Here is a 66,572-nt window from a genome sequence, read left to right on the forward strand (position 1 = left end):
TGGACAGTCCCAGTCCGTAGGCCAGGTTCAGCCCTGCTGGGAACCTTAAGGCAAGACCATAAATATCAATTCTTCTGTGTCTATGCCACCAAATCACTTCTGCTTGAGTTACAGGGTCTCAGCATCTCACAGAATTTGGCTGGGAGGTTATACGGGCTATTAGTCAGTATGGAATATTAGATAAGATAGTAAAGTAAGTGCTTTCCAACTTACTCTGAATTGTGGTTTAGGAGACAAAATGGAAAAGAACCCCAACTTTCCCCTGCCCTCCTCATTAAACAGTGTCTTCAGTATTGCCTCCAAAACCAACGTGAGCCTGTATCCTCCCAGCATTAGTTCCTAGCAGACTTGGGAACATCTAACAGACAGGAATTGGAGACAGTGATATGGTAGCCTTCTTCACTTGCTTATTAAAAAGAGTTGTGCTAATTTATTCAGCAAGGTGGAAGCCCAGATAGCCCCAACTGAGCCAAGGTAAAATTGGGACTGTTGTGGCTGATGACAAAGCTGCGTAAATTCTCGATTTTTTCCACCTGGATCCCGCTCTGTTGGGTCTTCCCAGCCTACAGTTCTCATCTGGGATGTAATTTGTCCTTTATGAAAGACTCACACTGTCTTAACTCCCGCACAGGATTGGATTAGGGTGAACGCTAAACACTACTCCAGATCTGGGGGGTTTTCTGACCGGACTGAAAGCTGTGCTGAGCTCTGCACTGGGGACTTTCTCTGGCTCAAGAAGCTCCCCTCAATTCTTTCCAGCCTTGCCAGGAAGCCCTAATTTTCCAAAGGCAAAAGGCCAGCACATCCTTATCCCAGCAAGTTAGCCGAACTCCTGCAGGTGCTGATATTCTGCTACAGCCTGTTATCTTCATTGTTTCCCTCTTCCCATCATTCTCAGGGTGTGAGTTATTGATTATTCTGCTAGGGGTTGCTAAACCAGAAAATTCTGATATCTCAAATGAAAATGCGTATCACAACTTAATTACTGAAGTGCAGCCAGATTATCCAGAACATTTTTCTGTTATATATAAGCAAGGCCTGACAACGAGTTGTGAGCAACACAGTGTGTTTCTTTATCTCATCTTAGGTAGAGGCTACGGCCAAATTAAACCTGACCTTTATTACTAAGGAGGACCTGGAGCAGTCTGTGCCAGTTCTGTCCTCTGCGATTCCATAGTTTTTCAGTTGTGGTTAATAGCCACATTGCGACAAGGTAGTTGTTACACTGAGATGGTAGCGCCCATTCGCACAGAGATACCCGCCTGTATTCCTCCCGTCACCTTTACTGCCTCGTGCAATGCAAAGCACAAGCGGTTCTTGCTGCAGAGTCCAGGGCATGCTTGCAGGATCTTGAGGGGATGTGGGGAATGGCGTCTTCCGAACACCAGCCTGCAGGCATGGCAAGTCAAATTTTGGCACTTCTGATGCAACCCAAAGTTGCTTTTGAAAAGCTCCTCCGAACAGCATCAACTGATTTGTTGTAGTGGGAAAAGTTGGAGAAGGGGCTTTCGTGCCACCTCTTCCCTGGCTTCCCCTGACTTTCTTGGCTGGTTCAGCAGGAGCTGTCAGCACTAACCTGGCCTTGGCCCTTGGTTTGAAGCAGTGACTGCTTTATGGACTTGTCCGAAGGGGTATTAAGTCCTACTTTCTAGTTTCCCAGCTGCATTCGCTACAATCAGCAACACACATTAAGCACAATTCCAAAGCAAAAAGAGCACTGTGTTAAAAACAACAGTACTCAGTTTGGGAGCAAAGCAGCAGCTTGTGCATTTGCTTTGAAAACATAAAAATAATTTAAAAAATCTTGACTCGTTTTTAGTGGTGACTTTCAGAATATATTCCACAACTCACAGCAGAGATCTTGGGTGTTTGACAAATAATTCCAAGATTAATACAGATATATATCCCTGAGTGCAAGGACTTTAATCAATCCCTAATCTCCCACAGAAGCAGTTTGACTTTACCTGACGGCACTGTGAAAGATGATCTGCTTCTATGTGACTAGTATAGCAATAGCAAAAGCCATTTCCCCCTTTTTTTTTTTTAATTCAGTTTTTAGTATAGGTAGCCCATGGTTGCTCAAAGCCACATTCAGGGCCTTACGTTGAATACATGAGGCTTAGGATCAAGCCCTTGGATACTTTCCCACTAATAAATTAGACTTAACGAATTGGGCGGCAGCCCTCCAACTCTGTGGGTCTTTGCAACTCCTGAAGTTCAAGCAGTTCAGCGTAAGACTGAAAAAACACCTGAAGAGAGTGAGAGCAGGCAGAGAACAGAGAGCTGGGAACTGGTAACCATCTAAGATTTCCGTTCTCAAGTACTTTGCTCTGCAGAGGACAGCTGCCCTGTTCTTTCATTCTTCCCGAGTCGTTTACAGCCCATTTAATTGGCTGCCAGTGACTCTTGCTTTTATAGGTGCAGGCTAAAGCAAGACAAATTCTTTCCATACAGCCTGTTTATGCATTGTCCAAAAGAGATCTACAGCTGAACAAACCCTAAACCCTTATCAGAGTAGGCCAGAGAACACGTGTGTACACGGAGTAACGCTGTGCGGTCTGACACCGGGAGGAGGGCCCAGGGTGAGGCACCCTCGCCGAGGGCACTGGGGTTACTGGTTTTCGGGGCTTGCATGTACCAGTGCGTGCCCCAATTGCTCCTCTGCTCTTTACCAGGCAGCACAGCAGAGGGTGATGGATTGCTTGGGAGTCTTTCACAGCATTGTTTTGCCACTGGGCTACCCCAAGGCAAACTGCTTGCTTTATTAGCTAATTAAGGTGAGAGACCATAACATATAATTCTGTACAACAATAATAACAAAACCGGAACAGTTAGGCAGCTGTGTAAGCAGAGGTCGTTTCAAACTCCAGCATATTTTGCCTGATGAGCTTCATTTATAACATGCCAAGAGACCTAACATATCCTCTGATGGGACACACCATGGTGACTAAATTTTAACAAAATATTAATAGAAGTTTATGTATTGGTTCGTTGCTATATTCTTATGTAATGGTATATGTTATTTATTGTCTATTTTATTAATATATTGACATATAAATATATTAATAAAAGCTTTGTACGATAGCTAGAGGATCCAAGAAAATAGCTGTTAGTAAACATTTTCACTCTATTTTGGTTCTTTTTGGTTCAGATTCTGAAACTTACAATCTGCCCACAGCGAAGCACACTGAATTAAGAGATCTACATACTTATGTTCTGATCATGCAACATCCAAAGTATGTGTTTAACTGTATCTCCTATGCATATTTCCCTTGAAACCAACGGGATGATTCAGTGTGTATAAATTAAGCCTACAGCAACATAATAGCCCTGTCAGTGCTTACTCCTGCCATTTAATATGATGATGGCTGCATGCTAGCTGAGAACATGGCACCGTTCTGTTTAGTATTTTACATGATTGAGAGATTCCTGAAAATAACTTATCATTTAAATAGAGGTAAGGGTGTCCAGATTTAAAAACAGGGAAAAAGCAAAGCAAAACTGGGAGAAAGTGGAAGCATCTGCTGCGTCAGTCACGCTGTAGGGACAATTCCTTTGCACCAGGGCATGTGGTATTTGACTGCGTCTCCAGGTGCTGCCGCAAGAAATACAGGACTAGTAAAAGCTGCCATACCCTGAGAAGGGGCCCGGGCTTTTATTTGGAGAATCCTTGTACATGCCATTTTTGTGGGGTTACCCGCATAAACCGAAGTCTCCATTTCAAAACCATATTTTGCTGAAAAGGACTTATGAATTTACGAGCTAGTATTTGACATTTGAAAGAATATGGATAGATCTATTTTAACATCCCTGTTTGTATGCTGTGAAAACAGGAGTATAATGTTGTAGCACAATTAGATTAACAGGTGTATTTTCTTCAAATTTAAATGTCCAGATTCTGGTCTGGGAACAAGCAAGGGGAAGTTACTCTCTTGAGAAACCTGTAAGTGCCTCAACGCAGGGTTTTCAAAGAGAAGTGCCGGGATCTCCAGTGTAATTAGAGAATTGCCACCGCGCCAGGGGAACGCTCTGCAGCAAACCTGAGATTATGCATGCGTATTTCCAGCAGATTGGGAATTTGCATAACCTATCCATAAACCACCAAAAAATCTAATAAGGAATCGAACCCAGTGGCAGCTATGGCCACTTTATCACTGCATCTGAAAATATGGCTCTGTTGTGCCTTGACCTTTTCTGCTTGGAATTTGGGTTTTCCAGCCCCTCTTCCATCTGTTTACAGAACCAGCCCCTCTGGGAAGCATAAATAAATAAATCTTTTCCCCTGTGCATGCTCATGACATCAAATGATGTAATAAAATGAAATCTCTCTCCTTCTTTCTCCCCTTTCAATATTTATTCTGGGGATTTATTGTTTTCCCTCCTTTTCAGGCTTCAAGGTTTCCCTCTGATAGATCACCTCACTGTGGAGCATTGCTCATACTCTCTCTGCAGCACCTCTCAAGCTATTATTTTAAAATGTAGTTGGAGCTGCTTTAAGCAGAAGACAGTGCAGAGTTTTTTCATATTTTTTTCCAGCTATGTTGGAGCTGCTTCATGAAAATTTCAACCTCGTTTCTAATCGAAATATTGTTAACATTTATTAGTGATTTCAGTAAATACTTGATGACCAAAAAACTTCTGTATGTTCATATGTGGGTCCTGTTCCCACAGGGTTCTCTCATTGTTATGAACATTTATGCCATCCTGAGCCAAATTCTCAGCTGGCGTGAATGGGAATTCGCTTTGGGATAGAGATGGGCTGATTTTGACTCTGTGAGTACCTGATATTGTGGTGAAAAATCATGAGGTTGAGTGCACAAGCCTTCAAGAGGAGGAGCTTTAATTTCACTTTCTGTGCTGTGAAGAGTTCCACGAAGTTGGTTAAAGCTATTAACAGTTCAGGACATGCGGGTGTCAACACAGGGTGATACTTAGGCCAAAAATCAGTGAACACCCTAAAAATCCAAGTACCCTAGCAGAAAATGGCTCACATTATCTCACAGGTCATTTCTACTTACAAACTTGTCCTAAGGTTTCTGAAATTAAAATACAGTATTTTCCCAATCAGGCTATTTTCCCAGCAATTTCCAGTAACTATGCCAGTGGCTAGGAGGGGTTCCAAGTAGCAGGATTACTGAACAGGAGCAATGGGATAGAATGGCTTATACTGGAGAAAGCTGCTTCAAAGAAAATGGCACCTAAAAGGACATGTCACTGAAAGGTCATTTAATGATGCCATTTGTTCACCTTTGAGCCACCAAGTCTCAAGCTGCGGAAGGAAGCACCAGTGCTGCAGTCTGGCGTCTCCTTTCCATCTCCTCGTTATCCCTACTCTGTAAAATACAAGGTTGGCTCTTCCTGGATTGGACAATGATTTTTCAGAAGCCAGGGCAAGCCACAGCCAATTAGATTTCTCATCCACGTCATAAATGCAGTAGAAATTCAGGTTATCCAAGCTTTATGCAGCACCCCCGCCTCGCAGGGAGGAGGAGTGCAGAGGGTCTCGCTGCCGTGAGGAGTTGTACGTGCCTGATCTCCAGCGTTCATGTGCTTTGCGGGAATGCTAAAATGGGACTATTGCTGGTGTAAGACTTAAACCTATGTATAGACACTCACTTTCAAGTATATTTCACTTAAATGTTGCTTAATTTCAACGGAGAATTAATCAGCAAGAATGTAAAGTATCTTAGATCTAGGTTAGGTCTGCGTGGGGGCTTAATACATTGGATCCAAGGCACAGGAGCAATGAAGCTGCCAAAAGCAGTATTTCTGTAATGTTTAAGCATCGGCAGTGCAATCCAGAAAAACCCCTGTGCATTGGTCCCCTGACTCCTGCGGGCATCTCCTTTCTCTCGCCCCACGCGATGTGCAGGTGGGCCGGCCTGGCCATGCCCGCGGTGGCTACAGCTGCTGGCTGGCGGGTGCCTGCGCGCTCCAGCCCTGTGCTCGTCTCACTGCAGCTGCAGAGCCTCGGAGGGTCTGGGGATGCTTTCTGCTGCTGAGGGGCCTGAGCTGGGCTCTCCGCACGCTGAGGGCACACCACTGTGGCTGCTCACGGCAGTCAGATGTCAGAGCTTGCTTCTACAGCACAGGGAGGAACCATGCCAACTATGTGTATTTATTGCAGAGATTTGGGGTCATCGCATTTCTTTTTTCCTCTTGTGTACTCCCTGAATTTCTCAGCGGAAGGGCCTATTCCTAGGTGTTGCTGTTGCTTTTAAGCCTGTTGACAATAGATCTGCTTTTCGTAGTGCGCTCTGATTGCTAAGGAGTGTGTCTAGGAAAGGGGAGAGAAACGTGACTTCCCATCTCTGCCCGAGTGGTTTCCCATAAAACGGTAATTATTGGAGTTCTGTTTCTAAATGCAGTCAAGGGAGTTTTAGGGTGCCCTGAGCCCTCTTAAACTGACCAATTTTTTTTTTTGTTAAGAAAACTAGAAGATGCTTTTATCCCATGAGTTAATCATTTAGCCATATCAACGCTTCCCGTAACAGGCCCATTGTTGAGTTCGGATTTTCTGAATAATCCCCTGCAATAAAAGCTACTGTCTTTCCCTGAGAGCTTCAAGGCAATGCAACAACAGTTGCTTGACCAAAAAATAATTCACTACTATGTAATTAGCACCTCATACAAGAGATAATCTTATTGAAATAAGTATATGCCATGGGTGGTAATAAGAATTTAAAGCAGTGGCATATACAAAGAGCTCATTCAGAAATTGAAGCATATTGTCTTTTATTTGTAGAACAGCTTATAAAGATAATATGAGCGTAATATAAAGTAATAAAAAGTAATAATAAATAAATAATAATAAAAAGTATAAAGTAATATAAAAGTAATATGAGCGTTATCACCATGAATGCATTGCAGATGAGCTGTGCAAATAAGCAAGTGTTTACAATAGCTTTGTTTACACCATTTGTTACAGAAACTTTGTAATCACTCAGAGGTTGTCCTTAGGGGCTACTGGAGAATATTGCATGTGAAATGTTGCATTTCTGCAATTCAGGTAGAAATGTGACTCTGAGAATCTGTTTAGTTAGGCAAGATACAAAAAAGTACTGGGACCTCTCTGTCCTCTCAGAGCTCCTCATGCACCGGGATACGAGAAAGCAGCAGACCAAAAACCTGTTTGCTCGGTAGGTTCTACTGACAGGTAGATGGTCAGGGGCCCTTTGCAGACAAGTCATTAGAAATGAAATAGGAGACGTTTCTCAGATGCACAGAATTGTTAGGCTGCTCCAGCTGGTGTCACGTCCCCATTCAAAGCTGATGCTGGCTAAATTGTGTTAAGATGCCTGGCTGAAGGTTACATCTATTCTTCTAAAATAAATATGTTTTCCTATATTATCAGCTCTTCAACTATCCATGTATTGAAATCAGCAACAAAGAACCTTAGAAACCTGTCCTTGCAAAGCGAGCTGGTCATGGACATGTGGCCAAAGCTTCTATTTCTGGCTCACCAAGACAGCACAAATCCGCATACTGCCTGCTTGTGTGGGTAGGCCTCCCTCTAGCCCACATTTCAGCAAAAGTCACTGGTGCGTGGCCATCTAGATAGCTCCTGACATTTCACAGTGTTTCTGATCTATAATACTTGCCTGCAGAGGTTGGCTAACAAATATGATTGTAAGCTCTGCGCCCACTGTTCTTCATTCTGTAATATCGCCTTCTCCTGAGAGCGCACAGCTCTACTAGTTTAATTCACACATGCACTTAGCTAACACCGTGACATGTGAGACAAAATACAGAGACAGGAATAATTTGTTTCGACTGTATTTCTAGGTCTAGTGGTTTTCACTGATGTTAAGCAATCTTCTATCATCGAAGATTTTTTTTGTCCCCTGACTTTCTTGGTGCTGTCAGGAAAGCTCACTCAGCCGCTTACAGTCTAGCTCACGGATATAATAAAGGACCAGGTTCACGCCTGTAATAAATTGGCATTGCTCTGTCTGGGATCAATAGAGCTGTATTGATACACTCCAACCGCAGACAGCCCCACTGGTGCAAAGCTCAACATAGACCAAGGAGCAAGTTCTAAAACTAGAGGAATTTAAAAAATTGGGCTCATTTTTCTGCTCTGTACCCTAATATTTCAAAAGAAACATTACCCACCAGAGCCAGAATTAGAAACATTTATTAGGAAAATGTGACAAGAGCAGGGAAGTATGTGTTAGATAATTAAGATCAATTTCTGTGTCAGGGCACCTCTGTTTTAACTGGAAACCTGCAAAATATTCAGATCCTGGTGCAATGTTCTCTGCCAAGGCATTCATGCATATTCGGGACTTGGGTAATTTTGTTGTTTTATCACAAATTTCATCCCCATTTTCTCTGAGTGTTTGTGTTTCAGTATTTTCAGTACATTTAAATAGAGGGCAGTCAGTGACACACTTGACATCAGCTGCGTTTTGTTAAAGATCACTCAAATTAGTACAAGTTAACAGTTATTTGTAAAATCAGGTAGCTTTGATCTCTGACCTTGATTTATGTACTTTTGCCATTGGTGCTGAATACATCACTCCTGTGATGGGATACATAGCAATCCCATCATTGTTATGTGCCAGAAAAACTTCTGGACTGCAAAAAGGCTAACGTGTAGTTGATAAATACGCAGCTTTTTATCATTTAGCAAAATAGAGAAAGATGAGAGAAAGGTCAGGGCAAAAAACATAACTGGAGCCATAGGTGTTGACCCCAAAGTCCATGGAGGTTAATAGGAATTTTTCAAATGGTTTCAGACAACCCTGTGGAGAAACGCAAAAGTCTTATGTCCAGACACTGCTTTGTAGGATCATACTGGTACATGCTGATGAGGCAACATCAGCACGGACGAGATCACAGCAGAATAAAACAGAAGTGTGCCCCCACCTTTTGTTCGAACCATTTTGTCATCTGTGTGAAGATTGAGTTCAATGTGGGTCTTGTCTTTGTATCCTGGACATTATTCCTCACCTCACTGAATATGATGTAATTTAGCATAATGGGGACATGCGCCTGTAGTTGTAGTTTCTAACCTTGTAGGTTATTTCACAGGGCATCAGATGAACGGGATAAAAAAATGAGAGATGCAGTTCTAAAATAAACCGTGAGTTTTACAAATGCAGTGAGCACGGCTTGACTCTATCTCCATCAGAAGTACAATGGGAACAGAATCAGGCCATATCTGAGCGCTCCTGAAAATCTCATTATATACGTCCTTTTTATTATTTATATCTTTTACATATATCATGTAGTGCCAGTCTAATAGCAGTAGATAAGAATTACTTCTTTTTTTACACAGATCCTTTAATTTAGAGACACACAGCAGTATTCTAGTGTTCAGGTTTTTTCCTCCACTATTTGTAAATCAAAGTCTTAAGCTGTAGTGCTTTATTGAATACAGTGACAAATAGGGATGAACTGCATTCTCCCCTACAGTCATAAAGTTGATTTAATATTTCAATTAATCTTTGCTACACCTTCTCCAAAAATTTATGTGAATACATTCTGAGTAAGTCATCTTCAGGACTTAAATAAATACTAACATAAATATCACTTAATTTATTCGTTCTCTATAAAATTCCTTTATATCACTCTTGCAGTCTAGTGTAAGTATTGCTTCCACCAACCAGAACACAGGAGTATCACACGAGAGTGCTTTAACAAAGGGATTTTCACATTTTCATTAAATACTTTTGCATTCATAGTCTGGTTTCCGTATCCAACAAAATGGTTCTTCACAGCTTTCCAGGGGTGGAAATTATATCATAATCTATCTTTTAATATCAAATTAAAATTTAAAAAGTATTTTAAAATAAGTGAAATTTTTCTTTCCACAAAAGAGAAATGGACTCATCGTTAGGGCTTTTCTTATTTTCCCTCTGACACAGGATTGCAGAGGGGCTGAGAAGATTTCATGAAGCATTTTGGTGTATGTGCACTTTTTGGTGTGAAGTGCTATGGTTCATATATTTTCTGTAATGATCCTTCATAGTTATAATTTGATGAAGAGGAGACACACAACTCCTACTAGACTGTGCTAAGGTAGTCCAGAAGTAGTGAGATGGATGGGTATGTGGATGGCTGCATTGTTAACATAAGATGTCTGAAGTCTAAAGCTTTTTGCATAAGTACTTTTCCTCTAAACCAGAATCTTAAATTCACAAAATGTAGCAAGCAATTAACTGTGCATTAGCAAGCTATTTGTGGAAGCACACGGCATGAATCCCCCCCCCTCCCATGTTCACCGAAGGCCTCACCCTGCAGTCTTTGCAGTCCTTGGCAAGGAGTTTCCTGACTTTAGTAGATTTAAGATCATTCCCCTGTAGCCTCCTACTATGAACGATAAAGAGTTGGATTAAAATCCAGGGTTTGGGTGTTTTGTGAAATATAACATACTATCCTGAAAGGTAATCTCTAATGAAAATAAATAAAGAAAATATATGGGGAAAGGGGCTTCTTTCTGTCTTCCTGGGTCTGGCTTTCTGGATATTCTTCCATTACTAGTTTGCGACCCAGTGATGACTTTGAGCTCTAATACTGTTAGAGACCCTAGGTAAGCCTTCCGTCAGGTAGTGATGGCCACAAGCAGCAAAGCCCTTGCTCAGGACCTCCACACTGAGTTCCAGGCACAGTTCAAGATTCATTTCTTCACATTTTTCAGAGAGAGTCAATCAGAAAGTTGTTTGGTTTTTTTTTTTAAAAAAAACAAAACACACTTGATCCTATTTGTAAGAGTCCTAGTGGAATACTCAGTGGTACAGTTATTTAAACAAAAAAGAGGGTGAGCTCTCCTATTGCAGGCCATGCACTGAGAAGCGGTCAAACAGCCCAAATAAAGATGGTGGCCCTTCCCTGTGCTTACTTGGAGCAGCGGGTGCTGGTTTTCCTTACTACCTTGCATACGACTTGTAAATGCTACTGCCCTGTGCACATGACTGCAACAGATAGACATATTTAAAACACTGGAATGAAAAAGTAGCCAGTATACAGGGTTGAAGAAATGGTTGAAATAGAGATTTCCCCCCCACCACCTCTGTTTCCCCACAGTCTCCCCGTGTTGCTAACTTTACAGTTTAAGAAATTGAGTTATGGGCCTTCAGCTACCTCTCAGTTCAGCTTTTTGAGCTCAGCTGTAATTGAAAAAGCTGGCTGCTCACTTTGGCTCATGGGGAAGGAGAAGATTCCCTTTGAAGTGGACCTGGAAGGGAGGGGAACCAGTAAACTAGGAGAGCCTGCTGGGAGAAGTGGCGGAGATTACATCTGTCTTTTTGGTAAAAGCAAGCACACTTAGTGCTTATTATTCCACTTTACAATGTAGAGAGATATTAGGCTCTAAAATATTTGTGGAAACAGCAGGTACAGCTAAGGTAGTTCTTTCATCTATCGCTAGTGAAAAATGTACAGAACTGTTCAGGGGCAGCACTGTTACCTGGGCATTTGATGCTTTCAGAGTCATTAGACAATTACATGGCTCCTAACAAGGAAACTAACTTGGGACCACCATCTGTAAACTTCAGTTAATGCACAGTGTATCTGTCCATTTATTAAGTGGTGCTTTTACACTCGGGCTCGCTGGTCCCTGCTTTCCCACTGTTGGTTGCCAGATGGAATTTAAGTCTTGCTTCATTAAGCCCTAAATAGCTTGGCCCATGTTTGACTTTCTTGCTTTGTGGTACTATCACACATCTAGCAGAGGCACATGAGACGTCAGTGCCATGCTCCGAAAGTTACTGAGACCTTTGTGGTGAATATTCTATGAGAAGTAACAGATTCTCTCCCCCTCTCAAACCAGAACCTCAGTGTCTTGACCCTCCTGGCACAAGAAAACTCCCTCCCCTTCTGGCCCACATCTAAAGAAGGGATGGGGTGAGCGAGGTGAAGGCTGCATGGAGGTGAATCTTGCCTTACGGGGACAGCTGACCAAAGCTGGTGGGGACACTAGTCTGGTGAAAAGTGGGCAGGGAGAACCTGTAGTACTCTAAGTTGTGTGCGGTGTGTCTGAAGTTGAAGGAAATGTGAAAGGACGTGAAAAATTAAGCTCTCAAGAAAAGTAAATGCTGGTATCAGTAAACATTCAACTGTGCTGAAAACATGGATCAAATATGATATTGGCATAACATTAGCCCCATGAAGCTGATGATAATTCTATCCTACTGCTGCTACCAAGTTCTGTGCACAATTATAGAGGTCCAGTACAATTAGCATCAGCTAAATTAGGTTAAAACTAATCAATATGAGACTGTCATTTTGTGTGTCAGTTTAGATCACACAGGGGCTTTTTATAAATCTCAGTGGGAAGAAAAATAGCTGGTTCTTTTCCATTTTGGTTCACGCAGTGAGGGCACAGATGTCTGGCATTCTTTCAGTTGCGTTTTTGCAAGTGGCACCACGTTGCCACAGGATGCAGTGCCAAGCTGGCGTCCTCGCACTCCTCTCTCCCCACTCAGGGCTCCAGCAGTACATGAAGTCCTCACTTGTTCCTCCTCTCACCTGCCAGCATGGGCTGGCAGTAGGCAAACATGGGACAGACCTATTTAAAAACAGAACATTGCTCTTTTTGTGCCTTCTACGAAGCAACCCTCAATATGTGCTGGGACTATGCTCCTTTTTAAACACAGCAGGCAACCACTCTGACTTGCATCCCAGAGAGCCCCAGCAGCTTCAGGAGGCTATAAGGCTGAGAACGAATTTGGTTTCCTGCACTCACGTAACCTAGGTGGGATGTCTGATGCCTCAGTGGAGTCTCCAGCAGCTTCCTCTGGGTGTGCTTGCTGCAGCAAGCAGGACAGGATCCATCCTGGAGCTGGGCAGGTGATGAAAGGTCCCCAGCAAGCCCTACCTGAAGTGGAAGTACCGCATAGCATATGCAGTGCAGCCACAGGACTGACATGCAGGGGATGCTCTGCATGCAAGGGAGGGCTCTGATCTGTGTTTCTCTCCTGGGGCTAACTAGTCTTCAGGACTGAGGAAAGGGGTGGCACGTACCTGCTCTGGCCAGCTGAGACCCCTCGGCCTCCCCCCGTCCCCCCTGCAATCTCCTTTCAGGCTCTTCCTGCGCTCCGCTGGGCCTGGCGCCTCCCCCTGCTCGGCTCCCTGGGCAGAGGCACCACGGGGCTTCAAATTTTGGAAACACAGGAGGGAAATCCCAGACGAAAGGAAGCCAAGGCGAGGAGAAGCCAAGTACTGAATGTGAGGGGGCTGTTACCCAAGGCTGCAGCTCTTGTCCCACTCTCAAGCTCTGCCCAGTTTACCAGGTGCTTTGTGTCTTCTCCCACTCGCTCCACTCTCCATCTGCACTGGACTGAGCCAGTCAGACCCCTTGCTGCCGATGCCAGCAGCCTTTCTTGTTCTGTATTTTGTTTTCCAGCAATTTTTTTCCATGTTATGTCACATTAGCAAAGATCTCCTTGGACACATGCTGTGACACGGCTGCCTGCCTCCTTCTGCCACGTAAGTGCCTCTGTGGTGGGGCAGAAACTTTTCTGCTGCGGGTGTTGGGCAGGGGACCCAGACTCCAAGCACCTCTCCAGCTCTGCGCTCCCTGTGTATTTATATCAGAGAAACTGCTAAAAATCTAGAGATTTATCCAGCATAAGAAAAAAAGTGTTAGTTACTGGCCACATGCACCACTGGTGAGCACCGCGAGAGGCCTGTGCCTTAGGGACCAGCTGGGACCACCAGCTCATCTCTGAGCAGATCCTGAGGGTCTATCACAAGGCAAAAATCATTGTAGATGATGAGAAGCAGCATCATAGTTGCTTTTTGTGTGTGCCCTGCTTTCTAAAGCCTTCTGCCAACAAAACCACTCTGAATTCACAGCAGTGCGAGCAGACTGCAGTCAGGCAGAAGAGTACATTAATGGATTAGCTTTTCAGCCATTTACATGTTAAGGGTTAAACATGGCATGAAAAGCGTGTTTAAATGTCCTTTAAGCATCCCTTAAGCTTCTTGCATTCCCGTCTTCTCCTCGATGCACAGCTGGGGCTTTGCCCTGCTGTGAGGCCAGAAGCCTGGGTGAAGCTGCCAGCCCTGCGTGCAGCACAGGGCAGAGCAGGAGGGACAGAGCGTGTGGCTGCAAGCCCACAGCCCGCAGCTGCCACGGCCTGCCATTGGCACGCCGCCCGCAACGGGCACGGCATCCAGGGGCACGGTCACGCTGCTCTGACTTACCTTCACCATCCCCACCAGTTCAGCAAGGGCAGTGAGGATGCCGTGTATCCCAAGCGGGTCTCAGCAGGAGTGGGGATGTTGTGTTGCATCACCGGCTGGCTGAGTGGTCAATGCCACAGTGCTCCTGGAGAGCAGACTTGGTGACCTCTCATGGTTCACATGCTGAAACAAAGCAAAACAGTGCTGTATAGACACCAACACGGGTGAGCAATGCTAGGGATCAGCATGCTCCAGTGTATAGTTAAAGCTTGTAAAGCCTGTTATTTTCTTCAGAAATTTCTCTGCATCTGGATGCCACAGTCCATGGAAGGGCCTCCTGGCACTGGAAGTCCTCGGTCCTCCTCTGGGCATGGAGGTGCTTTGCCTGGGCTTGCTGCTGATCCAGCCCTTGGAGAGGAGGATCCGCAGCGAGGGCAATAGCAGCTGTAGCTTATGCTAAGCTAGAGAGGTGCCCAAGCTCCGTATCAGTCTGCAAACTCTTGGGAGCACCTGCTGCGTTGTGGTCTTCTTTTTAACTAGCTCTTACAAGAGCTGAGCACCTGGGATTCCCTGTGACTCTGGAACGCTTCAGATGGAGGCCAGCTCTGGCCAGCACATTAGTGTTAATCTGTCCATTGTTTTAGTCATGCATTACTTGTACAGCAGCAAAGAGACAGACCCACCTTAGTGACAGAAAAACAGCTTTGAATTTCCCGTACTGAGGTATCCAGGCTTCCATATTGATTCTGACAGCCTTCCCAAGGACTTGGAGTAGTGGAAGCAAATAGTTTCTTGTTTTACTGACATAGGAGAAAAATCAGTATCTCTATGCAGATCGGATATTTTTTCCTTTTGATTAAAGGACATTGCATTCACAAAATTCATTAGAGTTCCAAATACTTTGCAATTAATCATGAAGAAAGTAAATGAATCATTGATTCAGCATTAAGAGAGCTTTTTTTTTTGCAGTGTATTCTCCTGCCAACTTACGTTACCAGTAACTATTCAATAAAGTCATACATTTGGTCTGGTCTAGCGTGTGTGCCTCAAACGTCATAAATATCAATACAGATACAGCCAAGCAAATCTTCTTGCTGATTGTGAGCTCTAGCTGACAACGTATAAATAAAGAATAAATAAATAAAGAACTGCAACAGAAAGCAGCGATGGATATAGCTTTCTGTTTTGTCCATTGATAGAGTTTGGGCAGTTGCGTACATATTTGTATGGTTTAGGGGTAGGTCTTTGGGTGAGCAAGGGCATACTTGGAGGTGACAGGGTGATATTATCAGGCCTGCGCCAAAAGGTAGCGTGTGTGCATGTGAAAGACTGCCATGGGATGTGCCCAAAAACCCACAGAGGTATTGATGCTGTTGTCTGAATATATATTTGTGTCCATCTGTAAACTAATTTTACTGGAAAGGAAATCCTGAGAACTTTACAAACACTGCATATGTACATAAAAGGTGAAGGTTATGAACTTAAGCACTCAAAAATTAGGAAATGTGCTCGATGCTATATAACTGACCTATAGATCTGACTTTCATGGCTGATGGACTTTTGTGTGTTAGATAGTGTGACTTCTGGGCAAAGGTCTCCCTGCTGTTGGGGCGTTTGGCATTCATTACGTTGAACCAAATGTACGTGAAGAAGGCTGCAGCCGGCGAGGGTGGGAGAGGGGTCTCAGTCTCCTACTCCATGCTCTGTGTCTGCCATGTTCAGTGGTTGTGCAACCACATGCAATTGGATCAGCCTGCCAATCTGGAAGAAAATGTTTTTATTTTGGTGAGTTACTTTTCTATGAGCTTAGTGAGCTGGACCCATGCACTGCACGGTTGCACAACCTGAGGCAAGGGAGGTTGCCAAAGCACGTGGAAGGAACAGGAGAGAAGGGAGAACGGGACCGCTTTTTTCAGTAAGAGCCCGCAGCTAGATTGGATGTAATGTAACCTAAAGCCATAGCCTCAAAAGGGAGTACCGCTCCTGTGTCTAATGGAGCATGAAGTCATGTGGCAGCTGTTTCTTCATTAACACGGTCTCCCTACCCCAGCCAATTCCCCATCCTCAATTTACAGAAACATCCTTACACTGAGATTTTTAGTCTTCTGTGAAATACAGCCTTTGGCCACTGGTTCACAATGTGTTAGTACCTGTGCAGGTGCATGTGCGAACACAGAGGACTGTGCACTGGGAACCAGGCTATTGAACCACGGTTGGTTCGTTTCCTTCTTTTTCCTTGTAAACAAGATGTTACATATTATCACTGGTTAAGATAAAGAAGCAGATCAGAGAAAATACTAGAAATAATGGAAAAACGGCACTCAATTTAGGACAGAAGAGTGAATATTTGTATTTATATCAGAGAAAACTGTTAAAAGGCTGGAGATTTATCCAGCATAAGAAAAAAGAGCATTAGTCTAGAATATGCTCTAGTTAGATCCTGTAACTTTATGGACATGGATATTCACCACTGAAGTTAATGATACTACTTTTCAAGTTAGGTACTTGATTTTAGGTACCTTGCTCAATCAGAGCCCGTTGCATCAACTTCTCTTAATGACTGTTGCTTGGATATGGTCACAGAAAGTTTTCATGGGGCTCCAAGGTTAATCTACCAGTACCTTCTTTTCTCCCAGCCCCAAAGTGCCATAATAACTTCAAGCTTCCTTTGTACCTTGTTTTATGTTTTTGTCAGCTCTATTGGTCCTTGAGCTTAAAAATATTCTCCGTGCCTATGATACATGAGGGAAGGAGGGAAGGCAATTGGGGACAGAGGATAATTACCCTCTTCTTTAGTTTTTGATGTATCTCAAGTCCCAGTATCACCTACAGGTGAACTAAAATGTCAGGCTTATAAAAATATAAAAAATGGTAAAATATGTATATATCCATAAATCTATTTAAGCAGAATCTGTGATGGATGAGTGCATTTAAATTTTAGAATCGTATTTCTGCTAACTTACTGAAAGGGGAATCCCATAATTCACTGGAGAGTCCCATTCTTGTGAATTATTGTCTTCATCATTTAAGGAATTTTTCATCTCCTGAAGATGATCTTCAGCCACTGTAACCTGTATTTGGCTTTCAGCTATATTTCTTTATCTTCCTTAATGTATATGATCTTGTGCAGTTCAGTCCTGAAAATTGGAGTCCCTGCTTTCTAGCTCCTGGAACTTGTTTATTCAAGAGTACTATTCAAGTAGCACAGTACAGCAGAATGACCGGCTTCAATTTTCTCCCTCCTTCCTTGTGATCATCAGTCTTTTTCTTCACCAGCATTACCTGCGGCCCCTGAGCAGCACTGCATGTATGTTTCTTCTAAAGGAGCTGAGCTGGCAGCGCCTCAGGCACACATACTGTGATAAAAAGGACGTTGTTTAGTATGCTTTGATGTCCAGTCATTAAACTGCTGACAAGTGGTTTGGTCTTTGGGTAAAACATTGGGCCTGGTGACAGGATGACAGCTGAATTCCTGGCCCTTCCACACCTTGGGCATGTTACTGGTTGTTCTGTGACCTCGCATCACAAAGTGGAGGATAATGTCTTCTACCCTTTGCCTATTTGCACTAGTAACTGTAGGGCACCTTAGGCTGTGTAATTACATCTGCTGTGCCTGCCACAGGGATCCTAATCTTAGCTAAGCTTCTAAGTGCTGAGTAAAGTTCATCCTGGAGGGACCACTTTAGAGAGAGGATCCACAGTCTTTGTAATGCACATATTTAATATTTTGTTCCTTATTTAAAAATGCAGTAGCAGTGGTAAATGCTGCAGCTGGCAGGGAAGAGCCTTAAGGAGCAGTGCGGTGGAGGTAAGGAGGGAGCATCAGGCCACACATGAGGCTGGGCTCCAACCCCAGCATGTGGTCCAGGGCACAGGAGGGAGGGAGTCCCCAAGCCAGCCTGGAGCATGTGGTTCCCAACATAAATCCTCCTGGGAGAAGGCTTGTGCTCTCAAGTTGTGTTTTCCCATCCTTGCTCTGGAAAATGAGGATAATAATACTTGAGCTGTCTCCTCTGAGTTGCTTAATATTTGAATACTGCTTTGATCCCATGGAGTGCTGAGGATTATTGCTCTGTATAATCCCTATAATTCTATTATTCCACAAGTGAAGTGTTTCAAGTAAAATTGGAAGTATCTTTTATGCAGACCTAGAGCCAAAGTAGAACTGAAATTTTGTATCTGTAGGTAGTGGAAGAAATTAAGCTCAACCACAGAAAACTTTGGTTTTTATGAGTCATCCAAAGTCTGTGGGAGTCTTTATGCCAGAGGGCTTTGAATGGGAGCAGCAGAGACAGGTAACCCAGGCAAAATGGAGAAAGAATTGCTATGATACTACTTCCAGTTCTCCTACATGGTGTTCACTGTGCCCCAGATCTCTTTATAGCTCCTTGCAATTTTTTTGTGTTTGACAATCTCCATGGACGTAAGAAAGGAATAAAGTAATTTCCATAAAACTACTGCTGCTCTCTTCTGAGCTGGGCATCAAATCTCAGGTCTAAGTCAGCTCACGTTTCACCTCAGTTGCGTGGCCCGAACCCATTGACAGGCTATGAAGATCTGCCTAGGAAATTTGTTTTGGTTCTTCGCCTGCACTTCCTTTTTTCCAAAAGGTGCCTCTCTGAAACTTCTCAGAAATGTTTGTGTCTGAGGAGAAGTGGAGCCGTTGAAGATGGGTTAGTGGGCAGAGCAAGGATGTTTAAAATGGATGATAGATGAACACCATTACAAAGCTATTACCATCACACAACGTGTAGCTTAAGTATCTTGAGGATATGCATGGTTTTGCTAGTGAAGAAATGACTATGTGAGTAGAAGACATTAGTTCGGGAGTGATTATGCTAATGGCACTGTGCCAGGCTTGTGGAGCCGGGAGCAGGGGAAGCTGAGGTCCCTGGAAACCCCAGCACCCTGCGACAGCCTTGTTATTTGTGGTGGATATAAACAGTACTGTGCCTTCTTTCAGGCCTCATTTCTAATTGCTAATCAAATACTGTGGCTGAGATTTTATTATTGTTTAAGAGAGTGTTACAGGGTGATGTAAAAATCCAATAATCAAACGTGTGGTAGAGTACATGGCTGGGATTTCCGGGGTACTTAGCTTAGCACACTGGCTGTCCTGGTGGGGACTGGTGCAATGGTTGGCGTGAGGCAGCAAATGAGGTATGTTCCTTCTTTACTCATGCCTGACTGAAATCTGTGAGATACTTTTTAGAAAGGACGAGCACCTGGTTGGGATGTAGCCATGGGAAGCTTCAAGGGCCAACAAGCACCGTACCAGCAGCCTCTTAATAGCGAATAAGCGATTTCCAGTTTAGCTGGCTTCTTGCTCCGCCACCCGACGACACTGCCTGCCATCCCGCAGCCCTCAGTGCCGCTGAGTAATAACACAATGTTTTGCTTCTTAGTAAATATCTTTTAAGCTGATGAATTCAAAAAGCACTTTAGATGACATTTAAAATTTAGAACAAAATGACTGAACCGTGAATAATGAATCTTGCCCAGTAGATGGATGGCACGTTACCGTGCAGTTCTCTCCCTCTCAGTCATTGTCAGCTGGAGCATTTTTCTCTTCCACTTGGTTTCCCTCTTCCCTTCCCTCCCTCACCCCCAGTGTACGCAAGGCCTATTCAGAAATGCTTTACTTTGAAGAGCATGCGCACAGGGAAACCAATCACACATAATCACAGATCCATTTTTCTCCTTCTCTTCAGTCCTCACCCAAGGGTTGATTATTTATGATGCCCATCTTTAAACAGTGGCTCTCTCCGCATATCAGCCCATCCTCACCCATACATTCACGTGTCTCCCAGCAGCACAGAAGGGAGGGGGCACACAACTGCCCATGCCCCTGCCACCCCCTTGGACACACTGCTTTGGACACATGGCAGGAGACAGGAACAGGCAGCCCCTTGTTATCCCACAGCCTGTAAGGCCAAATCGGAGGCACCACCTTCCATGTGTAGCAGTAGCCAATGTTTCAGGGCAGCACAAGGTTGCTGTGACCTGTTGGCAGCTTGGTGGTGCCAGTGATGGCTACAGTATCCCTGTCCCGGCCTTCCTCTCCAGGTGGCACTCCATGGCCATGGCAGCTCATGCCATGCTGTCCCCTGGCCTCGGATGTGTCCATTGCTCTGCCAGACCCACATCTTCTGCCTGACACTGCAACGAGGTGTTTCTTTCCTGGATGGCTGTCCCGTGCTCAGCTCCCTCAGCCCTTTACCGTTTAACCACATCCCTTGCTGCAAACCTTTAACCCTCCACAGGCAGGGCAGGCACTAGCCTCGGTGTGCCCTCCAGCTCCTCGCTGTGCCCAGGCCTTCCCACCACTGCAGGCAACATTCAGCTGTACCCCCAAGGTAAGCTGTGAAACCATCAGCTCCTGCATCTTCCCCCTGGCAGCCATGAGTCCCTTTGTTACCAGCAGGACAGGAGCAGGGCGAGGAGAAGGGGGGCAATTAATTGCGAGTAACAGCAACCCCTACGCAGGCTCTGAATCTGAATCCTGCCTTCTCAAATTGAGCTGGGTCACGGATACCACAGCACTAGGGAAAAGGAACGGATCCGTGTGCCCTTTGTATTGCCAGGCCCCCCAAATGAGGCAAAGGAGGATAATGGAGTAAGCAGGAGGCCCCATTGGATGGGAGCAGGTGATTAGGGTTGAGTTTTCTGATTGCCTTCAGCTGGGAGTCAGTTCTATAAGGGCTGTATTTCCACTCTAGAAAGGTCAGGGGTTGTGAGCTTTGTTTGCTTGCCGTGTAGGCTATCCTACTGTCTGGATAGGGTGGGGGAAAATCCTTGCAGCATACATGAAGTCATGCTAAAGAAGGTAAAATCTTTCTGTATTTATTATGGTATTGGTTCCTTTTTCATTGATTGAATGTTTCTGTTCAGAAGAATTTTCAGCGTCATATTGCATATTATCTTCTCTGGCTATTACCTTATTCCAGAAGGAAGCTGTGGAAAGTGCTGATTTTGGTAATTACTCTCAGTTTTTTGAGATGGCAATTGTTTCTAGTGGGGGATGATCAGGCTAGGTGGGCTGCTGTGAACATCAGTGCTTGGACTGACCAGGTGGACTGGAACAAACCAGTAAGGCTGAAGGCAAGTCCTTGGGCTCTGCTACTGTATTGCTTTTAGGTGCCTGCTGCTGCCTCCCCCAGCAGTTTTCATGCTGTGTGGTAGTGTTTGAATACTAACACCAGTGAATTCCACCCAAGGACAGAAGCACCAGCAGGGTCAAGTTGACTCACACACAACTCCAAGCAGGAAAGGTTGTGTTTGTTCCTGCTCTGCTAAAAGTATTTTCTCCAAGGTAAAAACCTCCTTCATCTGTGCCTACTAAAGTCTATTGTTTTGCTTGTGCTCCTTGTCTTACGTTTCTTGAGACTTCTTATATGCTTCAATTAAAAATATTAGTGAGGAAATAACATGTTTTAAGACTAACTTTCAAATTGACTCCCTTGGATGCTGTATGGGTTCTTAAAAGATTTTTTTTTTCCTTCTTTTAGAGCTTCCTATTGTTTCAACACTCAGATTAGAGCCTCTCTCATGTTGGAAATGCTCTTCCTGTGTGAAGACTCACAGAATGTTTGCCCAGAGCAGCCATGGAGGAAGTACCCTAGTGTGGTAAGTACCCTCTTGGAGGTGAGTGCTCTGTGGTAGGATGAACTTCTAGCTCTGTGGGGCATCAAGTAGCAATCAATGGCTATGTTGCTTTGTATTTACAAGGAAGGTAAATGAATGTTGTAAACTATTGTTTACAAACCCTGCTTTCACATCAAGGAGCAAGGTTGGGGGGGGGATTTATTTTTTTAGTATATATTTTTAACTAAGTGTCAAAGCTGCCTCTCCCTAACTCCTTTGTATGCAAAATAACAATGTAGAGCCAGACTAGAAGATGGAAAATTGTCTTTTGAGACAGTTTTTTGAAGTAGTAGCAAAGTAGCACAGACCCCAGATGAATCTCAACCCATTCACACCCTGCAAACCTTAGCAAATAATTAGTCTCTGCAGAGTTATGTGAAGAGCAATAAAGCTTTTTTTTGTGAGTAGGGAAGGGGGAAAAAAAAAGGTGAGCTAGACCCTGCTTTCAATGTCTAGGTATTCTAGTGTGGTTACGCCTTCCTGCTGGACCCTGAGATGATCAGAGGAGAGAGAGGTATGATATAGCTGAACTGACATAGGAAGGGGTGACTGGAATAGGGCCTGTGACTGATTGGAAATGTCTCAATAAAGATGAGGGAGAGACAGCGTTGCAAATCCTGGGATTGTTCCAAATAGAATAAGGTATTTTTTTAATGAAAACTGGGAAAACTTAGTTGAGAATTCTAAGTCAGGAAATGACTTAGTGGTAGGTATTGGATTGCTAATGAGTTGTGAACTTGACTGAACTTCGTGTATTGATTAAGGTAATATTTTCCTAATCTTGTTCTTAACACTTATTTACCCTCGTTAAACTTAAGAAAAAGTACTGTGCTTAGGACTCAAGGTAGCTACAACTTTCTACTGGTCAACTCACTTTGCCCTCAAACTAAGTAAAAATACACAATGTGGTGCAGTCAGGTGCATAAGGCAAGTTGGTATCATGGTGAGAGCTTCAGTTTTTGAACTATACACTGGGGTTACATTCAAAGAAATAGGTATCCTATGCACATATCACAGAGCATTGCATCACCTTACTGAAACGAAGTTTATTGCCATGGCATGTAGAATAGGTAGCACTCTTATGTCCCAAACACTGCAGGCAGCACTAGCAAGTGTAAATGGTGTGACTGCGGTTACCAGTGCCTCTGATAGTGTCAGAGTGGGAACTGCATTGTATTCAACAGCTATTTGCTCAGGCCTCAGAAGTCCAAATAAATAAATGGCTTCCAAAGACTAAATATGCTGTTCTGCTGAACTGGTCTGAACCAGCAGTGTCGACAGAGCACACAGGCCCATGTGCTAGTCCTTGGATTGCTATTCAAGCTGCTCTGTGAAGTTGAGCCTCTTTCTCTGTTTTTTTTCTATTCCATTTGTGCTGGAAATACTTGGAGTAACAGTCTCCTAATGTTAACATAGTATTTTTACTTTTAATCCTGTCTAAAAATACAGAAAAAGCAAAGGAGGAAAGACTCATCATTCCCAGGGTACTGATTTAGCTCGTAGGAGTCAATTTGTCTAAAAGGACTGTGGTCCTATTTGCAGCTCTTCTTTGTGGTTCTTGCTCTGGTTTGGTTTTGGTTTTGTTTTTCTCCCCTCCCTTGCCTCAAAGATGCTTCTTCCCTGTCTGTAAAACCTTCCCTAAATCCTTCCTTCATAGATGAAAGGAGGAAAAAGGGGCAGGGGAAACAATCAGTGTCAATATGTGCTCAGAATGCATGATCTCTTGTAAAAGACATTGTAGGTCATTGGAATAGATGCTGAGAATGTGACCTTTTGTGTTTGAGAGAGTGACTAGAGAGTGAGTCTTGGGTCAGCGCAGCACTTAAGAGTTTACTTAATTTAAGCAATTGCCCAACAACTTTTGTGGCTTGCTTGTGGTCTGTGCTATGTCCGGGCCTAACACAACTGGATAAGGTGTCTGAAATATTAGCTGATTATTTCACAGTTGATTTTTTTTCTTTCACTTGGAAAGTGTTCACAACAATGTTTTATTACAACATCGAATGTTCTGGAAATGTGATTAATAAAGAGCTTGCAGGAATTCAATTAGCAAGCAAGAAATTGCTTGTATTTATTTACTCTATGTATATGCAAGAACTTTTATTGTGATATGAACTGCTGCTCCTCTTCCCACAGCTCCTGGCAGCAAGTAGAAAGCAAATTTCCACCAGATGGCATGGGGACAGTTCAAACTTTGTGTGTGATGGCACAGGTGTGGGGCTGTGAGAAGACAAAAGGGCTCACTGATAAAAGCCAGTGTATTGCAAACTATGGCTAGGAACCAGAACTGACTCTTCCTTGGACCGTTATTGACTCTGGGATTACTAAAACCAGTTTTGAAGCATATTCTGTTGCTGGCAGGTGTGTAACAGCAGTACAGCTTCTAATCCATATGAATAATGGACATTGAGGTCTTTCCTGAAATACTTTAAAAGTAGAATTGTGACCATAAGAGACACTTTTCTGTTGTTAACTTCCTTTCCCTGGGAGTGTATGTGGGTTTCTAGTTGTGCCGTCGGTATGAACAGTTGAAAAGCTACTGAGCAGCACAGGTCTGTAGTGTGCCAAACCCAGGTTGGACCAATTCAAACTCGCCCCTTTTCCAGGGAATGTGGCTGCTCTCAGCCTCGCAGCAAGGACTGCTGCAAGCAAAGGAGAATGCTTGCTGTGCGTTTTTGCATAACCGATCCTGTGAATGATTTTCTACTTCATTTATTTCACGGGAGAGCTTACAGTGTCTGAACTTGGACTACACAGGACTGTTTTGGACATGCCTGGATTTCCACTGAGTATCTGTCTGCATGTAGTCCTGGGTGCTGATTTAAACTTCATGTAGCAAATGTAATGGAGGGTGTAAATCATCTTCTTTCTCATCCAAACAATAAAAACTAGATAATCTGGTTCATCTATAGCTCATGCTAAAATGAGTCATATATATGTATGTGTGTATATAGTTATATAGGGGTCATTACTGATATTCCTGCTGTTTATAGGTTCCTACAAAATCCCTTCCAAGGGAAGTAAGCCAAATAGCTTTGCTCTCTCATGATTCCTACAGAGGCAGCCGCTGGGTCCCAGCAGGGATGTTAGCATCAACCAATCTGTGTTTTGAGTGAGACACCAGGAAGCATAGTTTTCTGGGCCAGTATTTCAAGAAAACATATGGCAGTGTCTGCTACTCGTGAAAGGCAATGGTGTAGTCAAATACTGAATCAGGACTTTCCCACTGCACAGACTTAGAGGAATCCAGTTTTCCCCACGCCGTTGGATTCTAGTGCAAAGCTATTTTGCATTTTCTACTGTAGTGCTAATAGAAACTTTTTTGTAGCTAACTTACGCAGGACTTGAACTTCATATCATCAACATTGAAGTCTTCAGGCTAACAAAGCCCAAGTCCATTAGTTAGTCTTGGGAATAGATAAGTGAGCTTCTTACCCAAGGAAGCCACTAAAGACTGTCTTCTATTGTAAGCTATATTTTAATTCCAATGTTTTAACACACATCATGTTAGATGGAGTTACTACAGGGCAAATGCTGTTGTTTCTAATATCCTGTTAGGATGATGAATGGGCTAGCACTTCAGAGCAAATCTGGGGGGAAAGGGCACTTATTGCTGTATCGTCACTGTTCAAACTTGTATTGAAACTCATTTTGGTCTGCTCCCCTGAACTTCTGACACTTCTGCCTTGTTGCTAGTGCACTATCCCCATTGAGCTTGTTTATAATTGAGTGTCAAAATAAGAGCAGTTGCAAATTGACCTCTAGGCTTTTGGAATAAGTTTAAAAGTATATTAGTTGCCTTATTCTGTAATACAGTAATGTTCTCACAGCTCTTATTAACAGGATAAATAACTTTATCTTATGAGAATCTCTTGATTGTATTCTTTTGAAAAAGAGCACTTTCACAACTAGTATTAATTACTTGGTTTCTAGTGACAGAGTATTCCAACTTCTTGGAGATGCCTTGCGGTTTGGGCGTCGGGTGACTGCAGGACAGCAGGAACTTTACTTTTAAGCACCCACTGTAGTGTTACCTGGCCTAGCAATTCTTCTGTTGCTCAGGACCCAGGAATAGAGTATGTTTCCCTTTAATGCAGAATGACTGTTATGCAAGGTAATTTTTTTCCTTTAATTTTAAATAATGTTTGTGGTTTTTCTGATCTATAACCAAAGTATCAGCACAGTGTCAGCTGTAGGTGGGACTATAACCAAGAATTACCAAAGCATATAAATATTAAGTATGGATATTCACAGTCAGGCGTTGCACAGGAGTTGTCTTCATTAAAGTACTGTATTAGTAGATTCCATTATGTTGCTCTCCTGCAGTGCAAGCATTCTGGATCAGAAGAGACCTGCCATTTCACATGCGCTCCAGCTGTTCCCTTCACCCACCACAGTCAAGCCTAGTATTTTCTTATTTTTAATGAGTTGCGTGTGTGGAAAGCAAAAAAAAAAAAACCAACAAAAAAAAAACAAGTGGGGGGAATTGTTAGATTGTTTCCAGCATCAAGAAGCTGGGCCAGATCACAGAAGGGCCCAAGAAAGTTTTTCACAGCTATGTGAAATGGGGAGCTGCAAGGCTGACTCGCTTCCTTGACCGCTCATTGTGACGGACCAACAAAAGGGCCCTTGCCTTTGTCCCTGATGATTTTGTTTCTGAGAGCACTGATAATTTCTGCCCCATTTTCTAGACTCCTTTTCTTCTTGCTCTTCTGTTTTCTGGGCTCTTTATTATTTTGTTTTGATTTTGGTTTTACTGTCCTTCAGGGATGTTTCCGGTCTCATCTTAAAACTACATGCGGTTTAGGGCTCCGACTGAGGGCCCCAGGATGGCTGGTCATGGCTTTGATGCACGTCCTAGTCAAGCAAGCTGGAATCCCAACGCAAATCAGTGCACAAGCTGACACAACCCTTAACGTTTGTTATGCAGTGAGGAAAAGCCGTGCCCTGTGGAGCCAATGAAACAATGAAGATAGGGTCCTTTCATAAGGACTGGTCCAAGTACCCCCCATGACAGTACACGTACTGCCTGCATGTGCCCTGCCTGCCTCTGGCAGCTCTGGAGGTCCCTCTGTCTGTGCTCAGTGGCACGCTTTCACTGGAGCACTGTGCTTTTGGCTTTTGTACCTCATCTTCTGCCAGCATCATGCCTCCTTTATCTAGCAGAGCCCTCCCCAAATAGGTGTAGATCAGTCCTGTAGAATGTCCTGACAGTGGGGGTGATCTGTGGGTATCACTGATGTTCAGAAGTTCTTACCTGGTGGTGTTTGGATCCTCTCAGCCCATGCCATATTTGAGGTAGGGGCTTGCAGAGCAGGGCTCCTGCTCTGTTTTGAAGGCCTGCCCCATCTTACAAAGAACTAGTGTAACTGTGACTGCAAACCTGAATGCCAAGCTGTTCCTTGTGCTTCACATCCCTTGCAACTTTGACTAGTTGCACAGCAATTAGCAGAAAGCTTGCTGGCCAGAACATAAACACTGGCTGGCCTGCACGCAGGAATACCCTGCCTCTAGGCATGCAACTGATAAAGTATGTAGGTTTCTCGTTCTCTCTTTCTTTGAACTGTCTTTCTGCTTCAAATAATTTCACAGAAAAGGATTCAAAACCTACATATCAAAGTCATATACCCAGTGGTCATGAAGAACTGCAGAATAAACAAGACTTGTCTCATAGCAGGGCTGAGGGTGCTGTTGCTCTTCCATTGCTTGCCTGGGAAAGTGGCACTGAGCTGACACAGGTCAACTAGAGTGGCATTTTAAGATCCCTACCCTCTAGCTATGCCTGATCAGCCTTTACAACATGAATTGCTTGTGTACCACTTCAAACCCTGCTGTGAGGGAGTAATCCATTTGGAAAGAAGGCTGGGTTAAAGCTCTGGAAGGTTTGACAGTGGACCACCAGTACTTAAAATCTGAGAACTCTCTAAGGCCTAGAAGCCTATAACTGTGCTGAATTACCACTAGCCTAAAATACTGCCAGAATGCATTACTTGTCTATGGAAGCCATTTTTTTTTTCTTCGTTTATTGCTCACAGTGAAACAGGCCCAGGGTTACGAACAGCTCAGTCTGTGCCAGGGCTGTAATTCTGTTGCACTGGTAAATGCCATCGTCACTTATAAGTGCCATTGTCACTGAGGTAACACAAGCAGCTTAGCTTACTTCTCCGGCTTGGTGGCAGAGCATAGGTGCTTGGGTCTTATAGAAATGGATCTTTAGACCTGGCTTGGCAGAGGATTTAAGGAAAAGATGCCTGGGAAGGGCTCTTATGACAGGCCTTGGAGGGAGGAGGTAGGTGAGAGGCAGAGAGAGAGGCTTCCTGTGCCTTGCAGCCTGCTTCTGGGGGCACTGCCTCTCTCTTGTGTCCGAGTACTCTGTTCAAAGACCAAACCTGCAATTGGAAGGAAGAGACTTGGTGTGTGTGTGGTGGGCAAATGAGCACTTAACACAGCTAAGCAGTGTGTCTCCACAACAGACCGCCTCTCTTTAGCAGCCCAGTGCTGCCCTGGCGTGAGGTTCAGGTGTTAACAGCTAGCAATTTGAGGGCTCAGAGTGTTTCATGTTAAATAGCACTGTAAAGCTGAAATAAAGGGATAATATCTCTGTTTTACAGAAGGGGAGACAGAGTGTAAGCAGGTGAATGGTTAACCACTCTGTGTGCACTGGATGAATACCATCATTTAATGGGTAGGCTCTGTGCCTAAATTCTGTCTCTTATGGCGAATTTAATTCCTAAGAACCAGACCAGTCCCTAATCTGCTGAAGAGACTTTCTGGAGCAAGGGAGATGTATCCTTGGTAGAGGAGGATGAAACTAGAATACATTTAAATGAACTGGACAGATGCAGATCCCTGGAACCTGATGGGATACACTCCTAAGTGCTGAGGAAGCTGGCCCATGTCATCATGAGGCCGCTCTCAATCTCTGAAAGGTCACTGCAAGTGGGGGAGGTTCCTGAGGGCTGGACGAAATAAAATGTCACTTCTATCTTCAAGAAAGAGGATCTAGGGCAATACAGGTCAGTCATCCTCACCTCAATCCCTGGGAAGCTGAAAGACTGAATAATAATGGAAGCCATTTTCAAACATACAAATTAATGGGAGCATGCCTGGGAGAAGTCAGCATGGATTTACAAAGGGGAAATCATGCCTGACCAACTTGACAGCCTACTATGATGAGATGACTAGCTTGGTGGATAAGGGGAGAGCAGTGGATGTTGTTTATCTTGATCTTAATGAAGCTCTTGACACTGTTGTCCATAACATCTTCATAGACAAAGTGATGATGCATGGGCTTATAAAAATGGGCAGTGATGTGACTGAAAACTGGACGAACTGCCAAGCTCAGAGGGTGTGATCAGCACACAGACTCCAGCTGGAGGCAGCCACTACTGGAGTATCCTGGGGTTGGTACTGGGGTCGGTACTGGGGTCAGTACTGTTTAACATTTTCATTAATGATACGGCTGATAGGACAGCGGGCACCCACAGCAAGTTTGCAGATGATGCCAAACTTGGAGGAGTGGTGGATACACCAGGGGGCTGTCCTGCCATTCACAGGGACTTTGATGTGCTGGAGCAATGGGACAACAGGGACTTCATGGTATTAAGCAAAGGGAAATGCTACGTCCTGCCCCTGAGGCGGAATAACCCCACCTATCAGTACACTCTGTGGGCTGACTGGCTGGAAAGCAGCTCTGCAGGAAAGGACCTGGGGGTCTTGGTGGACACCAAGTTGAGCAGGAGCCATCAGTGCACCCTAGTGGCAAAGGAGGCCAACAGCATCGTGGGCTGCATTAGGAGGAGTGCTGCAGGCTGAGGGAAATGATCCTTCTCTTCTCAGCACTGGTCAGGCCTCATCTGGAGCACTGTGTCCAGTGCTGGGCTCCACAGTACAAGACAGACACAAACTTACAGGAGCAAGTTCAGCAAAGGGACACACAGATGATTAAGGTCTTGGGCCACCTCTTACAGAAGAAGAGGCTGAGAGAGCTCAAATTGTTCAGCTTGTGAAAAAGAAGGCTCAGGAATGGCCTCATCAATGTGTTTAAACTCCTGATGGGATGAGTGAAGAAGATTGAGCCAGATGCTTTTCAGTTGTTCTCAGTGAAAGGGCAAGAGGCAATGGACACAAACTGAAATTCAGAGAATTCTATTTAAATGTAAGGGAACTCTTTTACTGCGAGGGTGGTCAAATCCTGGAACAGGTTGCTCAGGGGGGTTGTGGAGTCTCCATCCTCAGATAGATTCAAAACCTGACTGACCACAGTCCTGAGGAACCTGCTCAAGGTGGCCCTGCTTTGAGCAGGGCATCGGACCAGGTGATCTCCAGAGTTGCTTCCAACCTCAGCCCTTCTGTGAGGCCCTGAAAAGGCAGTGGTTCAGTGCAGGCACAGTAGTTAGAGAACTATCTTTAACATAACAGCACAATTCAATGCTCTGCTCTTATTCCAAGAGGCCTATTGGCAATCTGACTTTAAATCTGCATTTCCTGGCTTATGAGATCACCCATGGAGGTAGATTCTCATTTCCTGAAACGATAAAAGGCCAACAGATAAGCAAAGGGCAAAAGCTTGCTCAATCTGTTAGTTATATAACCATATAAATACAACAGTCACTTTCTGTATCATCAGGTACTTACACAGTAATTGGTATCACTTAACATAAAGCGTTGTTCTCCATTTCCCTTCTCTGTTTTAATGGGTGATGTAATTGCAGTTTTGCAAACCATGGTAGCATACCAATGCACTTGCTTCTCTATCAAGTGAAGTACTTGGTGCTTTTCACAGTACGTTAGTGTAAGAGTCAGATGATCACAGAAATAGGACCAAATTGCGGATGCAGATGACTTGTCTGGTATCAGGAAAGGAACAAATAGTAAGACAGTCCTTGAGAAAGAAACCCACAGTACTTTAAAAAAAATAAATAAGAATCTTTTTCTACATGAATTACAGTTTTTATTTCTGATACAGGAATTATTGCAATATTAACCCAACTACCTGAATTTTCATATGAGAAAGCTAGAAAATTCCACTATAAAGAGAAATTCTGCAGATAGTGGCATGCAGAAAAGTTACAAAACGCATTAAATAGATAAAAATTCACAACTGCAAGGTGCATGTGTCAAGTGTTTGAGCCAGCACTGCAGCTACAGTTGCGGAGTTTGTGGGGAGTACTTGGTTTCACTGAACATGTTAAACACCTGTGTAAAACTGACTCAGACATGAGCACGACCAAGCTCTGGGGCTGCTCCTGTCTCTGCTTTATCCAGGGTGGAAAATGAGCTACTTAACATAAATAGTGATCTGATTAATATTGACCCTGCTAGAGAATTAAAATTGTTCCCTCTTCTGTAGTCCGGGCTGTAGTGCCCAGCTGGTTGCAGTGCCTTTTGCTGTGTTTTGCAGATGTGCCCACCACATCGAATACAGTCAGCCTTGGCAGGCCACTCACTAGGTGACTCTTGGATATAAATGAGATGATCATAAACTCAATCAGAAGCTATGTTCAAATGGCTCGCACCTGATGCAATGAGGACAACTGCTTAATTAGAGGAATATCATAGAAAAGATGATGTAGGATGGAAATGAAGGTTTTCATTCAGCCTTGCCTCAGGAGTAGATCAAACTCAAATATACTTACTTTTTTGTTTTATTGTGTCCTGTGAGAACCCCCGCCTGCCACCTGGCCTCCCGCTGCAGAGAGATGAGCAGAATTGAAGATGTGGTGGAAGCACCAGACATGACAGTGGGGGAGTGAGCTGATGCCTGTGGATTTTCCACTTGGTGTTAGTTATCCCCTTAAGCTGTGAGGCAAAAAGCTTGCTGGATAATGGGAAAGTAAGCTTAGCTGTGGGAGCGAGGATCATCTCTGAAACACCTGCATGTCTGAATAATGCTTTCAGAACAGCTGGTTAGAAGGATAGGAATTTTCCTGCAAGAAATACTCAGAAAAATCTCATTTTTGTCTACCTTGTACTGGACACTGATGTTCCCAGTTTTGGGGTAGGGGAAGAGGAAAGAAACTTCTGTATTCATTGTAAATGGTCATCAGTAGAATGAAAATTCCTGCTTGGAAATGCAGGCGAAGTCCTCGTGAGAGCTCTCCTTTGAAAACTTTACACAGAAAAGAACAGGGATTAGCTCTGGTCTGAATATTAACCCAGTAAATTTTAGTAAACAAAGTATGCTTCCATCTGTGGTGAGGTCCCAACTAAAATGCACTCGCATTGGTATTTGGGACCTCACTGTCAGTTCAGTGCAGGGACAGGATGCTTCCCTTCCCTGAATTGCCTCACTATGTCTCATTAACTCAGGTTTACTGGGATTTGATCAAAACCATAATCTCTCCTCCCTGCCCACAGCGCCTCACTGTCTTTAACAGAGAAACAATCAAACACAGCTCTGAGTTTCTCATTTTCCCCATGTGCCACTAAAATGTTAGTGCGGAGTGCTGCAACATCTGTAGATGATTCCATGCATGAAGGAGTATATTGATGTCTCTGCAAAACACTAGATTGGGGTCACTTCTGAAGCATTTGGTAATACTTCTGTTGAAGGGAGAAGCAGACTGTTTTGTTTACAGCACAGGAAATTCCTTTACTTAAAATGGATCTTTGAGAGACTTCAATAGCTGTAAAATCAGGGTGCAAGCTGGCATGGGGGTTCATTAATGTTCCGCTCACTTACACTGGTGCAGATTTTGGCCTGTTTTCTTGCACTGTGTATAGACAAATCCAGCAAGTTTGGAGGGTTTTTCCCCCCCACCCCAAATGACAAAAATGTTCTTGGGAGCTTTGTGTCTTTACAAAATTGTTGGCCTATCCAACAACACAACTGCTAAAGATGCACAGTGTGCATGCCATTCAAGTCAATGTGGTTATTTCCATGCCTAATGTTCAGCACACTGCTTGGGCCAGCACACTGACAGAGCTGGAATAATGGAAATATTTCTGGATTTCTCTTTTGTGGTGAGGACAAAGAAAGCACCAAAAAACGTTTGTTCTGCTAAATTGACATATGCCCATTCCAGAAAGTAGTTCTGCTGTGCATGGGTTGAATTTACATGAGGTTTTCTATTGCAACTACACAGGGAAAACACATCCTAGCCTGACTGATCATAGGTGCACAGCTTTAACAGCAATTAGTTCCACTGATAGGTTATCTGAACAGCTGCCAGAGATATTGATCAGGAAAAAAGCTGTTTGGGATAGTGACATCTGAAACAATTGGTTTTAGAACAGTCAGAAATATAGTTATTGATTGACTGAAGGGGATTCTTCTGGCCTGTAAGTGTACAATTTTGCTTTCTTAACTCAGCAGGATGCTGTGGTGTGAACACCTAGAATAAGAAGGGCCAAGAAGGGCCGGAAGGAGGATCCGGGGAACTACAGGCCAGTCAGTCTGACCTCGGTGCCTGGGAAGGTCATGGAACAGATCCTCCTCAGTGCCATTACACGGCACATGCAGGAGAACAGGGTGATCAGGCCCAGTCAGCATGGGTTTGTGAAGGGCAGGTCATGCCTATCAAACCTAATATCCTTCTATGATAAGGTGACCCACTTAGTGGATGAGGGAAAAGCTGTGGATGTTATCTACTTGGATTTTTGCAAAGCTTTTGACACTGTTTCCCACAGCATTCTCCTGGAGAAACTGGCTGCTCATGGCCTGGACAGGTGCACTCTTCGCTGGGTAAAAAACTGGCTGGATGGCCGTGCCCAGAGAGTGGTGGTAAATGGAGTTAAATCCAGTTGGTGTCCAGTCACAAGTGGTGTCCCCCAGGGTTCGGTGCTGGGGCCGGTTCTCTTTAATATCTTTATCAATGATCTGGATGAAGGGATTGAATGCACCCTCAGTAAGTTCGCAGATGACACTAAACTGGGCGGGCGTGTTGATCTGCTTGAGGGTAGGTTGGCTCTGCAGAGGGATCTGGACAGGCTGGACCGATGGGCTGAGACCAATGGTATGAGGTTCAACAAGGCCAAATGCCGGGTCCTGCACTTGGGACACAACAACCCCATGCAGCGCTACAGGATTGGGGCAGAGTGGCTTGAAAGCAGCCCGGCAGAAAAGGACTTGGGGGTGTTGGTTGACAGCCGGCTGAATATGAGCCAGCAGTGTGCCCAGGTGGCCAAGAAGGCGAACAGCCTCCTAGCCTGTATCAGGAATAGTGTGGTGAGCCGGACTAGGGAAGTGATCATCCCCCTGTACTCGGCACTGGTGAGGCCCCACCTCGAGTACTGCGTTCAGTTTTGGGCCCCTTGCTACAAGAGGGACATTGAGGTGTTGGAGCGTGTCCAGAGAAGGGCTACAAAGCTGGTGAGGGGCCTGGAGGACAAACCTTATGAGGAACGACTGAGGGAGCTGGGGTTGTTTAGCCTGGAGAAGAGGAGGCTGAGGGGAGACCTTATCACCCTCTACAACTACCTGAAAGGAGGTTGTAGAGAGATGGGGGCTGACCTCTTCTCCCTGGTGACAAGTGATAGGACGAGGGGAAACGGGTTCAAGTTACGTCAGGGGAGGTTTAGATTAGATATTAGGAGACATTTTTTCACTGAAAGGGTTATTAAACATTGGAATAGGTTGCCCAGGGAGGTGGTGGATTCACCATCTCTGGAGGTGTTTAAAAAAAGGGTAGATGGGGCACTGAGGGACATGGTTTAGAAGTGGCTCTTGTCAGGGTAGGCTAAAGGTTGGACTCGATGATCTTAAAGGTCCCTTCCAACCTCAACAATTCTATGATTCTATGATTCTAATAATCTTTAAAGTAAGTTTTAAGAAAAAAAAATGCAGCAGGGGCGATTGAACATGTTTCAGAGAAAATTATGGAGAAGTATAGGAAGCCAGGGTTATTTTCCTGGTTATTTCTCAGCCATCCAAATCCGAGATTGAAAACATTACCTAGACTTAATAAGGAAGATTAAGTAAAAAGGGCCATTGTTCAGAATCTGGAAAGCCTGTACACACATCACTTCCCTGGGAACAGAAACTTTCCTGTGACTGGGAGATGGTGAAGTCACATTTGCAAACTGAGGAACACGGAAATTGAAAATGGTTTGTGGTGTTGAGCAGCTGATTGAGAAATCAGTTTCTAAATTTGTTCTATAACTACACAAACAGTCCTGTGCTGGTGGGAGGGACTTTACCTGGATGTGTTTTCTTCAGGCCTCTGATTGTCTGCCTTAATTTGTGCCTGCACAGAGGGATGGCACATAGCATTATATTGAACCTCCACATCAGGAGAAATTTCAGGTAGTGAAATGGTTGACTTGAGTATTTTTCAGGGTAGTTAAAGCACAAATGTCTCTCTGGTTTCCCTTTCTTTGTCAGCCAGTCATTGCAAAAGCAAATAAATATAAAGTATGGTTTGTAAAGACTCACGATCCAGACATTCAGTTCATGTATTCAGAGTCCATCTGTTATCATGCATGGTCTGATATGCATGACACCGTTGCATCTCCATCTGCTGAACTAGGCAGTTTTTTGAAAGACGGTAACATAAATTATGGGTTGATAATGCTTATGTTGCTATGAATTGAAGGTGGACAGCTTCTAAATTGATCCTTCCTGTCTATATAGCTAAAATGAAACAGGGAAATGTAAATTTAACATTTCCTTTTAAAAATTGCTTTCCGAAGAGAATTGTGTTTCTTTCCCTTTCCTTCCCCCACTTTGGAATAACGTTTTACTCTGTTTGCCCTCGTCAGGCAGAGGTTGTGTATCATGGGCCTTCTGAGGGCTTGGGCTTCTGTGGAGGGCTGGGTTTGCTGCACATGTTGCAAGGTGGTGGAGCTGAGTCTGCTTTGGATAAGGAAGGGTTAAAATCTCTTCCAGCCCTCATGTCCTACATTCTGTGTGTAAAGAAGCATGATGCTGTTCTTGAATTACCAGCCCTTGCCCTCTGTATTCTAAGCTGTTTCTTACTTCAATGCTGCTAATTGTTGTTATGATCATATCAAAGGTCTCTGGTCTACCAAGACTGATACCCCTGTATCCTCAGCGCACACGTAGCACAACAGCTTACGGCTTTTGATGAACTTGTCTGTTTCTTTTGTGTCACCGTCTCTCTTTGGGGAATGAGAGAAGCGAGATGTGACAAAGTAAAGTGGCTTTTTCCCAACGTCATGCAAACTGCCTGTGACAGAGCTGGGAAAACTGACCCAGAACATCCTAGTCCCAGGCCAAGGCTCTCAGCCTGTCCTCCTGTGTTAAAGCACAGGCTGGGAAAACCCAGCTCCCAGGGCCCTGCGAAGCATAATGCTGGCTTTGCTTCATCTCCTGCGCTCTGCCAGCAACCCCTGCAAGGCTGTGTAAGACTGATGTCGGTCTCTCTCCAGCATAGTAGGAACAGTGCTGTTTTGGGGGGGCCGAAGCTTTGTGGGGGTGGTGGCTGCCCCAGGGCCAGACTCTGGTTAGTGCAAAGCCAGTGAGTTCATCTGCTAGCTTGGCTGAACAAGGAGGAGAACCAAAACACCCCTTCACTTCCAGTAATAGAAAAATCCTGTGACTTTATCATTAACAGCTCTTCAGCTGAAGCAGCTAGGGATTTGAGTATGGAAATTTGGCATGGAAATAGCCTTTCATTACCATCGTGTCTCTGAGCATTCCTGAGAAAAAACTGCTTTTGATCATCAGCAGACTTGGACAGTATCACCTCGCAGAGATTGCAGTCCTGCCTGCAGATTGCAAACCTGCAGCTTTTTTTGCTACCCATGAATATGATCATTATAATTATCCCAGACTATTATCTGCAGGGCGGGAGTGCTTCAGAGCTCCTGTGAGGGCTGAGACAGCACCGATAGACCCGTTTGTAAACGGGGCTGAGAAATGCCGCCGCTTCCCTGCGGGGCTGTGCAGGCTCCAGCGGGATGGAGGGCAGGCGTGTCGCTGAGGGCAGCTGCCCCTTGGCAGGGTTTCCAAGAAAGGCCTTGTATCCTGGTGACATTTGAAATCGGCCGCCCAGGGGCCCTCTACCCGGCCCGCCTGGGTTGTGCCGGTGCCGGCTGCGTGGGGCCGGGGTTCCTCGGGTCGGCCATCGAGGCTTTGTAACCGAAAAGGCGCTTCCGCGTTTCGGGGTTGTTTTAACGAGTCTTGGCGCTTCCGCAGGAGCAGGGGAGGGCGCGGGGGCCCGGCCTGGCCCCGCTCCACCACCGCCGGTGTCGGGCCGCCATCTAGCGGGCGGCGGCGGGCGCGAGGGCGGCCGTTGGCCTCCTCCAGCGAGAGCCCGGCCGGGGCTGGGGCCCGCGGGCAGACGCAGCCGGGTTAGGCACAGAAAATCCCGCTGTTCCTCCAAAGGCTGGAGGTGGCCGCGGCCTTCCCGGCCGGGAGTGTCCGGAGGCGCGGGGCGAGTCACAGCAAGGGACTGGGAGTGGCCGAGCAGGGTAAGCTCGTCTCAGCCCCTGCGTGCATCTTGGGTCGCTCTCTTCCGGACTTTATCTGCCCTATCTGAAGACTTACTGCTTTGCAAAAATGCATAGTTAACTTTGTGTTAACTAAAGTGTCTGGAGAATTAGGCCGTACCATATTCAGTCAGATTAAGCCTGGTATTGTCAGTGTGAAACTTTCACAACCTGTGCCTTAAAAATCGTTATCAAATGATAAGCTTTAAATGATTAATGCAGATAGACTTGGAGTTTTTATTTGCCCTGTGAGTCTTGGAGCCTTTTAGAGATGCCACAAAACCTCTGAAACCTAAAGAGATCACCTGTGGTAACTGGAAGACTCCCAGACCAGTGCATTAGTGTTGGTCCATTGTTAAAAGCTCTTATTTGTAGTTACAAAGTGCTCACAACATACTGGGGGAAACTCAGTTCCACTGAAATAGAGGTAACAGGAAATGCTCCACACTCACTTCAATGCATTGTAGTGGAACTGCAACAGGGAAGAGGGACAAATAAAGGTATTTCTAGGAAGACACCACTAGTTAAATACTATGGTTGCATTTAGTGACCACAAACAGGACAGGGAATGCAGTAGAAGGGAAAGCAGTAACAGGTGAAGCCCATTCTCTGAGCCATTGCCAGTTCAGGAAGGTACGGGGATGCTAAGCCTTGCACAGCAAATTTAGTTCCCTAACTTGTTCTGGTGCTGGAATTTCAGTAAAGGTGGGGTCTCTGGTGGGCAGGGTTAAGTGTACATAATGGTCTGCTTAGCCTAGTAAATCCATCATACGGAACTGATAATATACGCATAGCCATCATAGCATGCTGGGGGGAAGAGCGACGTGTACTCCTGCATTGACTGGCTGAAATAGCAGTTTTGTTTTCGTTCCCCAGATTAGTGGCTAAAAACCCCGCCACTCCTCAAGAGTAAAAACAAAATGTGCGTAGAGCAAGGATAATAGTTTACAAAATATACTGTTTTCCTTCTGACAAACAGTTTAATTCCCATCAAATGTGCAAGATAGTCAGCCTTTAGGTGTGGTCATTTAGTGTCTTTGTCTAAGCAAACTTATTGATTGTATTCCACTGAAGCAATTCATCAACAGGAAATACCAATGCAGCAACGAGTAGCATTTTGCCCAGAGCAACATCTGTGCTCCAAGCTGCTTACTGTAATACTAAACAGTACAAATCTGTTGATGTGATAACACAATGTCAAGTGGCAAATCTGGATCAGCGTTGCATATATCAAAGATTAAGCATTTCTGAGTCAAAGCCTTCAACTCCATTAAAAAAGAAATAGGCCTTAACTCTAATCTTGATATAGTGGTGTTAGTGTGGAGTTACTTTGCTGATTTCACAGACATTACATCATCTTTATGAAATGGTAACTGAGATGACTGAGGTATGTCAGCCTGAGCTCTCCAACAGCCACAGTTTTACTTCAGTTTTCTACCAAGTCAAGTCAGCCTTGTAATTGCTTAGGAAAGACTGGAGTTGCACAGAATTCATCACGGTACTGTTTTCTTGCAAAGGAAACCTGCTGTAAACTACATGTTTGAAAACCATATATTTTGGTTCCAAACATGTTTTCAAAACAAATCAAACTTTCAAACATGTTTGAAAACTATGTATTTGTCTACAGACTAAATGAGAAATGTTGAAAAAAGGCTAGTAGGCATGTCAAGACAGAGCCATTACATGTAAATATGAATTTTATTTGCTATAAATTATACAATGAGAATAAGGTCATACAGTAAAACAGCAGTTAAGATAGTGCACGAGAACACGAAGGACCTGGGAGGAAGGAACATTTGCTGCATGCTACCCTCCATGACTTACATATATCTATCTTAGTCATCATGAGGAGGAACATGGGTGTGAATTTTCTCCTTTACTCAGCTTGCTTTGCTGGTTCCATCACCTATTGAAGCTTCACTGAAGAACAAACAAAATGAAGCCAGTGTTGTGTGACATTTGGGGTACCTCCATCTAGATACATCTCAGAATGTGCTTCAGCACTAGAAAGGATGTGTCTTGCCAAAAGTCAGTGCAGTTGCTCTGTAGATAAACACTTTCCACCCCTTCCTCTCTAGTTCATAAGCCTTTACCCACTCAGTACAAGAGGCTGCCTTTAGCTCCCCACGTTTAAGCAAAAGAAGCCAACGGCTGTGTTTTTGCATGCAACTATGACTTCGGGAGGGGGCCCTCGTTCACGTCTTTAATGTGGTTGGACTTAAGAAGGCTGAGCCATTTCCACCCTGCTCTCGGGAAGCCTGGCTCTGTCCAAAAGTCACCAGTCACAGATGAACATATAAACTCATGACCTCTGTAAGCACTGCCATTTGATTCTGAATGGACTGTAACTGCTATATAACAGATTAGTCATCCTTAACTGATAGCGTACACTGCAAAAAACAGTGGCACTGTAGTGGCTGCAGACCTCTCAGCTTTAGGGAAGTCAAGTATTGGGCCCCAGGTAGGAAAACATGTGCTTGGGTGCTATGCAGGTATAAATGGAATCACAGCGTGGTGAACAGCACCATTCAGAAACAAACACCTGTTCAGGACTGTCATTTCAATCTGTTTTGAAAGTGATCTTGACACTGCCTCTTCCCATCACTACGGTAGCACCTATCTGCAGAAGCTGGCACGGCAGTCCCTCCAAGCCCCAAAATCCACTCTGGCCCTGCTCCTTCAGCTCACACTAGCATCTACACAAATTGCAGATATATGGAGTACTGGACTGGGCAGAGAAAGGCTATTGAGTCATGACTGTGTATCCAGCTGGACATCATTATAGATATGACCAAACCTCCACTCTGTTCCTGAGCAACAGGAGGTACGGCCATGTCTTCAGGAAGCAAGTCTGAGCTTTAACAACCAGGGAATTTGCCATGCTGCTGCTTTGTGCACCAAAACATTTCCACTTCTATTTCTGCAGTGAGATCAGAAAGACTACAAGCACCTGCACTGGCATAACTACTCTCGTGATTTTATGCTCTAGCACAGTTTTCGTACATTTGCTTTCTAGCTTCCAAATGCCCATACTACCAGGATAGAAACATAGCTCATGATTTTTGTACAAAAGCAGCCTGTTGTTACCAAGATGGAAATGGAACCTTCAGCTTCAATTTGTAAACTTTCTTCCCCTTTGAGAAGGGGTGAGGTTAATAGAGACTTACTTCAATTTGAACTTTTAAAAAGATAATTTCTTGCTTTGAATTCAACCCAGGAATGTTTCACAATCAACAGTCTTTATCTTATATACTTCACTTGAAGAAACTGGGGACCTAGATTCAGTTATTTCGTGAAAGTGCAAGAGACGTGTTCCCCTGCTGTGATCAACAGCTCTTGAGGGGAGGAAAAAAAACCAAAAAACCCCAACAACACACAACCCCCCCAACAAAACTCTGAACTTAAAATAAATTACTAGCTTGCTGCGCTTTGTGCTATTCTTTCACAATCACTATGGAATTCAAAAGAAATCACAATGATATTCAATGATTTTGTTCTCCCCCACCCCTTAAAGTTAAATATCACATAGGGAGAAGAGGAGATGGAGGCATTCTGCGGAACTAGTCATATTGCAAAGCACAAAACAGCACTGTAGACCTGTAATCACTTCAAGGTTATCTCAAGCCTTAGAAAGGGTGGAAATATTTATTCACTTAAGTTCCAGACAGTCACCATCTCTTTCTGACGTCAAGGCTACCAGGCCTCTAAAAGAACTTCAGTAGTGTACTCCAGTTTCTTTTGGTTTGGACTAGCAATAGGAAACTTTTGCTTTAGTCCTCTTTTGAACCTCCAACAAGTCCTTCCAGTACATACCACTGGCAGAACAAATGCAGCTTGTATTAATCTGTTAAAGGACATGCATGCACGTTGGTGTGCGGCTCTGAGCCAGTTTCTTGAAAGAAGTTTACATTCTGTGGGTTAGACCCACTCTTAGTAATGCAGCCAAGATTACATTCGTCTGTTTCCTTACAATGATTTCAGTTTGTTGAGTTGGTCCTAAGAGTCATGAAAGCTTAGTGGTTCCCCTGACTGCTACCCAAACTCTTCTCCAAGACCTCTATTACTTAAATATGTAGGATAGAGCCAAGGTCACCTTAGGATGAAATGAAAAAGGTTGGGGCTTGATCTGAATTTATGTGAGTGCAAGTTCTCATCTATTTTCATCTTTCCTGACATACCTGAAACCCCATGAACCTTAAGGAAATTAACCTGTTTCTGAATGAAAGCATAAGAAAGACTTAAGGTATTAAAAGAGTATGAATACAAGAAGCTGAAAGGGGAAGTATAAAAATAAGTCCTCTTACTATAAAGAACTCAACTTAGGCACCCTGCCTCTTTTACCTGAATAAGAAAGCATGTGCATTTCTTCAGAGCTTTCTTTCCCCTGCCAAGCACAGTTCAGCATGGGTTACAACACAATAAGGTAATACGCCGTATAACACACATAACAGTTCCATTCCATGTTACAGTCCATAGCACAGCAGCCTGCAAGAGCACACTGTGTAAGGAACCAGACAAGCAAAGCCAGCCAAGTTCCTTGGAGCATTTTCCTTAACAAGTCATGGAGGGAAGAAGAGACCTGCTGAGAGGGAAGTGTGCATAGAACAAACCCAGGCTCAGCTGTGCGCGAAACTAGTTGCAAATGATGAACCTCGTTCAGGAAACCTTGGAGGCTACAAGGCAGACATTCTATCCTAGCCATGGCAAGGCAGCTGATACCAAAATGCCTGTGTGCAAGGTCTACTTGTGCTGTTTGTCTCTCCCCTCTTGACTATTACTGCCTGCAGGGGGGTTCTGGTAGACCCAATAGGGCAAGGGTTGTTCCAGTTAGTTTTCCTTCTGCAGAGCAATAGCAGTAATGAGCAGAGACATTAGACAATGGCCTCTTACTCAAGAATACAGTTGGTACAGTGTCTGAGGCAACTGTTCTACAGACATGGAAGATCACTTGTAAAGCTAAAGATCCATTACTTCCATCTGACCAGAGAAGAGTGATTCAGGATAACAAGGGAGGTGGTCAACAAACATGTCTTGTCACTGGTAATTCACATTTCTGGGAGAATAAAAGAACGGAGGAGTGCTGCTGCTTCTTAGCGGTCTGCTTATATGTTCTCTCAGACAACTTCACCTGCATGGTGTGAGAGACAGGTATAGGACTCCATCTAAGAAAATAAACTACCATCTGCAGGCAAGTTTGAAAACAAAAAAATCCTTAAGCATGGCAGACTACCTAATGCTAAGGAGTTTCTGCTGAGCTATATGTTTGTCCAGGGAATGTTCAAAAGCCAGTAGTACATATATTTTAACGCAGGGCTCCTGTAAACTGCCGATTTGGACCAGATTTTAGACCCCCCAAAAAATCAACTTTTTCTACAGTGTTTACAATAAGAGTCTGTTCATAAAGCTAGTGACTGCTACCATGTTACATTGGTGCTCATATTGATCCTTATTGGTACAGATCCTTGTAACTCCAAACATCAGAACAATTCAAGAGCGGCACATGCCATCTCCCACCACTTAACTAAATGGTGCCTTTAAACTCTCCTTAGGACAGTTAAGAATCAGTTATTAACATATCACTACTAAAAAATAACTATTGCATTTCTTAAAGTTTAACAGTAAACAACATTGCCAATATATTATTGCACACAATAAAGGTTTTTGGAACTACAGAGATAAGGAATGGGTAATCTAGAAGACCCAGAATAATGATCCCAGAGCCATTCCAGTTGCTGCTCCAGCAAGCATTCCCAGTGCAAGATCTCCATCGCTGTCACGGTAACGCTCTCGAATGATGACATGGTTTGCAGGGGGTTGCCCGTAAGGTCCTAGGTAATAAGAAATTATTAGGAAGAGGGCAGAAGAAATGTGTATCCTAATATCATGCATTGCAATTTCAAAGCATGCCCGATCTTTCACTGTCTTCCTTCCATTGAACACTAAGATGATGTCAGCTACACAAGTAAAATACATCTCTGCTTTGGATTCAGCCTCCACATGTATTAAATAAATCCAGAGGCGTAGCAACACCTCTAGCCTCCTAAGAGTTTAATATCTGGGAGAAAAACTCATCACAAATGTAAAACTGAACATTGTTCTACATTTATATTAGCAAAGAACTTATGAATTACTTAAATCATTCTATCAGACACTTAGTGGATTTAATGTAAGAAATGGGTCTAAAAATTGATTCAACCTTGAAGTTAAGAGAAACAGTGCAGTTCCCCCCAAAAATATCTTTGGTAGCTCTTAAGCCAGTAGTTTGTCAGAAGCTGTGTATCAGTTATTTACTCTACAATTACTGCCTACTATTTCAATTCAGCCTTCATATCCTGGACTGATCTGTTGTGTGGTGACAGCTGCTACGTTTATTTTCAGATGAAGACTGTCCCAGTAGTAAGGAATTAACCTAAGACTCAAGAAACAACGAATTGACCCTTGCTTTGCAACAGACTTGTACAAATTCCACCTGTCATGTTTTGTGACTTAGCTCCTACCTGCAAAGCAAACATAATAGTACTGCTTTCCCTTCCAGGCATTTCAGGAAGATTAAGTATTCCTGAAGATATTGCAATGTTTTTTGTAACAGATACTGAAGTAATCCAAGTAACAGAAGTGGAAAAGGCTCTCACTGACTCAATACATGACTAGGAACCTCCTAAGAAGGATTATGTCAATTCAGAGCACGAGCAATAAAACCAAACGTACAGGGGTTAAGTTAGTTGCTGGGGTGAACTTGACCCCCAAGACTTAGTTGCAGTAACCCTAGCGAAAGAAAACGTCGAGGCTTGGTTAGTATGCCCAACCTATAACTAGTATGTTAACACACTGGACTTGCAAACTGTGTAGGAGAGTTACTGTTTAATACTGCATTTTTATCATACAGGTTTCTGAGGCTTGATTTCCAAGGCCTGCTGGTAGTTTAAAAATGGTTCTTGGGACGTTGAACAAGCTGATGCTTGTCATCGGCTGAGAACCAATAGATACAGATATAGATATATGATCTGTATCTTAGGACTTCACTAACTTAAATTAGGAAAGCTTTAAAAGCTTTAGGCTGATGCACCTCCCTTGTAACAAAAAATGGAAAAACAAATTAAATAACCTGACAAATGTCAAACGGAAAACAAAAATCTCCCTCAAAACTGAAAAAAATTCTGAATAGAGCTTCTTGTTTGCAGAGCCAGATCATAAGCAATTAGTAAGTTAAATCTTCTGATTTTTATTACCCGCACTACTCTAATGCCCCAATTCTGTAGGACTGGGGCTCTCTATGCAAAACTAATCCTAAATTAAGGTGACTAAGCTTGAAAGATCACCCTAAAATTTTAGTCTCATTCCTCTTTTATTTGGATTGAAAGCTATCCAAGCCTGAAGAGAGCAATAGAAGACTTTACAAGGCTGAATATACTGCCTTAGAGCAATTCCAGCACGCGGGGAAGGAACCAGTTACCACCATGCTTTGGGAGTGGATTTACCATTGAAACTTGCATTTAATTCTGAGGTCATAGCTGAACATCAGTGTTGAAATAATTAAGCCAGGTATAACAGCAACAGGTGAATCAAAAGCTCCATCAATGCCCAATATGGAGTACTGAATCAATCTTGTTCTGACTTTTCTATCTTTCCTTAGAAAAAATGCTGCCTACTGTAGTTAGAGAGTTATGTGTGCATCACGAAGAGTTTATGAAGTAATTTAAATATGTTTAGATCACACTGAAAAGGTTCAATCACTTAATACAAATTTCACTGCACTTACTTTGTTATGAAAGGGTAAGGGGACTTGATTCTAGTTATGAGTCTGATTTCTTTCTATCACCCTGTTGTGCAGGAGGGGTGGGTGGGAAAGGCTGGCTATTAATAGAATTAAAGCCAGAAAGACTGACTCAAATATTTTCTCTAGGAAGGTGAAGGATATGGTTGATACTGCTTACCTTGGTATGGATACTGATAGGGAACAGCATAAGCTTGTCCATTGGAGGCATAGAAGACTTGAGGACCAGTAGGGGGATATGCGCCGTTGTACTGATCGTAGCCATAGCCATAGACCTGGTGAAATCAAAAACGTCCATTACAAAAGTATTCTTTGCTATGTATCCGATTATGCACTTTGTTCAGTTGTCCCTCATTTCTAATGCAGTTAAAGTTTCACTAAAATATCCAGTCTGTACTGATATAGTCTATGTACTGCCTGGAAAGGATTTAGAACAGCTGTTTGAAAAAATAAGTGCTCTTAAGCAGCATTCACTCTCCACCCTTGCCGGACGGTGAATGGCAGAGGCAGGGCCTGGATCACCAGGCAGAGCCACAGCAGCCTTACCAGCTTCTTCTCCCTGCCCTCATGCCAACAAGAGCTCTCTGGAGAGCTCAGAAGCGCCAGGCAGGCAGCAGTCGATCCCAAGAAACTCCAGCCAACTTTCCTCTAGCACACTGCAAATAAATGTCAGATTCAGGACAAATACTTCGTAGCCGTATGTTTTGGAAGCAATTTTGTTCTCCAAAAGAGGAGGCCTGCTGCTAGGCCCAGTATAGCTCCCAGTACCACATCTAGTTCTTAACTGTTATTTTTAACAGCAAGGGACTGGAGCAGAGCACCTATAGTGCAAAAGTAATACTACCCCAAACTATCCCTTTGTGTATCACCGCACATCAGTCAGAACATCCAGAAACCCCCAATATATACTAGTTCAGTCCCAATGCTGCTCTTGCTCCACTGCAAACGAACTGTGCATCCAAAAGCTAGAGTTATTGTGTTGCTATGACATCTTAGATACAACAAAATCCTTGTGTGTTAAAATGACATCTCCAGTCATTAAATCCTATTTTAAAAACTCCTGATTTTATATTCTTCCAGTGCTTACACAGTGTGAAAGTGTAGTCACACCTCCTTACGTTAAAAGCTCCATGGCAAATATTTTTCAAGATTAGCCAAATAACTTCTGCCCTGTCTTTAAGAAGCTTTATTTTTCAAGTTCACTGAGCAGCCATCACTTTATATACTTCCTGGCCAAATCTGCCTCATCCCTTTCAAAGGAAATCCATCTCAAATAGGAGTGACAGTGGATTGTTAGAGCCTTACTCTCGCTCTCCTTTTGTACAAACCTTAAAGCTGGATTAACTGTGAAACACAGCACTTTGGGACTACAGTTTGGGTGCTTGAAGAATGCCTGCTTCTGGTACCACACTTATTTTAATGCTTCCCAGCTGCCGCTCTTACCTCAGGTGATGGTGTAGCATAAGCTGTATAGGGAGGAGGGGCTGAGGAAATGGCTGTCTCATCATACATCACGTCAGATCCCACATAGCCCTAAACACCACGGAAAGGTAGCAGTTATCACCTTTTCCTACAGATAGCCAGTTAGAGTAGTGCAAGGATTAAGACTTAATGACACCAAAGAAGGGGTAACCTTTAGACATGATGCAGTTAAGAAAGCAGTGAGTACCTTATAAAGCGCTGCAAAAAGAAGGTACTTGGAGAGCAGACCTGGGAGAACACAAATGCCTGATGAACCACAGGAAGGAGCCATAAAATTTTGTACCTGCATGTGTGTGCGCACATGTGCATACAAGCATACTGATTCCTTCCCTCATTTGATAGCCTCAGTTTTAGAAATTACTCTCTTTTTCGTCCTCTGTTTTCAGATAAAAGTCTTCACAACTAAGCTAGCTGCTTCCTGGCACCCTACAGTGGTATCATCATGTTCTGCAAGAGCAGATAAAGGAAACAAACGCAGTAGCTAAAAGTGGTACATGAACTTTTTAGGAGAACATTGTCACAGTTCTTAGCCACCTCTCACTTTCTGTCTGTGAGGAGACTTAAAAAAAAATGCAGTAAGAGAAGTTTAAATGTAGGGATTTGAGGGGCTTGGTTGTTTTTAGGGAATTACTTTGAAATGCCACCCATAATTCTGGTCCTTTTTGAAGGCAGCCATGAGGCAAAGGTGATGACTTACTTGAATCCACCTACAAGGAGCTCTCAAAGATAATTAACATTTGTTACAAGAGCCTCATATTCTTGCCCCTAGTATCAGAAATCTACAGTGATGCTCTTAGCGTCCTATCCCAAGAAAAGAAAGCAGCTCCCTTTTTTTAATTTACAAGTGAACACTTTAATAGCTCAATAGAGAATGTTCCTATTGTCTCTTGCACCTGGACTGTAGGGCATACTATGGCCATAGCCCAGGTCAGATTTGTGTTGGAGGTTCTAAAGATTGCTTGAAACACACTGGTGAAAGCACTGTATGAAGAGGCAGGTATAACCATCACCTGCGAATAAGTCCAGCAAATGCTCACATCTTAGCAATAAATATAATCTGTTCTGCTACAGGGAACTCTGTATAGGCATCTGACAAAAGCCTGCAAATGTCTGTAAATGACATAGTTCTCAAAGCTAGGGTGATCACCCTGCTATTCCAGTAAAGTTATGAGGCACTGTTGATTGCTCAGTATTTTTGAAAGCTGTGTCAGACTCCTACAGATGGACTCAAACTCAGTTACCCGGTTAGTTCGAGTCCTTGTTGGAGACCTTTAATAGCTTTGGGAAGTGCTAATTTATGATACTACTTGTGCAGAGAGCTACCTGCCCTGCTTTCAGTAGCAGGGGTCTGCCTTGGCTGACCAAGGTGATGCACTGGCAAGTTTTTAATACCGTCTACCAGGGCTGTCAGCTGAGTGTGAGAGACATGAAAAGCAGCAGCTCCTGAAACCAGGGGTCACCATCTCACACGTAAGCGAGATAAAGCCCCTAAAGCTAGAGCAGACAGAACCATGAGTGTTGTGTCCTCTGCATAAGAACAATTCTTTCACTTCTCATTTAACACCATGAAGCAGCATAGCATAGCTACAGTCAGAGGCAATCATGTCCAGGGTAGTTTTGCTATGACAAGTGTTTGCTTTGAGTATCTACAGATCTAAGTTATATCATATGACAGATGCCACAGTACAGTGGCAATGTTAATGTGATTCATCAAAAACGGAGATAAGATTATAGAAAACCCAGCATTTCCCCATGAAACAGAAACATCTCAGGTTGGTTCAGTTTAGCCATCTAAGAAAGCTAGTGCTGAGGAGTACTCTGGAAGGCAGTCTGGAGGAAAAACAAATTAACAATACCCACAAGTGGCTGGATGTGGCTCCCCAAAGATACAGTTCTCTAGAGAACTCCAAGACTCACAGGGAGGCTTTCATGATTCCTGACCTCTTCACTCTCCACAGCTAGCATGCCAATGCAGAGGTGATATACTCCTCCTTGGCATGCCTGCACTCGCCTGCCAACACCTCTTGCTCCTCCCCTAGTCTCCACCAAGAAGCATCCCACAATGTAATGGATCTACATTAACAAACAGCTTCTTCGCAGTAAGCTTCCTTTAGCGCTGCGGCTGGTAGGCAACAAACGCTAGCAGTGAAAACTGCATTTTTACTGGTTGCAGAGGTCCACAGCCTCAGTGCCCGCTTCTCTTACAGACCAGCTTCCCAAACATTCACTTCCACCCAGAGAAATTGTTCCCTGAAGTCATTCACTTCCACCCAGCATACATTTGACTTGGCTGCAAGGATGACATGTGCTCGTGATCCAGAGGATCATTCTTCTCCCCACCCACAAGCCTTAGCATGGTGCTCATGACTCTGTTTTTCTGTAGCAGAGAAATATGGAACACGATTTCAGAAGTAAATTGCTGGACAACACTGATGTGCTGCTTTCCATCAGTACAAAGTCTAGGTAGAAGACACTTACTGTGTTTGTTCTGGCATCCTGGAGAGCAATTTTCCATGCCCTGTGAAAAAAATACCATCATTTAGTGAAACAGTGATAAAAATTAACGCCTCTTTCTTTTTTGGACTATGAAAAGAACAAGGTTAGCAACGAGATGTATTACAGGAGCAGAGTTTAAGATACTGCATGTGTCAAGGCCTAATGATACACTAAAATGAATGCACAAAGATGTTCACCAAGACTGAGAAATAATTACTTTCTTTGCAGAGCTGAGAAGGAAGGAGGAGGAACACGAGAAGAAACAGAAGTAGTTTTGAAGGTCCTCACTGCAAGCCCAACAGCCAGGTAATATGCAGCCATGCTTGGGATAAGGAAATAGGATGAGGTGCACCAGAGAAGTTGTATCTCCTGCCTGAACAGTTGCATCTGTGCTGACTAGAGAATGTGGATCTTGACACTATTGCAGTTTGAACAGAAGGTACATATATTTCACACAGATACTCCCATGCCATATGGCTGGGAGCATGTTTGATGTACCACGCATACTGGGCAAACACTGGTGCTGGAAGTTATTTAACTATACATAGCCAAGCTCAGTTGAGAGTTCACAATAATGGAGTATATTCCTTTCACTACTGATCAGGATGTCCTTGGACTATGTGGGGTCATGTACTACTCGAAGAATGGGAAAAGTGAAGAAAAAAAATCCGTTCAGCAAGTCTCACATTAACCATATTAATAAGATTCTTTTACTCCTCCTCACCCTTTGGTGTTTTCAGTGATTTAACTTGCAGTTAGTTTGCATGAGCCAGACAACTTCTTAGAGGAAAGCTACATTTTTTGTCACTGAAAGCTTGCTTTTACTTGTTTGAAAACTTTCTTAAAATGTGTCTCTGAAAGTCCGAAGGAGGGAAAATAATTAAGGAGAGAAAGAAAAAGATAAAAGAGAAAGAGGCAGCAAAATCAATATTCTCTGGCAGACTTACAGGCAGTCATCGGCACTCTCTGCACAGAGGTTGACTGTCTTCCCATCACGGCAAACAATCTGCAGTAAACAGTCTCTCTGCTTCCCCTCTGGAGGCTGGAAATCTGAGTCAGAAAAAAAGAGACGAGTTATGAAATATCTATAACCAGAATTTCATCATTGCATTTACAAGAAGGTAGTATGCAAAAACTCTGGACAAATGAACTAAGGCCATTTGTAGCTGCTTTCCGTGGCATCAGAACAAATTACAGAAGGAAATAACCTGTTCTCGCTCTTTAGTGTCTTCAAGTATCTCTGAACATCAGTCCTAAGGAATGCAAGTGTCTTACAGCACAACCAATCCATATTTAATAATAAGTACTCTCCAACACTTGTGTCAGCATCAAGTTGAGTACTAACAAATGCTAGAAGTGAACTTAGTAATACTTGAAAAAAATCTGCTGAGGTTTCCTATTTCTAGTCCTGCCTATCACTCCAGCCAGTGCTATAATTACACCAGTAACACTCTAGCATCAGACACACAAATGTACTGTGAATGAACATCCCACTCTCACGTGCATGCCTGCCACCTGCGTACATGGTACACTGTCCTCGCTAAGTTTTAAAAGGAAGTAGCAATATCACGTGGTGATACTATGCTCTGAGTATCTATAAGGGAATTTAGTAATTGGTTGAGCTGGAGTTTTTTGGGGGGATGAGGGATGGTGGGTTTTTTTAACAACAATGAAGTGCACGCTTCTTGGATATGTTTACTTCTGCAGTAGTGTTGTAAAGGGTATGCTGGGCAGGCACTGAAGTTGTAAAGAATCTCTGAATAACCAAATCCTGAAGATTTCATTATTACCTCGACATTCATTCCCCACTCTGAGGTTGATGCAATGGATTCGCATGTGGATTTTATCTTCTATATCATGGCGATTTTGATCATCATAGAATATTAAGCGGCCATCAGACCACAGGTCAAACCAGTTCTTCTTCCAACGCCGTAAAATAGTACCTTAAAAATCAGACAGTCACTTTTAAGGGCACATATTGGGAAGTGTTTGTGTCCTAAAGTCAATAAAAAAATAAACCAAGAAATCCTTCACAGTTGCCCCAGACATTCTGAGGTGACAAACAAAATCCTATACTACAACATGCCCACCTCATAACATTACAGGATTGGGTTCCATATTTTATCTAGCATTCAAAGTCACAAATGAGTTTATTTTAAGTGCATAACCTAGTGCTTTAGTTCTAATTTGCTGCAAGAAAAAGCAGAGGGCATGACTAATTGAAGACTTTAAGTTAAGGTGTCAGGTAAAGTTTCCAAGTCTCTACTTATACAGCACTAATTACAGGGCAGCATCTGAAGCTGAATGCAAGTCAGACACCTTGATATGGTATATCCTGTTTCCCACTGGTTTACCCAAAAGCTCACATGGAAGTGCTGTCATGACAGGTCATTTTATGAAGGTAAAAGGTAAAAAAAAAGCCAAACCAACCCAACCCACAAAGCTAGAAATGTGTTTTAAGAAAGACCTAGGAATTACTAAATCACTGTGATGTTTTTTGAAGTTAGACACATTGGGGATAAAAAGAGGTAAAAGGCCCATGACTTACTTTGCCGGAGCAGCCATCCACTCTTCACAAATGCCATTATTGTTTAATCTAGTGGACAGAAGAGGAGGGTGAGGGGGAGAAAAGCAGTCTTCAGTATTTCGCAATAATACATTAGAAAGAGGCATCTCAAGGTCAAGGTCATATATTATAGCTGCATGTACACAGCTTGTATTGCAGAAAGACAAGGTAGATCTCAGCTGAAGATATTCAGCAAGGCACAACTAGTACTCTAGGACTTAAAAAAATGGAACAAATGTGCAATTGTAGCAGTGTGACGCTTAGAGACCACTTTTAAGTTTAACTGGAAAGTGCACAAGCTTACAGCTACCACTCCTGTGACACGGGGAAAAGACAGGCTGGAGTGACTGCTTCCTGACTCACCACCAGTTCCTTTCAAACTTGTTCTTTTGACATACATGTGCTTCCTGTATTCTGCAGTCTCAAGTTACTAAGCACCCTCACTTCTTTTGTAGCTGCCTTTTTCTGTACTTCCTCTTCTGGTTTTTTTCAATCACTGGCTCAAAGTCCAGCCAAAACAAAAGCTGAAACAGTTTAATCTTAAACAGGAAGGAGAAGGCTGTTTTTATGACTTGTATTTCTTCCAAATCATCACTAGCTCCAAGATGAATTGAAATAAGTAAAAGTTCAGCCCATAAAGTGAGATTCTTGTTTCTCCTTGACTTAAATGAAGCTTGAAATGGGATGGGAAGGACCCTGCATTAAATTCAAGTTATCACACATGACATTAAGCACTCGGCCACTGCATTCTGTTTTACGAGCATGCTAAAGAAAAGAGATCACGCACAGGATATATTGGAGGATTAGTTTTTATTTTATAGCATAATGGTGCTGTGATGATTGTTTTAAAATGGATTAATAAAAACACAACTATCTGGATGCAATCGAACTAGAAAAGCAAGAACAGAAGCATTTTAAAGCCTCCCTTTAGAAGGCTGCCTCTTTTAGAAATTATTTGTGGGGCTTGTAAGCCAATATGGGAGACAGATACTTAAACCCACCAGATAACATTCTACGTGTAGCAGTGTAAGAAGAGGTGAGGAAAGGTAGCTTAGTAGATCTGATAGACAGAGGAACTCCTCCCAGACAAGACAGGTGTTTAAAGCTGGGAGAAAGGAAGAGAATAGAGTTTTGTTATATTCTAGTAAAATATAGTTAGTAAGCATCCACTTATCTTCTGATGGATGTATATATGCTATCTATTGGATATTACTTGTAGCTCTGTCCTCTTCACAGTACTGGGCAAATACTGCAGCTCACAAGTAAAGACTATAGCCAGCAGGATTTCACATTGAAGGAATGCCACATCCAGCACAGGCTCGGGTGTGATGGTGAGAACCACCTGCAGCTAAAGTTTAAACTCCAAGATAAACCTCTTACTCTTGGCTTTTGTACCCAGCTCACTGGGAAAACAAACATTTATTTGACAGCCCATTCAAAGGGAGTGTCAAACTCCTATCTGGCTTTAATCCTGGTCATCAGGTCCTGCTCTGAGGTCTAAGCATGCTGTTGTCACCTGTCTACAGAGGGAGAGCTTCAAAACTAGAGGCCAATTTATTCTTCCAAAGTAACAAAGCGGTACAAAGGACCTGAGCCTCGTTCTCTCTCCACCCCAGGATATGCCCCTCTCCCCCTAGATTCTCCTTTACAAGGAAAGAGTCTTCTTACACTTCATTTTCACAGAAATGGGTCTCTCCAATGGTGCTTCCATGTCTTCCCATTTGCCCACTAAGGTGAAATCACTGTATATCTCCAGAGGCCTTTTAATAGTCTAAGAGCCACTAAAGATCTTGCATGAACTCGAGTTCTGTTCCAAGTGCTAGATTAGGCCATTGAATGTTTGTTGCTGCCTTTAAACCTACTCTGTTACACAACAGCATAATTAGATTTAACTTAGACACATAAAGGGGAAGAAATGAAGAAGAAAACATTTTTCTTGGCAAATTAAGCTTTGCCTGTCATTGCAGAATGCCTCATAATCAAAGTCTCACATTACAGAATGTCTCACAGCTATCGAGAGCTACAACAGCAGAAGAGGCTTCAGCAGCTGTACAGCACCTCACATGGAACCTCAGACGCAACAACTACATCTTCCCAGCACAGAATATTAGTGCCCAAAACTTAAGCTCTGGATAGAGAGCAAGCAATCACACAGAACAATCTGTCAGCACTGAAGGAGGAGGTGCAAAAACAATTAGATATTCTCCTCCGTCCCTTTTTAAGCACAGGCACTCACTTAAAGTCCTCTACAGTATTCACAATCAACCCACATTATGTTTAAAAGAGTATTTGCAGAGATAGATCAGAGCTGGCAAGATAAGTTGCAACTGAGTATTTATTTGCTTGTTAAACTAGCTCAGTGCAAACCAACATTCTGCTTAGCAATGTGGTTTAGTGATGGTTTTTGTGTCAGTGTTAGGTTGATGGTTGGACTAGATGATCTGAAAGGTCCCTTCCAACTGAGGCAATTCTATGATTCTAACATGGAAAATGGGATTTAAACAAAGATAAATCAATTTATCACCAACCTCAACAGAAGCTCCTTGGTGACTGAAATCTAAAAGTAGTAGCACTCTAAACTAAACACAAGTTAAGAGTAAATGCAGCAAAGGGGTGAGGCTATTCCTTCCTGCTCCCTAGAACAGCAGTTTTCCTTTTTTGCACAGAATATAATGTGGAATATCTAACAGTCTGTTCCAGTTCTTTACTTCTCAAACCAGGTTGGCTGGTAAAAAAAGCAAACTTCAAAACAAATCAAGTGTATCTACCTGCAGCTTGTAATTACTAGAGCAATTTTGATTAATGCAGTCAAAGTAGCACTGGACCAGATGTCACAGCACACGTGGATGGACGGGGCTCAGCCATCCCGGCCGAACCCCAGAGCTGTCCCACTGACACCTCGCTGTCGCTCTCTTCCCGAGACTTCAGGCAGAGAACGACGCAAAGCTCAGAGGAGCGTTAAATGTAACCCTCTTTGCCCCCCTCCCCCTTAAAACAGGTTTTCTATTTTTGGAACTTCCTTCCTCTGCCACTAGCTCCTCGCAGGCCTTTTTCCATGAAGTGGTGTTTGTTTTAGCCAACGCCCCACCCATGTGGCTCTCGGTTCAAAACCGGTTCACCAGTGAGCGACCCGGTGTTGGGAAACAGACGGCCCGGAGGAGGCACCATCCCATCTCTTCCCCCCGGGGCCCGCTCCCCCCAACAGGCCTCCGGGGGCGGGCTGGCCCGGGGCCCGGGCTCTCCCCCCCGCTCCTGCCCCTCCGCGGATCCGCCTGCCCGGGCACCGCGACCGCTCCGCTCCCCGCGCCCCCTCCCCGGGCAGCGGGCAGAGCGCGGCTGCCTCGCCCCGAGAGCTCCCTCTTCACCGGCACAGCCCCTGCCGGGCCCGCCGGCCCCGGCCTGCTCGGCGGCCCCGCTGACCTTCGCGCGGGTGCCGGGCTGTGCCGAGCCGTGCCGGTCGGGGCATCGGCGCCGAGCCGCGCCCCCGCCGCCCCCCGCCGCCGTGCCCAGCCGCTGGCGGGCCGCCGCCCCTACCTGCCGCGCCGACCCTGCCGCCGCCGGCCCCGCTCCGCCCGCGGGCAGCGACAGCCCCGTCCTGACGTCAGCCCGCCGCGCCGCCCCGGCTGGGCCCGCGCCCCCCCGCTGCCGCCACCGCCGGGGCCTGGCGGGACGCGCCGTGTGCTCCGTGCGAGCCCGCGGCCCGTGGTGGGAAGGTGCCGGCCCCTGTTGGGGTCCCTCCGCGCCGGGCGGGACAGCCACCCCCTTACGGCTGATGTGGGCGCGCCGAGCCTCAGCGGTGTAACTGCACACCCACCCCCGCCGCGGGGTACAGCCCGGCACAGCGTCAGCCCCCGCGCACCAGGACTCTTACACTTACTTCTTTTCTTTTATCTTATTTATAATTATGAAGGACGCTTTCTGATCTCATGCTATGGGACTGCAGCAGAGAACGGCAGAGTCACTTTGTTGAAGCAGTCACACGGGCGTTCAAGGCCAGAAAAGGCTGGCTGGGCTGTGACCTCTTACATAAACCAGCCAGAAACTGCATCTCCGGGATTCTTGCCTGACAGCTCTAAACTCTATTTGGGTCAGTGCTGCCCACACGCCACAAAATCTGAACTGATGGAGAAGGCACTGTATCACTGGTTAATTATTTTCACAATTCAAATTGTGTTTTCCATCTCTAACCCAAAGTATATGAGGTAGTTACAGTTTAACTAATATTAGGGAGATTTCCTCTGGGTGATGTAAGTTTTCCCAGGCTGATCCTGGTAACATAGGAGGGAGTATGACTCCTGTCATCACAGTTAGTAAAAACAAGAAGAAGAAAAAAATAATTGATTGGTTGGCTTCAGCCAATCTCTTTTTGTTTTAAGATTGGACAATACAGAAATAGCATTCATCATAGTTACAATTTCACATAATCTTTCAACAACCTCCTAGACTTCCTCCTGCCCGTCTTTTCGCTCTTGTTGAACACAACAGCAAGTCTAACTGGAAATTACCTAGAAAGCCTGTGATAGTGTAGTTCACGGCTGTGGTGTAGTGCATGCTTTGATGTATCTTTGAAGTACCGTGGAAGTGGTGAAGGCAGAACAGGAGGGATAAAGAGAGATCATATAGCTGTGAATAGAACTGCAGGTTTCAGAAAGAACCAGTAAATGTGATTTGTGTACATCACATTCTGCAGCAAAGTCATTCCTTTTTATGTAGGAGTCCTTTCTCTGGGGGTAAAACTGTTCACCTTTCATTGCTGAAAAAGTATTTTCAACAACTTGGATGTACTGGGGTAGAGGTGGAACGTAAGACAATCTTTATACTGGGGGAGGGAGCAGTTTTCATCTGGAATGAAAAATACTCCTCTTAAGGATTTGGGAACTCAGCAGATCCTATCCTTGGCGAGCAGTGACGAGGGGACAGCTGCCTTTTGGCATGTGTTCGGCGTTGGCTGTCTGGGTTTATATAAAACTTAGATTTTTCAGATTAGGTTTAAAACCATTTTGAAATTCATTGAGAAACTGTCATGGTGTTTCCTGAATGAATTGCCTCTGTGGGCACAGAACATCAAGATTTTGTTTAGTAGCTGTTTGGGACCATGTCCTATACTATGTTGACCTTGGAAAATTGGGCCGTGACCCCACACAGGTCCTGTTAAGAGGGTGCACAACAGAAGCACAGATCCAGGAAACACCAGCTCTTCAGTTTGCCGGAAACTCAGGCATATACTGGAAACCCATGCAAACATATATTAGGCTTATCATCTCATTAAATTCTGAAATATTTTGAAGTAAATATGTCGGGCTCTGCATTTGCTGATGAAACTTTCGTCAGGAAGTTTCTAACTAGCTGAGCTGAAGGCCTGAGTCTTAGTACCCTGAGCAAAAGAACTAGAATATTTAGATGAATACTATTACTAATGTGGATTGTTTTCAAATTGTTTGCCAGTGAAGCATGGAAGAGAAGGTTTTTGTTGAACTTTTAAGCTTATTCATAATTGCGCCTTCAGTCTGGTCACGTTCTAAGCATCGTATAAGATTCATCCCTCCCTAATAACTTAAAAAAAATGTTTGGAATGTTTCAGAGTTACCAACCCCCTTTTTTTTTTATCTCCCATTCTTGTCCTGAATCAAATAAATCTAAAACAAGAAGTTCAACTTGCCAGTTGCAGTTAGAACATGCCAGTTAAAAATCAATTGGAAGACTAAATTGCTAAATGCTTAAGAAATTGCTATTTGGAAAAATTGAGCCATATGGTGACTTCTAATTCTTTGTCATAATGCAACTGATATAACCCATCTCTTCAGTACATGCTAAATCTTGACTGCCACCAACGTAAGCGTTCGATTTCCACAGTCATTTCAGGGTCTTCGTAGATTCTTTATACACTGCTAAAATCTGTATTTCAAATCTCCTACTTTTGTTTGTAAAATATAATTTGACTCTAAAGCAAGCAGAATACACATTTGCATTAAGGATAAACAAATTATTTTAAACAAAATGCACGCCAGTACTATTATAAGTACTATAGTTAATGCTGTTAATACTACTACAGCTAATCAGTCCTCAACCAGGCTAAAAAAATCATATTAAGAATCATCATTGTTTGCAAGTTAATGAAATGAAAAATATTAAAATCAAGAAAAATATGAATAATCTGACCAAACAACCGTGTTTGCAACAGAAAGAGAGCTGCTGCTGGAGAACACCTGGATGAGGAATTTAAAGAACTAGGACTCCAAATTTGTTATATGGTTATTACTGTATTTATTAGTTTTCCAAAGCTTAAATATGAAGGTTATGGGCAACTTGAAACTATTTAGGCAATAGGTGAGAATAGCAGACCAGAGGAAAGGTCCAAAGATAAAGCAAGCTTGATTAAGTGTTTGTGAAACTAAGCAACTCTGCAATAGTTGTACATAGCCTATAAAGTTTCCTTGTTGAGAGGGAGATGGAAAAGAACATAATTCTCGTTTTCCAGAAGGTTGTATTGTCTTAGCCATGTACATAATAGTCCCAAACAGAAAGGTAAATCACAGACTTGGACAAAAATCTTTATTCAGACTGCTTTAACATACCTCCTTCTCTCCTGTGGAAAAGACTCTTAGCTCTTATCTCCTGCCATTCTTGTGGGTAATTGACCTGCACCCAGGATTAAAATTCCTTGGCACATTTTACCTGAAAAAAAATTAATCGTGCAATCAGCTTTTGTCACGTTGTCCCGTGAGATGAGTGCTTACTTAGCGACTGAAGAGGGTTCTTGTGGTGTGGTACAGAGGTTCTGAACAGGACTGCAGTATACAGGCAGAGGAGGACAGCCTTCCCTCTGAGGAACTACAGTCCAGACAGGTCTCCTAACAGGAGTATTGTCTTACAGGCGAGGAGCTGAAGTGAAGGGCACAGATTTTTAAATTGCTTTGGGTTTTGTTCCATGCAAATTTACAAAATGTAACATATCCATATAGCAAAACATAACATGCAGTTGCAAAACATGGCATATCTGTATAACTTATCTGGAAGGTGAAGTTTGCTTGCAGACTGCAGAAACATTCTATTCCAGCTGAACGCAGCTAGTAATAAGAGCTCAGCAGTGCAGCCCGGCCTGTGCTAGGCCTGGAGGGAGGCATATTGTGATGGCAGACACGCAGGAAGGGTCTTCCACTCGTCTTTCCGCTCATCTTCCCAGCCCTCACCAACCTTGAGAGAGAGATTTTGCTAAAGGTGATATGAGCAACAATCTACTGCATTGACAGAACAGATAAGCATTTTTGCAGCAATTCAAGAACTTAGACATCTGTGTCTTAGGAAAATCTGTGGGCTAAGGCTTCAGAACTGAGAAAAGCCTAAATTGCTTTTGAAAATGGGACTTGCCTTTAAGCAGAACAATGCCTGATTAGCTCTAGCATACTGACAGCAAGAGAGAGACTTGCCCTAGTGCATGAGAAGCTGTGGCAGAGCTGCAAGATGTTTCTTCTTGACCTATACCTGAAACCATGATTCCTCTCTTTTTCCTCCTTCTGGCCTGTGGTTCGTGGAGCACTCCAGACACCTCAGTATGCTTCTGCAATGAAATGATGTCTTCAGAGGAAACAGTCTGGAGAGGTACACGCAAATCAGATGCTGTCTGCGGCTTCCTGCTGCGAGGCCAGGCAGCAGATTGCAGAGTGCACCCAGAACAACAGACAAACAAAAAGTCCAGCCAAAAGCTGAGGAACTTTCTGGGTGAGACTCTGGGATTTCATTGTCAGCTTCTATTGTTTGGATCTGATTAAAAACAAGCTGGCAGGAGAAAGACCACGTGCTTATCAGACATCCCTGCAGGTCACGCTACTAGAAAGCCATGTGGCCTGTTTGGCAGGAACTGCGTTTTGTATTTCACTTTTATTTGTAGGCAGTTTTGAAAAGCACAGGATTATCAGGGATGGGCTAGGTCCCTTGCAACTTGCAGAAAAGTTCCTGTCTCATCACAGCCATTCTGAAGAGGAAGAAGAAAAAAAACTTGCACAACACATCTCTGTTTTCCACTAAGAACTGTGTTTGGGCCTGACAGCCAGCCATCATCAGTGGGAGTGTTTCCTTGGAATTATCTAGGCTCTGACTCTCACCTTTACATTGGCTGTACTATTCCATTAGCATTTAAAGACAGTTCTACATGCACAAAGGAGAGGATTTACACTCATAGCCAAAAGAAGGCCATGGCAAGGGAAGAGGGAGAAACCAAAAGAGTAGTTACACTCTGTTTTCATTGAAGGGACTAAAGCACAGGGACAGTAAGACTTAGTCACTTCGAAAATCTGGGCCAATGTGGTGAAACAGATCTACACCTCCTGTAGCCAGGCCATAGCCCAGTGGCCACCACCACAGAAGCTCCTGAGCTATATTCTAGTCTATCATTATATTTGAACCTAGGTAAGAAAGCTTCAGTTTCATGCTGCTTATTAATGAAGATTTAGACTTAGGGCAGGAGTTGACTTTGGGAGAACTGTTGATGAGGGGGCATCTGTTTTGCTTAATTTCGTTCTAAAAGCTCACTGGAACTGGTAAGTTAAAAGTCAATTCCCTCATCTTGCTCTGAAGACCCTGCTCTGTCTTGTCTTCAAATGCATATTGAGCTTGCCCTCTTAAACCCAGCCTGCCAAACACTAGAATAAATGGAAGTCATTGTGTCTCTAGAAGGTTTTGCATTAGGCCCCCATATTTTTTCCCTTCTCTTCCATCAGTCAGACATTAAACACCTTGTCACAAGATGGAGGTTGACTATCTGTCATGGTGACTAGTTGTTTCCTAAGAGTTATTGTGCTGTGTACTAGCTACACTGAAATGCATAGGAAGTGTTTGTGTTTGACTACTGTTTTTTTTATAGGGAGAGACTCCAATATCTGCATCTCCCTCTGCATGCCTTTTGAGTAAGCAGCTGGAGCTCTGGCTAAGGGTAGAGCTTCTTGACTGATAGTGGTTTATTTCTACAGCTGAGCTCTGCTATACAGTCCTGAGGTGTTCTGGTTTCCTCTGAGTGAAAATAGAAAATCTCACAGCTACTTTTCAGAAACGGTCCTGAAAGAGGGCCAGCGCATTCTACACACCCAAACCCAGGTACTCTGAATTCTTTGCTAAGAGTAATTTCTGCCAAGCTATATATTCCCCCTGAGATCCTCTGACCAAGTTTCAGTACGAGGGCCGCCACACAGCGTAGTGCCATTTGTTGTTGCTAAGAGAAGCCAGAAGCAAATTATCTCCCATCAGAACAAGATAAAGGCCAGTAAAGTCTGCCTCAGAAGTGTCTCCCTTCATCTGCCCCTTTGTATTTAGTTCTCCTGAATGATTTTTCTTACTTAATTCTCCTTCTTTTCAAACCACTGCTCTGTCACTTCTGAGACTGGATATTTATCTTGCACATACACGGACATTGACGCAGAAATGTTTTAGGCCCATGGCCTGCAAGAGGAAGAGTGGAGAATGCAGCACCTTGCATCAGCATTCAACTTGCAGAGTTAGTAGAAAGAGGCAGGCGCATGAAACAATATGCAGGATAATCTTCTTTGTCTAAGCAAAACTATAGATTGCATATCAAGCTGAAATGTTCCAGATATGAATCTGACTGGCATACAGAGCAGTTCCCTTGCAGCCCACACCTAGATTCCCCTCTTATAGAAAGGCTACAAAGGATGGAAGTATATGCCTAGGTTGAAGGAAGAGACATCCCTTCTATCGCCACTGACATGATAGCACAACATTGCTACAGGGGCTGGCAGCCTAAACTTTGCTATGATCATATTGGATTTGAGTCAAAGCAGAAATGTTATCGCCTTTTGTTTCCTTACTGTGTCAAGTCTGGAAGTGCTTGCAGGTTGCTATAAAATGCCATCAAAATGAAAATTGTAAAGATTTCTATTTGAAGCACTGAAGGTATTTCCTCTATATTGATGTGTTGGGCCAGCACTGGAAGAGACAGCCCTTAATTAAAATGTAGTGAAGAATACTCCAGACAGCGCCTATTTGTGCAGTAGTTGATAAATGTAGAGAGGATAATGCTCTCCATATTGTATATTCTTTGCATGTACAAAAGCTTAAGAGACAATTACTTGACAATTTCTATGTACCTTGCAGAAAGCATTCACCAGAAACCAGTGATGGGAACAATCAAGCTCCAGGCATGGAGCCAATATGGAACTGACTTTCACAGTGTGTTGTGGATCAATTGCTGAAAACCTCATCTATATGAAAAAGGCTTCCGAGTGAACACTAAAAGCTCTTTACATGATTTGACCCATGATCTAACAACAACCAGAAATGGAGAGTTCTGTTGTCATTTGTATCACAGTAATTACAGAGGCTTGGGCATCTCTGTGCTCTGTATGTATGCAAACCACGAGGCAGCCCTTCCTCCAGTACCTTATCATTGAACAGACATGGTACAAAAAGGGTTAATACAACCCATCTCTGAGACCAACTCAGCAGATACCGTGCTGTTTACTTATTTTGAACAGGTTGATAAGTTGGCTCCAAAGCAGAAAGCTGTTTTCCAAAACCACTCAAGCAAGAAAAGCAGATAGAGTGATTTCAGGGATTGTGGTTTCACTGTAGTTTTATTGCCAGCTGTGTCAGTTTTTCAAGGTGCGCTGCCTGGTTTGCAGCTCGGCAATAACATTCAGCCAACATCCATGTCTTCAAAGAAATTATTTCAGCCAAAGACATAAGAGTTAAGGCAATATTTCAGACATTCTTTGTTCAAGTGTCACTCGACTCTGAAAAAGCTACAAACCTTCAGAAGAATGTTAGATCTGTAGGATGTGAATTCTTCCTGCTGTGTTTTGTGTGGTACCCTACACAGTGGGGTTTGGTCTCAGCCAGGCCCTACTGTAATATAAGTAAGAGAATAAATTATTGCAGAACAGGCACTTACAAAGTTTAAGGCATATCAAGAGAGTTCATGTTCCCTCAGAACTAGCACAGTTTGAGATCTAATAGTCCTAATTCAGTGCATAAAAGCTGTCTACTTCAGGCGTTGCCTTCCCTGTGACTGTTCCTATTGATAGGCATCTGTGCTGAATCAAAGCATTAGGCCAGTACGGTCAAAAAAGTTAAAAATGCCCATCCCTCATGTTCAGCAAGGATTGGGACCTGCCAGCTGGCATTTGACAACACCTCAGACATTTGGAGCCAGCAAGGGATCTCCATATAGAAAATCCAAGTATCCATTTATTCATGTTCCTTCCACAGCATTTACAACAAACACATCTGCATATCGTCTATACATCTGCTCACTCAGTGTGTGGAAGCTTAGATTAACTGAGTGTGCTTTTGGCTTCAAACTCAATGAGTCAATGAAGATAATCGCTAATCTGGAGACATTTCATTTCTGAGTCCCTTCATGATGCCCTTTTCTTTGCCAGCCACTGAGCCACTGTAATGTGATAATTCCACTGCTGACAGAGCCTAAATGAAGCCAGACAAGTTATAATGTGTAATAGGATTTCCTGGAAGCTTCCTTATGCTGTCCTCATTTGTATAGCTAGAAGTTCGGATTTGCCAACTTATTAGGTGCCTAAAGAAGCAGGTAGGAATCAATTTTATAAATAATCTAAGGAGGTGCATCATCTTCTTCTTAACTTTCTGAGGCACTTTTCATATACTTCTAAGGTACCAATTCATCCCATCAAACTTCCCAGTACATTAGGTACTGGGACAGTAATGCAGTTGCTTTAGATTCCCTCTATGATCTCTAGAAGACAGAAAGGCCTCTCCAGGGAGTACTTCCACCCATCTTGATTTCAGTCACTCTTTAAGGGTGCCATTATCTCTCTATTGAAACCCTAGAGTGATCCTTCTCCTAATTTAGGTGTATCAGGGGCCTACGGCTAAGTAGAAAAAACCCTGGATGTAGGGTTTCTCACTGTATCTTGACATGTCTTGAAAACGTGGTCCAAGATGAGTTCTTCCTTGAGAAGCACAGAGCACGCGGGTTCATGCATTCACTTTGACTTGAAGAGAACATTGGCTTCAACTGAAATAGTGGCTCTAACACTCACTGTGGCTCACCTGTGGTGGTTGCACTGCATAGTAGTCGTCATTTCTCCAAAGCTTGCAGAAAGATCTGTTAGCTCTTTCCTTGGGGAAGAGGGAAGGGCTTAGAACACTATATATTACTCTCATTAATATTGCATTGCCGTGCAATAGCACTGAGCTCCTCCCTGTACCTAAATAACGCCTGTCCCATTAAAAAGCGTAGGTACATTAAAAAAATGCTGGAAGGCATTAATATTTATATTACCCTTAAAATGCACATAAGCGGGTGATGACAGCAAGTTCTCTTTCTGTGTCTGAGTCTAGTATGCTTTCCTTTTGCTGAGCTGAAATCCCTAGCTCTTGTGCACTGTAATAATCATTCTTGGAAACTTCTGTCTTGGAGGGCTGGCTGCTGCCATCGCCGAGTTGTGCTGCTAATTGACTTGCATGCTTCCCCTTTGGTTTTATCCATTGAATCGCTGTGTGTCATTAATGCTCTCACCTCTGTATGTCATTAATGCTCTCACCCCGGCCTTTGTGCTTTGAATTCAAGAGCAGATGATGACAGAAAAATCTGTAAATTAGATGACCTACAGCAATACCATTTCCTTATGAGACAGTAAAAAGCATCCCCACCAATTTACTTTGGAGCTTGTCAGCTTTCTTTTATACTTCATTCCTGGAGCATGTGTAGGAATAAAAGACATCATCGCCACATCTAATACAACCATAATAGAAATACAATACGGATGTCAGGTTTTGCAAATGGATTTTTTCCCATTTACATCCACGCAGTTGCCCTCATCAAAACTTTCCTTGACCTCCTGGGAGCCCTTTGCTTTCACACAAAATGGAGGCAAAAATGATGCCAAGTTGAAATAGGACTCCCATTTTGTACTTGTGTCAAAAGACTGCCAGCCAGGGAAGAAGAGGGTATCTGGTTCCTAGTGGCTCTCTTTATACCATGAAGCTGATGAAAAAATCATCACTGCTGGAATTATCTCTGCCAGCCTCAGCTGAGAGCACTGGCAAGCAGTGAGGTACACAATGAAGGGATGCAGACAGTAGCCTAATTATTTTCATGTCAGTGATACACTGAGTGCACTCAGTTTACCGGGGAATAAACAGAGCTTTCAAGGGAATGGGGACAGCTGAGGAGAATACTCTTTTGATTTACATCTTCCAGCACTCGTCAGATGCATAATTGCTATGAAAGCAGCATGTATATGGAAGATGCTTATTGCAGCTGAGAAGGCATTACTGGTTTCTTTAAAACTCAATTTCACAGGAAGAATAGATCCAGTGTAACAAAGCCCATCGTGACTCACTTGCACACAGAAAGATTCGCACTCCAGGAGCTGTTATTGTGGTGAGATACTGTTGTTATGATCCAGCAATACTTTAAAAATGCCCAAGTAAATAGAAAACTGTACCCTGGCTGTACCCTGGCTGTAGTCGGGAGAGAGCCAGCTGGCTCTTGGGGCATCCAGATGCGGGCACAGGCCGGGGGGGTGCAGCTGCCTGCGCTCATGTGCCTCCAGGAACAGGAGCTGAATTCAAGCATGAACCAAGCACTGTGTCTGTCATGAGGATCTCACTTTTGAGGGTTTTGTTTTGTTCTTAATCTTTGCTGCTGAAAGCGTCTGCATCGGCAGAGAAAAAAATCTGTGACTCTAGGGTCAGGCAGCTGAACTGGGGAAAAAGCACAGGGGAAATTCCATGGAACTGATCAGACTTGTACCACAAGATCATGTACCAAGAGGTTGTTTAGATAGGGTGTATCTGGCATTTTCTGGACACTTGCAGAAATGCAGAGAGCTCATGATACTCAGAATTATTCATTTATTTGAGGGGTTTTTTCCCCCCAAACAGAATTGAAAATTATTAGACCTGTTTCATAGCTTTTTCCTATGCTTCCTCTAAGATATGGGCTACGTAAGGGAAGAAGGATGTTAGAAAGAATACCAGGCATAACCCAGTTTAGAAGAGCTTTATATAGTCAGTAAAAAACAAAATAACACAGATTCCACAACAGGCATTGTCCCTATGCCCAAATGCAGGACTCTGAAGGGCAAGTCAATACAGAAAGCTTTGAACAGCATATTGTGTGCATCCTTATGCATTACTTATTTTCATTGGATTTATTGCCTTCAATTTCTTAGCAAACTGCTTACAGAAGTTTAATGATGATTGTGAGGCACACTTCCATCAATGTGTGGTGCTACAAAATTGCCTTTATTTGCATTATGTCTATATATATATATGCCTATAAAAAGAAATTTAAGCCTTCCTGTTGTGTGATGAAGTTGATCTTTGTAACAGGTTTTTTTTTGTGACTAGATTATACCTTCTTAAACTGATAGTAGGAAGAAAGTGAAATAGGTTCATCTAAAGTTCAGCATCCAACCTTATAATTTTAGAAAGTTGACTGCGTAGTAAGGGATCAGCTGTTAAATTCTGTAAATTACCTATGCTGAAAAGTAAAATTTTATTAGAGACAGGCAGGGTTGAACACCTACGATTAACCCATCAGCAAAGCAATTACAAAACAGCAAAGAGTCACCTAGTCCAGAATTCAGTTTATGGAAGTCAGGTACTACTTTCAAAGCAAGACCACTTTACAAAATCCAGATACTTCAGAAAAAGAAACTAGTGTCAGAAAGTCATGAAGAATTCAAACTCAAGGTCTCCACAGAACATAGCACTTGCTAATAAACACCCTCTGCGTTAAATTGTGCAAGTTAGGAGAGCACCCAACATTTGCAAACAAGTGTGCAGGATTACATCTTTTTGCAGAAGTTTGCTAAAAACAGCAGTGTGTACCTAGCCTGAAAAAAAAAAAAAGGACAAAAGAAGAAGAGAAAAGAATGATAACAACATTACATACTCCAGAGGTTTAAAAAAGCATACAAAATTTTGGTTGATATACCAGCCTTCTTTGTTGCTAGTTGCAGACTTCATGCATTAGTTATTCACATGAAGCCTCTGGAAAAGCAGGAATGTTCTGTTCTTTTCTTGAAAATGTGACATATTTTACTTGGTAGAATGAATTGTATTCTAGGCACTTCTTAGATATATAGC

The 66,572-nt window shown here is 43.5% G+C and overlaps 1 protein-coding gene and 1 long non-coding RNA gene across 5 annotated transcripts; one reads left to right on the forward strand and one right to left on the reverse strand.

Moving 5' to 3' along the window:
• The first annotated feature begins 20,870 nt into the window (after positions 1-20,870).
• Positions 20,871-49,850, forward strand: LOC141744634 (uncharacterized). The gene is made up of 3 exons (XR_012587519.1): positions 20,871-20,959; positions 21,642-21,759; positions 49,151-49,850. It is a non-coding gene; the product is annotated as an uncharacterized LOC141744634 (long non-coding RNA).
• PLEKHB2 (pleckstrin homology domain containing B2) lies at positions 38,850-55,478 on the reverse strand. 4 transcript variants are annotated; one of them, XM_074590992.1, is made up of 8 exons: positions 55,366-55,478; positions 51,471-51,518; positions 50,713-50,865; positions 49,870-49,972; positions 48,905-48,944; positions 46,388-46,477; positions 45,105-45,219; positions 38,850-42,998 (listed from the first exon to the last, which is right to left on the reverse strand). In XM_074590992.1, the coding sequence occupies exons 2-8, from the start codon at positions 51,505-51,507 to the stop codon at positions 42,862-42,864; spliced, it is 675 nt and encodes a 224-aa protein (XP_074447093.1). In that variant the 5' UTR covers positions 51,508-51,518; positions 55,366-55,478; the 3' UTR covers positions 38,850-42,861. The 4 variants fall into 4 exon arrangements, with proteins under 4 accessions (XP_074447093.1, XP_074447091.1, XP_074447092.1 ...); XM_074590990.1 differs by lacking the exon at positions 55,366-55,478 and adding an exon at positions 55,023-55,244; XM_074590991.1 differs by lacking the exon at positions 55,366-55,478 and adding an exon at positions 52,490-52,588.
• Positions 55,479-66,572: the final 11,094 nt, after the last annotated feature.

This window comes from Larus michahellis, chromosome 6, assembly GCF_964199755.1.
Source record: "Larus michahellis chromosome 6, bLarMic1.1, whole genome shotgun sequence".
In the NCBI taxonomy this organism is placed as follows: domain Eukaryota; kingdom Metazoa; phylum Chordata; class Aves; order Charadriiformes; family Laridae; genus Larus; species Larus michahellis.

Bases quoted from the DNA above. Each gene is read 5' to 3' on its own strand.
- PLEKHB2 (XM_074590992.1), bottom strand. From the start codon at position 51,507: ATGGCATTTGTGAAGAGTGGATGGCTGCTCCGGCAAA. The intron at 49,973-50,712 runs GTAATAATGAAA...TTTCTGACTCAG, and splicing joins AGTGGGGAATGAATGTCGAG to ATTTCCAGCCTCCAGAGGGG. The intron at 42,999-45,104 runs GTAAGCAGTATC...CTTATTACCTAG, and splicing joins CTATCAGTATCCATACCAAG to GACCTTACGGGCAACCCCCT.